This window comes from Colobus angolensis, unplaced genomic scaffold (assembly GCF_000951035.1).
Source record: "Colobus angolensis palliatus isolate OR3802 unplaced genomic scaffold, Cang.pa_1.0 Scaffold153, whole genome shotgun sequence".
Taxonomy (NCBI): Eukaryota; Metazoa; Chordata; class Mammalia; order Primates; family Cercopithecidae; genus Colobus; species Colobus angolensis.
The window spans coordinates 155183-227271 of NW_012114633.1; positions in this window are offsets into that span (position 1 = coordinate 155183).

A 72089-nucleotide genomic window follows, 5' to 3' on the forward strand; every position below is an offset into this window, starting at 1 on the left:
CAGTCAAATGAAATAAACCCTGAATTACATTACATTTCATCAGCAGACCAAATATTTTGAGAAATTTCTATAGCATAAATGATATCTCTCTTTGATGGAAAATCAATGGAGTAAAGAATTGTCTTCTAATGCACTAGCATAATAGTACTGATAGACATAATCTAGACTGTCCAGAGATCAGAATAAACATTCAAAATTTGGTGGGTGGCTTTTGGAATATTTGGGCTCTTTGTAAATATCTACCTTGTCATTCCAACTTCTCCTTATAGTAGCCAAAATGGTGATTAATTCTGGCCCTCATAAAGTATATGCAAGCATGATGGTCAGCGAAGTGGTGTGGGGAAAGCGGATACCTGGAACACCCAGGAAGTACAATATTTCTCAAATTCCACAAACAAGTTACTGAGTCACAATAGCCACAGTATATTCAGAACCTTTGGCAATATCACCAGATGTTTGAGAATTTTTCTACTGAAATCAGTGCAAAACCAAGAATCATAACTATTAGAGCAGATCAGAGACTAGACAAATGGGAACTTATGGTTTTACAAAAAAAAAAAAAAGATTACTTTGTAAATAACCATAAAATATGTCTGCCCTGTTTAATGTAATAACTTTTGGAATTGCAACAAGATAAGGTAATAAGATCACGTCCTAAGAAGCACTAAGGTGAACTAAAACGCTTAGCCAGGAAATTATTTCAAAAAAAATTCTGTGACACAAAAAGTTAAAATTCGTGTGTCTGGGATTCAATAAAAAAATGTCCAGGTATCCAAAAAAGTAGAGACCACAACCTATAATGAGAAGAATAATCTACAAATTGCAACTGACTCAAATGATGCAGATGTTTAAAATTAACAGGAAAGGACAGTGAAATAGTCCTTGGTGTTTTGTATTGTACAAAATGTGAAGTAGAGACTTGATATATAAAAAAGACATAAAAATGAAAATTATAATATCTGAGGCAAATTACACTAAATGAGATTCATGATGAAAATTGCAGAAGAAAAACAAATTGTTAACTTGAAGACATAAGAATAGAAACCATCCAAATGAAACATATAGGCAAAAATAAAAGAAAGGAAGTCTAGAAAAAAGGAGCGTTTATCAGTAAGCTGACTGAAAATTTTAAATGGTAGAATATACACATAATTATGCTTAATGAAGAGGAGAGAGAAAAAGAATAAAAATGTTAAAGAAATAATGACCAACATTTTTAGAAATTTTATGAAAAGAAGTCCACAGTTTTAAGAAGCTCAAGAAACTCCAAACACAAGAAGCATGAGGAATATAATACCACAAATTGCTAAAGTAGTGAAAGGAAAAAAGAATTAACAAACCCAAATTGTATAAAATGTCACAAAGGAAGAAAAATAAAATGACAGTGAATTTCTCAACAGAAACATCTTCCAAAAGAAGGTAAAATAGTGTTCAGGCAAACACATCTAAAAGAATGTATCATAAGTAGAATAACTTCAAGAAATGTTAAAGAATATTGTTTAGCCAGAAACAAAATAATAACAATGGAAATATGAATCTAAAAACCACAAGAAAAATAAAATGCACCAGAAGCAGTACCTATATAGGTAAGCATGCGACATTTTCCTTGTTTAAATTGCATTAAAACAGGATTGACTATTAAACAAGTAATAATATTTGTATTGTGGTTATTAAACTTGCGAAAATAAAATGTGTAACCACAATACCAGAAAGACCAAAGAATGAGAGTGAAAGTAAGGTTTCATATACTGTGAAGCAGTAAATATCACCTGAGGAGGAACAGTGATATGCGCAAGTGCTGTGTACTATAATGTTGCAAATAAAATATGATAACAGATTTATAGCTAAGGAGTTAAGAGTGGAAATAAAATAATATGATAAAGTACTTAATCAAAATAAGTCCAGTAAAGAGAAAAAAAGTGAACAACAGCTGAAATCAGTTTAAAAAAAAAAGGAAGGTGCTGGGTGGCACTTTTAAACTCAGCCATATATATATATACATATATATATGGAGAGAGAGAGATAGAGAGTAGTTGACACTCTAAACAACTCAATTAAAAGGCAAAAATTATCAGATTGGACTAATAGGTAAGACTTTTTATTCTCAGGGCTTAAATACTGCCATTTGTTGTTTTTTAAAAAATAGTTTTTAAAAGATCCTTTAGAATTTCTGCAAAGTACAAATCACTCCAAACTTATAAATAGAAAATTTTAATATATTAAAATTTATTATCAAAGTGTAAGCCCATTTTTGATATATGTATTCAATGAATAAATCAGTTAATATACTCAAAACTTTTCTAGACCATCATAAACCACATTTTTAGCTACTAATATTAATAATTATCTAGCAGAAAAAGTTTGATCCTAATGATTAAAAAGCAGTGCTGAATTCTATATTCCTTTTCTCAGGAGAATTAGATTTTTGCTTTTTTATTTATTAGGGTTTCCTTTGGATATTAACTTATACAATCCTCAAACTAATCCTTTGAAATGGGAATCATATCATCATTTTTTTGATGAACAATCTTAGGAACAGACATCTGTGAAGCTTTCTCAAGATTACATAATGAGTATACAATTCAATATTTAAAGCCATACTCTCAAGCGAATTTCCACAGTAAATCAGATGACAACATTTGTTATGGCTTTTATATGTTCTTATCACCAAATTATAGGTATGGTCTCAGTAAGGAGCTAAACTAGTTGACAAATACTTGTCAAGAAAAATTATTTAAATAATGATTACGTTAAATTAGATTGTAATTTTATCACAAATGCATTGTATTGGATCAAGAATGTGAAAACAATTACATTGAATGAAATTATCTTATCTTTTAGAGATACATATACAAGGTCAATATCTTAGATGACCCTTAATATAATGTCCTGATCAAATTAAGCACTCCTAAAGAATTGCAATATACACACTCCTTATACAAAAATACACCTTTGATGAGAGAAACTCTTGTTTACAGAATACGATAGTCCATTGTCAAATTTTTGTATGTGTGTCAGAGTAATAATTTGAGGATTATTAGACTTTTTCTTATAATTATTTTACCTCTCTAGATTTATGTTTAGGAATTACCTTCAAAATAATGAACACATTCACAAATTATAGTCATTTTTTGTTGTTTCAGAGGATGTTTATTTCAAAAGAAAGAACAAAGAGAATAAAGATGATACATCTAGCTCTGTCTTGTTCTTAAGGAATTTACATTTTAAAATTATTAACATGTTTTTATGCCACTGGAAAAGGTCAAGAGCTTTAATGAAAATGGTGCTTTAGTATTAAAAATATGTGTTTTATAGTTTTTAATCTCCAAGATCTTAAGTCTTGAGTATTAAGTTGGTCCCACAAAAATAGAAAAAAAATAGTAAAATGCTTATTTCCACATAAATTAAATCCTTCAGACTAAAGGAAGTTAAGGAGATTCACAGCATAAAGCAGTAGAGTTGGGTTCCTCTGTGGGTCTCTGAGAAGGGTGTCTGCATCCTTTTTGCTGCATCCAGAGTTGTGGGGGCAGTCAATGAAATCTTCAGCTGAGTTTTGAGACGTGATTTGGAGAAGGCACTGAGTGTCACTTTCCTTCCATAGCCTTAGCCTTTGGCAGGCTCGGAGTGCTCTCTTTTGGCATCAGATCATATGAATAGTAGACTAGATATATTTTTTGTAGTGGTCTTGAGGCAGGAGGGCCTAGCACAGTCCTTTCTAACTTCTGCCATCACTGAACAGCACAGAAAAACATTCATTTACTGTTTTCTGAGGAGGTTGGGGGCATTTAATCAAGAGAGCATGAACAATACACCTGAAGAAGCTTCTTAGTTGTCTGGATAGACTCCACTGTAGATGGGAGTGGATTCCACTTGGGATATGATTCACGTTTAGAAGAATTGTTGACATCTCAGTAAACAAAATTAAGAATATGGTCAAGATTGAGAGCTAAACAAAAGACTCAGCTGGTGCAGTTTGGTCAGACAATGACCAAGAACCAGGTATTCATGCCTATTGATGTCCTCAGAACTTAGATCCATCACAAAAGATGGGACGGAGTTAAGGAAATTCTGACTTTGGATAAAAACTGAAAACTTAGAATATTTAGGACTGATTCGATTAAATGTTTGCAAGCAATTGGAATAATATCGCTATCAAGAGACAACATTTAAGATATAGACAAATAAAATAACATTCAATTTTGAGAAGACCTGATTGTGAAATGAGATTTTGTATAGTTTAGACATAACATTGAGAACAAAGGTTTGTGTGAAATTTTTACTAAAAGTAGCTTCATGTATAATTTCATAATGAAAAATAACAATTTTACAAATTATAAGTGCATTTAGGTTTTTATTGTAGGCAATGTGATAGGCATACAGGTAACTTTAGAGACACTCTCAGAGGTCTGATTTGGGGCCAAAATGAGTCTAATACACATAGAGATTAGACCAAACATTCCAAAGCACTGCCTTAAGGTTTTCTTAAAGAGAACACAAATGTGGTTGAATACAGACCTTTTTAGAAACATATTTCTGAGTCATTTGAGGCTATAATATACACCATGCTTGTAATTAAGTCTAACCTATAATGATATATCCAGGAAAAAGAATTTAGGAGAATATATTCTTACACTCCTCTTTTTAAGAGCAATGTTCCATGGCTCAGTGTTTTTTACCTATTAAGATATCCTGCTAGATGTCTTCTTTGAATGCTTTCCTTATATTAAAACATAGATTAGGGAAAAGTACTTTACCGTATGTGTAATCTACTCCACAAGGAGTTGTTCATTTCACTTTTTAAGCCTGTTTTGTGATGAAGGTGATACTTAATTATTAATTTCTTTTTACCTATCCATCACTCAAGTGACTTATTTTTTTTAACCAACCAATACGGTAATTGATGTTGGAATGCTAGATTTGGTGAAGTTCACAAAGAAATTGACATTATCTCCTGAGTGCCCTGATTATTGAAATGATAGATGCAACTGGAAATTTGCAGCTAAATAGGTAGTGCCCGAAGTTGGACTTATTTCTTTCACTGTTTTACATTGTGAAAATACAATATAGATTTTCATGGTGACAGGAAGGTGGTTCCCAAATGAATTGTGAGAAAACAGATCATTGCAATCTAGAAAAAAGGAGACAGCCTGAAGCTTTTGGGATGGCTTATATCTTTGACAAAACTTGAAGTCCTGAAGCTAGTGCCTACAAGAATATCAATGAAATACATGAGTTTACTTTTGACTACTATAGCCTCTGCATCCCTGTTTTATATGTATCTTGATTAGTAAATTTAGTAGTGGGGTCTTTCTATGTGTATTAAAATGCACTTTATTCATAATACATCTTATAATTCAAATGCTTAGACTATATACTAGTACTTTTGTTAGTTTTGGTTTGTCCAGGATTTTAAGTACCTAATTCTTCATATTAAATTCCTTACAAATTGAAATATCTGAATTGTTTTCTGTTTCCTACACCAAACTGTAATATAAAGACGCCACAAATTCAGGATCAATATTATCAGGCACTGGTCTGCAGCAATATTTTACTAAAACCAATTACTTACACAAAAGGAATGTTAAGTGTTTTGTTTTGTTTTTGGAAGCCAAAGATACTATCTTCAATATGCTCATAATCTACTAGAAAATGGCCATAGTATGGTGAAAGACACCGACAGTATATAAAAAAGATGACATTTACATGAGAGAGTTAGTGAAAATTATCTGTGAGAAAAATCCTAATGTGTTTAAATTAATTTTCCTTGTTGAGAGCTACTTATTTCTAAGTGGAGCTCTTCTTTTAAATAAATAAATATACCTAGCATCATGAGGTAAAACAGCATGACTTATTTTCCACTATGACCCTGAGCAATTCAAATAGGATTTGGTCAAAACAGGACGCAGTAAGGAAATCAGCAGAAACTAGTAGACACCAACAAAAACACCCTCTAGTTGCACTCATTGCTCACTATTAAAGACACTCCACCAGCACCATACCATGACAATGCACCATGGCAACACAGGGAAGTTACCTTATATGGTTCTGGGAAATCCCTGTCCCTTTTCTGGTAAGTTTGGGAATAATTCATCCCTTAATTAGCATACAATTAAGAGTGGTTATAAATATCATTAGCCAGCACTCCACGATTGCTACTCTGGGCCACTCTTCCTGTGGGATAGCCCTGCTCTGTCTATGGAGCAGCCATTTTTCTGCACACTGTTGCTCTACTAAACTTGCTTTCTTTCACAGTTGGCTTGTTCTTGAATTCTATCCTGAGCGAAGCCAAGAACCCTCCCAAGCAGAGTCCCAATTTTGAGGTTAGCCAGCATCAATCACATAGTACTTTAGTTTAAAATGAATGTGCATGTGTATGTGTACATACATAAACATATATGATACATATATAAACACATATATGTATATAAATATGTACACACACATGCACATATATGTGTTGAATGTATTTGTAAAAAGTGACACAAAAACATTACTTGATATATTTTGGTTGCGTGTAGTTCAAAAATTGGAACTGACAGTTCAATAGAAAAACCAAACAATTTTGCTTCTAAGAATGAGAGGGAATGGGGGACAGAGTGAGGTTGATCAATGGTTACAAAATACAGTTAAATAGGAGATATAGTTCTGGTGCTCGATTGCACAGTAGGGCAACCAGTTGGCAGTAATTTATTGTATATTTCAAAACAGCTGGAAGGGAGAATTTTTAATGTTTTCATCATGCAAAAATGATAAATCTTTAAGGTGACAGATTTTCTACTGATCCTGATTTGATCGTTATACAATGTGGATATGTAGTGAAATATCTATAATTATATGTTAATTAAAAACAAAATATATGAAAAAGAGAATGAGACAGGAAAGCAAAAATCGTTGTTCTAAATAAAAGTTTTACATTGTCTTCAAATTATATCTAATTGCTTCTATACATTCATATATATATACACAAGAATTTATGTATAAATATATACAACTTTACCAGGCTCTTTTATGGGCCTATAAGGCATAAGATTAAGACTACATTTTCTAGTCGTTCTCAGATAGCTACATTCAAATGACTAGTTCTAGTCAATGAAAAATTTAAGTGATGTAATATGCTTCCTTAATAGTCCCATAAAACCTCCCATTTGCATTTTTTTATCTCTTTTTCATTTTGCGGATACTTTATTGGTCTCCAGTAAAGATATTAGAGCTACAATGGAAGGAGACCAGTATCTCTGAATCATTTCTGGTAGAAATCTTGCCTGTAGGAAATGTCTACATTGGTCTGTGCATGAACAAGAACTACGTTGTTTCTGAATTAATACACAGAGGTTTTGCTGCAGGGCAGGTGAGCCCCAAAATTAGAGCTTAGCTTGGGTGGGTTCTTGGCTTCACCTAGGAAATAGTTCAAGGGCAAGATGGTAGTGTTAGCAACATTTATTTGAGGGGCAATATACAGGGGCAAAGAGTGTACACTGCTCTTTGCTGAGCAGGGCTACCCCATGGTGTGCCCAGAACAGCAGCTCAGAGGCAGTTCTGCAGTTACATTTACAACTACCATTAATCACATGCAAATTAAGGGGTGAATTATTTAGAATGTTATAGAAAACAGTGGTACTTTTTGATCATTGCCATGGAAAAGGGTGGTAGCTTTTTGGTGTTACCATAGCAATGGTAACTGACATGGTACTGTTGGTTATGTCTTATGGAGGGGAGCTTTCGCCTCTTTCCTGTTTCTGGTAATCTTCAGTCTGGTCCAACATTAAGTCTCTGTCTCTGGAGTCAAGTCCCACCTCCTACTTAATTTGGTGTAGTTCATTACAACAGAATGAATTTTTACTCTGATTATGACAGCATTCATCCTGATACTCTTCTAAGTATATTAAAGGAAATTAAAACTTTGCCACTCCCCAGGACCCACAAAGGGATAGCTGCTCTGGAAATATTTTGGTTTTGAATTGATACATTAGCCTTTTTCAACAATAATAAAATAAGGAAAAAAATCTATATGCCCTGGGAGTGTGTAATCTGTTTTCATTTTTTTTTATGTGCAGGAGAATAAGGAAAAGGTTAAAAAGTTATGACAGCTTTAAAAAACTTGAAATATAATTACTTAACCAGGAAGGAAAATAGAGGATGGATCTACAAAGCACAATATACTTTTAAACTGAGGGATTTTTATTTATTTATTTGCTTTAATTGGGATATTGACTGCCTTGAGGAAAATTGTGGAAAGAAATGATGAGTTATTGTATCTACCAAATTGAATAATTGCAAAGAGGCATGAGCCAATTAAAAAGTTAAAAGAAAAGGTTACATAGATTTTTAATACTCTATTTTTATGCATTAAATGATAATTGAAGTACTTAGAAAGTCCAAATCTATTTATTTTGACAGTGCTCCAAATAAGTGTCTAGATGATAAATAATGTGAAATTACGGTGTTATTTCTGACTCTTGAATCTACTTACAACTCAACTATCCTTCAGCTTTAGTTTGCCAGTTTCTTTGTTTTTTTCCACCTTGTGATGGATTTTAATGTTGACTTTAAACTGATTTCACTTATAGTGAAAACTGTTTTTAAAAAGTTAAGCAAAAATAAATGACATGATCTGATAGCTTTCTATAGTGTGTTCTTGGTTTGAACAAATTTTTAGACAATAATTAGTAACTGTCAATTATAAGGAAAACAAAATTACTTACAAGTAGGTAAATTCACTGTTTAAATAAAAGTTATAACATCAAATAATTTTAATATTAATGTAAACTCAAAGATGCATTGACCACCTATTGGTTTTTACAGAATACAATTTAGATAATATTATGATGTAAAATGCCAATTAGCTGTTTTCAAAAAATTAAAGTAGGATATACACTCCCCAAATTTGAAAACATAGGCCTGCATTTTGAGTGATTATTTTTAAGCTTGAAGTCAGATATTCATTATTTGTTAGCTATAGAATAAAATTCCTATTTGTGATGCTTATTTTAGAAAATGAAAGAGTGGCCATTGAAAAAATTATTAGGGGCTATTTTATCCATTGCATTCTCAATTTACTTGGGATGTCAGCAAATATTTAATATGCCACTACTCAGCTAGAAGTAATCAATTTCCAGTTCTCAAAGTAAAACGTTTTATAAAGAGGTGAATACAATCACATTTCAGGAGAGAAGTTTGTCATTAAATGCCTCCATGTACTGTGTTTGGGGCAATGCATCAAGATATCCAAATCGTGGTGTAACTGATAAGGCTGTCCTGTTCTGGTTCTTATTTGTGGAGCCAGAAATTCTTGACTTACTCTTGACTCATTTGATATTACTAATAATTTTTAAAAGGTAATAACGTGAAAGTCATTTTGCTTTCATTTCTGTCACCTTTTACCCCTGAACAACTCTTCTTCCCCAACACCTGTAATAAATAACAGATCATACATTTTAGAAATTGAATACCAGAGGGTAAAACCAGAAAGGAGTTATTACTCTTGCACCTTCACTTACAATGTAATATACCTTACATTTTTTCAGATCATAATATCACAAAGTCATCGTAGGGATTAAAGTAATCCTCTTCAAAAGCATTAATCATGTATTGTGATACTAAAAAATATTTTTAAGTTATTTAAATTTAGCAAAATTTTGTGTGTTCTGTATGAATATGAATAATATATTTTTCATGTGAACTCTGAATCTTAACTTCAGAAGAGTTTTAAAACCCACTTAAAATTAACTTCCTTGAGTTGTGATATTTCCCCCTTAGGAATTCAGTGTCACGGGAGTAAGGGCATCAGAATATGGTGATACTCCACCCCAACCCCATAATAAGCCACTTAGTAAGTCCAAGTTTCCATCTCTTTCACAGCACTTCTAAAACAACATTATCTGATTATAAGACTAATTGGAAGGAATATCTACCAAGATTTTGTGTGAAATGTTTGAGTAGGATATCTGATTTCATCGTTAAATCACAGAAACTCATGAATAGCACCCATGTATTTTACATTATTTTCTAACATACGTCCATAACTAATTCTTTCCAGAGTTTCTGTATATACAAAATATTTTTAGTATTTAACTGATAAATGACATGATATTTCTCTAACACCCAGAAACCATATGCAGATTTGGGTTAAAATACTTTTCCTCATAATCTGAAGGTAACCTCCCTACCCTGTTCAGCACTGTCAAGGAGAATCTAAGATCAATCTAATTTTCATCTCTTCATAATTAACATTTTTTTTTTTTTTTTGGAGAATTACATAGGGTTTCTTCTTTTCTTTTTTTTTCTCTTCATGAATATATCCTACTTTCTGGTTATTTACTATGCACTGCGCTAACCAATCATAGGACCCTTTTTTAGGCTGAAAATTCTTATTTTACCTGTGTGCTAACAAATTGCTTCTGTTATTCCTTAAATTATTTTTCCTCTATTGTTTTTGATATCTGGAATTCTTCACGGAGTTGGTCCTTTTAGATCATGTCCCATGTCTTTTAACTTTTTTTGTTTCATTTCTCCCACAAAAATAATGCTGCATTCTAGGAATATTCCTCAATCTTCCTGTCAAGGGAATTTTAAACTATGTCATTTCTACTATGTAGGCTGTGTATTGAATTAATTTAAATTTTAGAAAATTGTACCTGGATGCATTATTTTCTCATAACTTTGTGAGAATTTAAACTGTTGATCTTTTATATTTTGTTTTTTAATAAATTTGAGTATCTACAATTACGTATTATGTTTGAATGCTGATTTCAGTATTTCTCTTTCAGGATGCTATTTTTTAATTCAAAAATACTGTTATTTTTAAAAATTTGGGCACTTATCTAAAGATCTTTTTCTAGAGACTGCATTCTAATGAAGGATCATGTTTTAGCTTGAAGTATGACTTTTTTATCTTTGACCTGTTGATTTTATGAGACATTTGTATCAAAGGCAATTCTAAGAGTAGTTCCAACGGTTTTTAAATTGAATAAGATTTATTGAGTCACCCACACAGATAAACTAACATTTGCTAATAAATAATCTCAGAACTGAAAAAAAATTGATGAGAATATTAAAAACAAGGCTATTGTAATCAAAGTGCATCAGCATGGATTAGGGAATTATTGTGATACTTAGGACAGGTCATTTATATTCTGGAATATGGGGAAAATAAAAATCACATTTCAAAGGTAACTGGTAATTAGAAATAAATAGTAAACAATAATGCCAAAGTTATAATAAAATGAAGAAGAAAAATTAAGGCCATGGAGAATAGATAAAAAAAATATACTTTTTAGAATAAATTTGGAAGGCAGATGGAAAAAAGAAATGATGATGGAAAAAGTCCCTTATTGCCCTAGTGCAGTCAGTGGGAAAAGGGAATAGGAACAGGAACACAGAGTTTGAAAAAAGTGTTAGTTGTCATAGTATGTTGCACCATCTCTACTGAGTAAAAGTGAAAACTAAGAAACATAAGGATGACTACATTTTTTCCTATTACACTTCCAAAATGAAAACTGTAAATATAAAATCTTCTACTTTTCCAATAAAAGCTGGAATCTTCTGAAAGAAAAACATTATGCAAATATTTATAAAACTTGCCTAGAGGATTATCTGAAATTAATTAACTTAAAATTAAGAGAGGTACAGTAGGTAACAACCAAATTTTATTTGAAATATATTGACATAGAGAACTACTAATCATGTAAATTGACTAGAAAGAAAAAAAAAAGACACATGTTGGGATAGGATTGTTTGAATAGTATTTTTAAGCCATGTATGTTCAGAGGGGAGAAAGAAATACATTGAATAATTTAAAATACTTAAATTAAAAGTAGTTTAGCTTTTCTATTGAAATCTACAGGAATATATAAGGCACAAAGTTGCTTGAACAATCTTAATAAATCATTTTTATTTTTTATATCACTGTGATTTAACTTTCCATAATTTTTGGTTACAACATAGCCATGTTTTCCATTATATCAAAGAGTAAATTACAAATTACAGAATGTTCCTTGTACTATCAAGCAAATAATTTGATTTCAAAAATATGCCATGTCTTTTTCAAAATAAATGCATGGTTTTTAAACTAAAAGATATACTAAACTCTTCAATAATATTATTAAACATGTTTATTTAAACACAAAAAATTGGATGATAAAATAATTAAGTAAATTATCTTATCCATAATTCAACAGTAAGAATCTCATCAAATTTGTTTTATTTTATAAACACTTTACGTGTTACATCAGAATAATATGTGCTTAAATGTTACATGTGATATAGTATACTTCAATATATTAAATCAAATATGCAAAATAGATTTTATTTAGCATAGAATGAAAGACAGTAATAAAATAACATTGGCAAACAGCGAGCATTCGACTTCAAAGTAGTGCAATTTACTGAAATAGTAAAAATGTTTCACTAAAGTATTTCTACATCCTATTTTTCAGCCAAATGTAAATAGAAAAATATGTGTAGAATGCTTCCTTTTTTTTGTATAATTTATTTTCTTTATAAATATATGTAGGACATATATATTTATATACCACCTTTAAATAAAACAAGGTTGCTGAGATAAAATCAGAAAATAGAGCAAGCTCAAGTGTAGTGTAAAAAAGTGATACATAAAAAGAGAGAACTGGCAAGAGCAACACACTAAAAATGAGATAGATTTGAAGCTAATTAAAATGCATTTTTGTAAACCATATACTTGTAAAGGGTAAATAACAAATTTAAATCTGACAGACCTAGTAAAAAGAAAAGAAAAACACAATTCCTTAAATGTTGAAGACTGTTAATTACTCTGATTAAGAATGATTTCCTCATAATAATGCCAGAAAGATATTTCAGTCACATAATTCCATAGCTAAGTAATGAACATATTCTTAACAATGCCCACATATTTAGTATAGGAAGAAAGGAAAAAAAGGAACTTCACTCTTTATTATTGCACTTCAAGATATATATTCCAGAGACATTTTAGATAACCACAAAGGATCACTCACAGAACTATTTTTTATTATTTTTATGTTTTCTTGTTTTTGTTATTGCTTTTGTTTTGCATAGGCAGTTAGTTGATGCAAGATGTACATGGGAAGATGGAGAAATAGCATGGGAACTTCTATAAAAATGCATTGCCACCAGACATTATTTTGAAATAATAAACACGAATATATTATCTTAAAAGTATAATGTGGAAATGTAAAAGTAGAAAGTTATTTACAATTTTAGTACAATATAATTTATTTTAGTAAAATAATATATTTATCAGAGTATATAGTCACATGTCAAACATACTTATGAATCCTAGAAAAGGGGCAAACAAAAAGAATGAGGATTTAGAAATGAGGGTAAAAAGTAAATGAGCAGTATTTTGTATATGTAAAAACATATATAATAATGTTTTATTTATTTATATGATAAACATCTATTTTACAATAATAAAAACCTTAGTAAAGCTACCATAGAATCCATAAGTTTTGGAAATGCTGCTTCTCAGTATGCATGTACAATAATTTATTTATTAAAATTGGGTGGATTAACTGAAATAAGGAAGATTGGAACAACAAGCCTAGTTAATTTGCATAATATATAAAAACTAGAAATTGTCTCCTCCTCCTCTTTCTGACAATAAAAATAAGTTAGCGAGGACATTTGCCTATAAAGCATACTTGTTTATCATGAAAATAAAAGTAATTTGAGAATGCTTGCACTTCAGTTTTGTACTGGAGGATGACAAATTATGTGGTCTACATAAAATGCAAGAAATGCATATGTATGTATACACACACAAATACATACATATAAATGCAAATGAAAATATGTCTAAAACATGTAGTAAAAAGAAGATGGAAGATGTGGTTATGTGTTAAATATTATTACTTATTGTGAAAATAGTAAATATTTTGTGGAGAATAAATAAGCACTTTTTAAATTTAACAAATGAAGAGTACAATTATATTACAATTATTGTGACTTATAGAAATAATCATGAAGTTTATTTGAAAAAGGTTGAATTTGTAAACCTCAAAGGAGTGTAGTCTGGTAAGATGAAGGAATATAGAACATTAGGGAGTTTTCTATTAATGATTTGTTTAGCTTGAGATTTTTAACCTTACTAAATGAATAAAATTACGTGAAGTTTGGACCTAGGATTCATGGGATTAGGTCTAGTGAGCATAATCTGCAGAGCTGAAAATTAAGCCTTTCAAATCAACCTAATAAGCAGAACTGATCCCTGCCACATAAACTTGTAGTAGCTAAAATTTCCCCAAGTGTGTTCCACTAAAAATATTAAGAAATATATGAACAAAGGAAAAGCTATAAGCCTGCAATGCTATTTTTGGTTATTTAATACATAGCGTCATATAACTTGTTAAATTCATTTTTGTCAACTAGTGCAATGCATCTTTTGGAAGTAACTGCAATAATTTATCTGTCATTCTGTGCCTTCTTCTATAAGTCTTTGCTTATCCTGACAAGTGAGACTTAGAGAAACTGTCAGTAAATGAACAACAAATATCATGAAACAAAAACATGAGATAAATATTGTAAAACTTATAATTATGAAATGATCATAATTGCTGATAGGCAGAATGGCAAAAAATAGCAAAATGGTCTATAGTGGCAACATCATGCAGAAACAAGATTTTAGTAAAACCCTGAGAATTTTTGCCATGAATTCAGTTGTCCTCAAGCCAAGAAGAGGTACTATACTCACATGCAATTGGTAGAACATCATAATTGGGAGGACTGGGGAGAGTTATTTATGAAATGCAGTGAAAGGAATCAGGGATACCAAACGTCCCGTGGCATTCATATCAGTCCTCTTCAAAGAATTGTTGCATTAAATTGTCAGTAGTGCCCTGGTGAGAAACTCTGTGTTTAAGCTCCTTTTCCTCATTCATTATCCTATGAACTTTGAACAACTGTTAATCATAATTTCCATATTTATAGATCAGAATGTATTATGTCTGTCTATTTTACAGTGATAATGCAGTATTATCTTTATATACATAGAATCCTATGAAACAATAGCTTTTGTAAGTTATATCCTTGAATAATGTAGAATCAAAAGTAATTTAGTTATCTTAAACATCTCTCAACTGATTTATTCAATGGCAAAACTACAGTTTAAAAATAACTTTAAGGAAACCCATGGAGTTTAATGCATAGTAATTTTTAAAGATATATAACCTCATATAATAAACTGAACATCTACCAGCTTTATTCCCACATATTATAAAAAGCCCTATTAAAATTATGGCAAAAAAATCACTTCTTTAAAATAAATATTTGTTGTTGGTTTACAATACTGTCAAGCTAATAGTAGCTTACTTTATCTCTCATAAATACTTATAAAACTCTAAAAAGACCGAAATTTTTTAAAAACTCATGAAAATACTTGTAATAAAACTGTTTACAGAAATTGCAAGAATATGGGAATTATTTTTGTGAATTATATAAGTTTTACTATTCAACTAAAATAGCCTAAATGACATTTAAAAATAAGATGTTTACTGAGAGAAGTAGAACTGGGGTGAATATACATACAGTGACAGTTAAGAAGAGTGGAAGAGAAAGAGATAAAAGTAATATTGGTATAGACAAGTGGCTTAGTCTTTTTTAAAACAGAATATGTCAATTTGTGAAATCAAAGACACCAGGAAATCTCCAGCAGGTTAAATATAGATACAAACTAGGTCCATCATAGTCAAATTGAAGAAAATTAAGTGAAACAAAAAACAACAAAAAAAAAGAATATAATTTTTTACAGTGAAAATGACAAAAGGATGGTTGGTACACACAAAATAATACCAGGCCAGGTGCAGTGGCTCATGCCTGTAATCCCAGCACTTTGTGAGGCCAAGGAGGGCAGATCACGAGTTCAGGAGATTGATACCATCTGGGCTAACACGATGAAACTTGATTTCTACTAAAAATACAAAAAAATTAGCCAGACGTGGTGGTGGGCACCTGTAGTCCCAGCTACTCGGGAGGCTGAGGTAGGAGAATCGTTTGAACCCAGGAGGCGGAGGTTGCAGTGAGCCGAGAAGAGGGCCTTTGCACTCTAGCCTGGGAGACAGAGTGAGATAATTCCGTCCCCAAAAGAAAAGAAAATACTAACCCCAAAAACATAGACATTGTTTTTATAAAAGCAAGAGTAAGACTCTCCCCTGACAGGTATAAAGTATTGTGAAACCCAGTAAACAATTAAATGCTACATTTAGTAAGAGCCAAATAAAATTTATAAATTTAGTGTAAATATGCTTCAAAACTGGAAGAAAAAACTGAGGATATATTTAGACAAGCAATACTGAGATTGTTCGTCACCAATGAACCTGCTTTGCTATAAACATTACTTGAAAGAGTAATAATGCAAAACAAGCAAAAAACAAAACACAAAACCAAAAGCAAAGGGAAAAACAAAATTGCACTGATGAGTGCAGCAACAATTTTAAAAAGGTGTTTGGTATATATAAAACAATACCAACTGAAAATTGACTCTAAAAATAAACAATACAGGCCTTGTGGATTTTAAATTATATACAATCATCTCTTGGTATCCATGGAGGATTTGTTCCAGAACTTCCCACAAATACCAAAATCAGCAAGTGCTCAATTTCCTTAAATAAAATGGCATAGCATCACATATGACTTCTGTACTTCCTCCCTTGCACTTTAAATTGCCTCTATATTATTTATAATACCTATTACAATGTAAATGCCATGTAAATAATTGTTATACTGTATTTTTAAAAAATTTGAATGATTTTTATTGTTGTTTCATTTTTTGTTTTTTGTTTTTTTCTGATCATTTTTGATCCACATTTGATTGTGCAAAAGCAGCTGTAGACTATACGTAAAACAATAAAAATATATGTAAAACAGTCTCAGAAATATGTACAAAGAATGTAACAAAGATTTTTTTAATTTTCTAATATTAACGAAATGAATGATTTCCATTTATCCACCTCATAAAAGAATGAAAAATTTAAAAATAAAATGAGAAAACCATTAATAAAGTGTAAGCAGTTTTAAGGGATCTAAGGAAAAATTCTGAGGCATCCTGGATACTGATAGTAGCAGGAGACAGACAAATTCCTGGGCAGATAGGAGCAGGTTCCCAGTGAAACCCAACCTTCGAGCTAAAGACAGCCTGAAGCCTGGAAACTGGGCTGCCAATTCCTGGTAGAATCCAAAACCCGGACCAATTCCTGGTAGAATCCAAAACCCGGAGTGAGAACTTCCTTTATGCCTTTCAGTCAATCAAATGGTGCTCTTTCCAGGCACACCCATGGACCACTCAGCAAGCAGTTCCTTCTGCCCTTGGACCAATCAGCATGCACTTCCTCCATTCTGAGCCCATGAAAATCCCGGACTCAGCCACAGGTCCGAACTGCCAGCCTGTGGCTAGGACCTACCCACTACGGGACTCCAGTGAGAGCCGTTCTGTTGCTCAATAAAACTATTCTCCGCTTTGTTCTACCACCGGTCGTCTGCACAAACTCATTCTTCCTGGACGTGGAAAAAGAACTCAGAACCCACAAAAGGGCAAGCATGAGAAGGGCTGTAACACTTTCCTGACAGGCTCACCGACCTGCAGGTAGGAGCAAAAGGGGCTGTATCACATTCCTGGCTGACTCACCAAGTTGGGAGCTGTGATACGCTCCCATTTTTCAGACCGCAGGAGTGAAAAGCAGCAAACTTTGTGGGGGCCCAGACCTAGGGATTCCCTGAGCCAGACCTGTAATACTATAGACCTCCTGCCCTCTGTTGGTAATGGGTAGCTGCCCCATGTGATGAGAAGTAGCAATGGGACTGGGCCAGGTCAGGAACTGTCGGCCAGGGTGAGCTGGTGGGACTGAACAAACTGAAATATGCCCTGCCACCTGCTCACCGAGGTGTATGTGGCAGGAAAGAGACAGCTGTAGCATGCAGCCCCACCACTTAGAGCTCCGCTGTTGCTGGGGTCTCCAAGTTTTGGAGATTCCCCTCATCTAGATGCCGGTGCCCGTATCTGAAGCTTGTGATATGCCTCATGCAGCCACAGACTTTCATGGAGCCAGGGCCTGTGCCAGTGCTTGGAGATGCCTGCCCTGCCGCAGCAGCTGGCGCACCTGGCTGTGCATAGTGGCCAGACTCCACAACTCGCTCGCTCACACACCCCTCGCTACTTTGTGCCTGGCTCACCTTTGGCAAGCGTGGGATCTGGGCCAGTAGTGCAAGCCGAGTGCAGCCTACTGGGCCTAGTAGGCGGAATGACCCCAGTGACCATGTATGAAACTCAAGCAGAGACACTGCTGGCCACAGAGATTTCCAGCTGGCTAAGCCACGGCAAGCGTGGGATCTGGGCCAGTAGTGCAAGCCGAGTGCAGCCTACTGGGCCTGGTAGGCGGAATGACCCCAGTGACCATGTATGAAACTCAAGCAGAGACACTGCTGGCCACAGAGATTTCCAGCTGGCTAAGCCACACCTGCAGGATCCCGTGACAATACCAATCTTGATTCACATAGGTAAGGGGAGGAAATAGATATATCTGATCCTTGGGAACTGTTGTTCTGTCACATGGTGTGCCTGATGGAAGTTACTGTGTTTGTATTCTCTGCCAGAATATTCTCTGTAATGCCAGCACTTTGGGAGGCCAAGGTGGGCAGATCACGAGGTCAGGAGATCGAGACCATCGTGGCTAACACAGTGAAACCCTGTCTCTATTAAAAATACAAAAAAATTAGCCAGGGGTAGTGGCGGGTGCCCGTAGTCCCAGCTACTCGGGAGGCTGAGGCAGGAGAATGGTGTGACCCCGGGAGGCAGAGCTTGCAGTGAGCGGAGATTGCATCACGGCACTCCAGCCTGGGGTGTCAAAAAAAAAAAGAAAAAAAAAAAAAATTGGCCGTGGGCAAGAAAGACATATATTGGTCTGTGTCCCCTTTTATGTGTTCCAGCTAGTGCATTTTGCTGACCAAGTTCAACTCAAAGATAAAAGGCAAGGTCTCCAGGTGTCACAGTCCATAGAGTTCAAGTCTCTTAGGACCCAAAACAGAAAAGAGAAGGGGTGTAAATGGATTTAGTGTAAGGGAAGTAAAATGAGAGTCACCATCACAAAACAACTGGTTATTCATAGGAAATCACTATGACCACATTTTCTCAAACAAAAAATAAATTCCAAATTGCTTATAGAATTATAAAAAGAGAACTCATGACAAAAAACGTTGTGTGAAAATTTAACACATAACAAAAGTGATATGTAATAATCAATTGCATGTCACAAGTCATACAGAAATAAATACACAAAGTAAATAATGACACATCATTTACAGACCATAAAAAGGAAAAAATCAATATGTTTTCATAAATCAAGAGGAATAAATAAGGACCCTATATAAAAGTGGGTTAAGAATATGAACAGGAAGATAATACAAAAATAAATAACATTGTTAAAACTCATTTAATCAAATATAACAATTAACACTAGGGTTCCATTTTTCCCAAATTATATATGTAAATTTTTTTTAAAAGCAAGAAGAAAAAAATAGCAACATCTAATTCTAAACAGGGGTAAATAGCTCTGGCAGAAATGTTTATAAAAAACAAAGAAATGTTTTTCCAAAAAGAAATATGGCAATATGTATTAGGAATTTTAAAATGAGTGTACCTCTTGATGTTATAATTTTGTTTTCAAAACTATAAATAAATTTTAGTATAGACATTTATATACATACACCCATGGATATTTCATGATTTCAAATTATTGAAAATAAATGACATAACTCATATTAAGGATAAATTCACTCAATTAAATGTGATTGAATAATATCCAATTTAATACATTTGTTGCTTTCAAAAATATAAGTTGCATGGGAAAATACTGAATGTTTCTAATTATACAGGCACATACACAAACACATACACACACTAGAAAGAAAGACAGCAAAATAGAAACAATTGAAAAGTTGGGCTAATTCTTCTGTATATGCTCAGTTCTGATTTCTGCTTTTCTAGGTCTAATCCTAGTTGCATCACTTGTAAACTTTTGTGAACTTAGAAAAATTGTTATAATTCAATGTTTTCCCATATAAATATTGTAAATAACAACTATTCCTACATGGACTTTTTTCCTCTTTAATATTATTTAGTAGAAAATCATGCATTGTGTCTTACTTATATAGTTCCCTAATAAAATCAGATTAAATTTATTATTTTAAACCCTGGGTTAAATTCTGATAAGAAATAATTTTATACTACCTTATTAAACACTGTAGATAAAAAATACAATATTGTTAATCTGAAAAGATTTTATTGAAGAACAATGAAAAGGAAACTTTACTTTCAACTTGTCAATAACAATGTGTGTGTGTGTGTGTGTGTGTGTGTGTGTATGTGTATCTGTTTGTTGCAGTGGGTAGCTCCATGAATATAAGCAGGGCAGCAGAAGGCTTCCCCCACACACATAAACCAGGAGTGTTGGGTGACAATCAGGTGATGGTCAGCCAGTTGGTAACTGTCTCTCTAAAGTAATAATTGGTCACAGCCAGCTCCAGGGAAAGGCAGTCTCCTAGTAGATAAAGAAACACCTGAAAGTGGTGATCAGCCACCTCCCCATAGGACCTTAGGAGTTAGGCAAGTGGGAAGAAGTAAGACAAGGCCCCAGAAGTATGCCAACATGTAAAACCGTAGGTCAAACGTTCAAGCCACTCACTTGCATTTCAGGTCACGTTCTTGGGCTTCTTCCAAGTGTATTTTCCTTTCATTCCTGTTCTAAAGCTTTTTAACAAACTTTCAACTCTGCTCTAAAACTTACCTTGGTCTCTCCTTCTGCCTTATGCCCCTCAGTCAAATTCTTTCTTCTGAGGAGGCAAGAATTGAGGTTGCTGCAGTGCCCACACAGATTTGCTGTGGGTACCACACTTTGGTGCCATGTGACTCAGATATGTTCTGCTTCATATATATATATATATATATATATATAGTATATTATATATACACCTAAAAAGTTTATCTCATTGGGAAGTTCCAAAAAGATATGACCAGTGTTATTTAGGTATATAAACAAGTGTGCAAATCTGTCAAATCTTTTGATCCTCTACTATATCATAGAAGGATGGCAAAAGTTAAAGTAGATTTAGACATATTTAATTATGCAACCAAAGTAAATAAAAATGCAATTATGAATAGGAAACAATTGTAAGACTGTACTATTATAATAACATTTATTTATTATAAAATCAATTGCTAAGGGAGCCAATCATTAATTTGTTCCCTCTTAGGGAAAAAAATAGACATATTCTTTAAAAAGTCTTTTATATTGGTCAGGAAAATGTGGATTATTTATGCGCTGCTGTAAAGCTTTACTCTGAATGAAAGACTCCTTTCAAATTTGCTGAGGCTCCGACTGTTTATCACCTTAGCCTAAAACCATATAATTGGGGTCAATATTTACATAAAAACTCTTTGTATCTGTAAATAATAAAAGAGTAGGATAGGAGGCAGAAGGTAAGGCAGCATGGCGTTTTGTCCAAAAAGGGAGGATTTAAATGATAACCATTTTCTTGATCCTGTTTACAATTTTAAAATCTATTAACATATATTATCTCAATTTTCATACCTGACCTTGGGAAGCCTTAGCCTCATTTTAGAGATGGAGGAACTCTATTGCAGAGATGCTAAATGTACTGTCAAAGATGAGGCTGCTGGACTAATTGAGTTCCAAGTCCATTCTTCATTCTACCATGTTAGAACTACTGTCTTCAAGGGAAGCGAAGGCATGATGTCATTTATCAATTAGTTCACTAACATTAGAAGAATCTGGCTCTTGCCCAAAACACTGTGATTTTTCAGGCTAGATGTGAGGCAATTAAAAAGGTGTTTTCTGGCAGGCTTCGTAGAAGAGTGCTACACCCTTTACACCAGAGTTGGTACACAATCAATGCATTGCAGTTTCTGAAGGCAGTTGCAGTCAATGACTCAGCTCCCTGGCCAGACATGATCTTACATGTTTCTGCATTCCTAGCCCATGCACTTTCATTTCAAAGCCTCTTTATCAAAGGCCTTTGGCCAAAGCATTCTTCAGGTACTTCTGCTGAGACTTCCTTATTGGGGATGGAGGTCATGGAGACGCAAGGAAACTTAGACACATTTTCTGCACTTTGACTCAGTACTCAATAATTTCCTACTTTAAGTCTATCCCTCTCTCCCTACTCCTAGCCTCTGCATCTGTAAAACTGCCTGAGCCTTTTATTTGCCAGCAGAGAGATAGCCTCCACATCTGTGTTGATCCACAGGACCCTTAACCAGGGTCAGTTTATGGCAGGACTTGACACTTTTTTGGTTTTAGCCTCTTACTTCTACAATCATTGTAAGCAATTCAAGGCTTGGCTATTTCTTCTATTTTGGGTTATTTTATTTTTTAAAAAAACTTTGAAATTCAGGGGTACATACATGTGCAGGTTTGTTATACAGGCAAATTACATATTGCAAGGGTTTGGTATATGGATTATTTTGTCACAAGGTAATAAGCACAATACTTGGTAGGTAGTTTTTATATCTAAGCTCTCCTCCCCAAACTGCAAGAAGGCCCTGAAGTGTCTGTTTTTACTTTCTTTGTGTCCATATACATTTCATATTTATCTCCCACTTATAAATACAAACATGCAACATTTGAATTTCTGTCCTGTGTTAGTTCATTTAGGATGATGGCCTCCAGCTACATGCATGTTGCTTCAAAGGACATGATCATATTCTTTCTTGTGGCTTCATAGTATTCCATGGTGTATATGTATCATGTTTTCTTTATCTAATCCACCACTGATGGACATCTAGGTTGATTCCACATCTTTGCTATTATGAATTTTGCTGAAATTTATATACACATGCATAAGTCTTTATGGTAAAACAATTTACATTATTTTGGGTGTATACCCAATAATGGGATTATTGAGTTGAATGGTAGTTATGGGTCTTTTCTTGTCTTTTTATTTTTTTAACTTTTATTTTAGTTTTGGGGGTACATGAGAAAGTTTGTTACATAGATAAACATGTGTCACGGAGGTTCATTGTACATACTATTTTTTTCACCCAGGTATTAAGCCCAATACCCAATAGTTCTGTTTTAAGTTCTCTGAGAAATATCTAAACTCTTTTCCACAGTGACTGAGCTAATTCACATTCCCAGCAGAGTGTATAAACATTCCCTTTTCTTTAAAACCTTGCCAGTGACTGTTACTCTTTGACTTTGTAATAACGGCCATTCAGACTGGTTTGAGATGGTATCTCATTGTGGTTTGATTTACATTTCTTTAGTGATTAGTGATGTTGAACATTTGTTCTTTTGCTTGTTGGTCATGTGCATGTCTTCTTTTGAAAAGGGTCTGTTCAGGTATTTTGCCCACTATTGTCAAAGCTGGAGTGCAGTGTCGGAATCTTGGCTCACCCCAATCTTCACCTCCCAGGTTCAAGCAAGTCTCATGCCTCAGTCTTCCAAGTAGCTATGATCACAGGCTCCCACCACCATGCCTGGCTAATTTTCGTATTTTTAGTAGACTAGGTTTCGCCATATTGGCCAGGCTGGTCTCAAACTCCTGATCATGAGTGATCCACCTGCCTCTGCCTCTCAAAGTGGTGGGATTACGGGCATGAGCCACCACACCAGGCCCCACTTTTTAATGGGGTTGTTTTTTGCTTAATTCGTTTAAGTTCCTTACAGATTCTGGATTTTAGAACCTTGTTGGATGCATAGTTTGCAAACATTTTCTCCCATTTTGTGGGCTATTTACTCTGTTGCTAATTTCTTTGCTGTGCAGAAACTCCTTAGTTTAATTAGGTTCCACTTGTCAATATTTGTTTTGTTGCAATTGCTTTTGGCATCATCATGAAATCCTTGCCAAGAGTCTATGTCCATAATGATATTTCTTAGGTTTTCTTCAAGGGTTTTTATAGTTTTGGATTTTATACTTGAGTTTTTAGTCCATCTTGACTTAATTTTTGTACCTGGTGAAATGTAGGGGTCCAGTTTCATACTTCTGCGTATGGCTACCCAGTTATCCCAGCACCAGTTATTGAATAGGGAATCCTGTCTCTATAGGTTATTTTTGTCAATTTTGTTGTAGATCAGATGATTGTAGGTGTGTGCCTTTGTTTCTGGGCTCTCTATTCTGTTTCATTGGTCTATGTGTCTGTGAACCAGTACCATGCTGTTTCGGTTACTGTAGCCTTGTAGTATACTTTGAAATCCAATAATGTGATGCCCGCAGCTTTTTTTTTTTTTTTTCTCTTAGAATTGCTTTGGCTACTCAGGATCTTTTTTCATTCCATATGACTTTTAGGATAGTCTTTTCAAATTCTGTGAAGAATGTCATTGGTAGTTTTGTAGGAATAGCATTGAATCTATAAATTGCTTTGGGCAGTATGGCCATTTTAATGACAGTGATTCTTCTTATCCGTGAGCATGGAATGTTTTTCCATTTATTTGTGTCATCTCTGATTTCTTTCGGCAGTCTTTTATAATTCTCATTGAAGACATCTTTTACCTCCTTGGTTAGCTGTATTCCTAGGCATTTGATTTTTGTGTGTGTGGTTATTTTGAATGGAATTGGGTTCTTGATTTGGCACTCAATTTGGACATTGTATATAGAAATGCTAATAGTACATTGATTTTGTATCCTGATACTTTGCTGAAGTTGTCTGATCTAGAAGCTTTTGGGCAGAGACTATGCAGTTTTCTAGCATAAAATCATATGTGAAGAAAGACACATCTAGTTCTGTTCTTTCTACTTGGATGACTTTTATTTTCTCCTCCTTCTTTACTGCTCAGGCTGGAAGTTCCAGTACTGTGTGGAATAGGAATAGTGAGGGTGGTCGTTCTTGTCTTTATCTGCCAAGGGGAATTCTTCCAGCTTTTGCTCATTCAGTATGATGTTGACTGTGGTTTTGTCAAAGATAGCTCTTATTATTTTGAGGTATGTTTCTTCAGTTTGGCTCGTTGTCTTAATCCACTAATCTGACATATGGCAACTGAGCTCCTGATAACATTATGTAAGGTGAGTAAATTGATCTAATATATTAAAGCCAATTACGGTAGGCAAAAAACTGCCTAATCATCTCTGGAAATTATAAGCATGTGCTAGTTGCATTATATCAGAGTTTGGACCACCATAGTTGCCAGATGATTGGATTGGGACAGATGGACTTGGTGTGTCTGGGTCCAGGGTAATTTGAGAAGGCATTGATAACCAAGGAGAATCATTAAATGTCTCTTTCATTTACATAACTCTACCTCTGGTACTACCTTTCTTTAGGGAAGGGTATCCCAAAGTTTCTCAGGTCATGGAACTGTTGGTGTAGAAGTGATTTTTTTTTTTATGGTAAGCCTAACCTGAAGGAAATATTTTCTGTTTAAAAAATTCACACTACTGTTTAATAAGTAGTTACGTCCAAACATCTTAATATAGGAAGTTGGTGAAATATGTGGCCCACGTCCCTTTGTTTATCTTGAGAATTTAGAACAGTCCATGATGAACCTAGGAATTAGCTGCAATACCCCAAAGTCAAATCAGCAAGCAGTTTAGAAATGGTGACTTTAGCACATTCTTAGGAAGCCCTGTAATAGTCTGTGAAATAAAAAAATACAACAAAAATTTCAGATGTAGTATATGAAGTTATGAAAATGATAAACTAACTCTTAAAAAGGAAAGCAAGGCATCATTTGACATGTATGTATTCATAAAACTGATACTTAAAGCTATAAAACTGTAAATCTTTGGTATTTATTCTTTCAATAAATACTATAATTTTATTTTTTCCAAGCCTTATTAAGGTATAATTGACAAAATTATATATATTTAAGATTTACAGTATAATGTTATACATACATATTTTGAAATAATTACAACAATCAAGCTAATTAACCTCCATCACTTTACATAGTTACTATTACTTTGTGTGTGGTAAAAATATTTCAGATCTACTCTCTTGGAAACTTTCAAATACAGGCATACGATGGAGATATGGCAAGTTTGATTCCAGATCACCATAATAAAGCAAGTATCATAATAAGGAAAGTCTTTCTATTTTTTTCTTTGGTTTTCCCCTGAATATAAAAGGTTATGTTTACAGTATACTGTAGTTGATTAAGTGTGAAATAGCATTATGATTAAGAAAACAATAAACATACTTTGATTTAAAATAAAAACAACAAATATGTGATGTTGTTTGTTTGATAACATTTTATCCACAGTAGAACTTCTTTCAGAGTTGGTCAGTCCTTTCGAAACTTGCTGCTGTTTTCACCAAATAAGTTTATGTACTACTCTACATTTTTTGTTGTCATATTGATACTGTTTACAGCATCCTTTCCAGGAGTAAAATCCATCTCAAGAAACCACTTTCTTTGCTCATCCTAAAGATACAAGTTCTCATCTGTTCAAGTTTTATTATGAGATTGCGAAAATTTAGTCACATCTTCAGGCTCCACTTCTAGTTCTAGTTCTCTTGCTATTTTTACCACATCTGCAGTTACATCCTCCACTGAAGTCTTGACGGTTTCAAGGTCATCGTCCATGAGGGTTGCAATCAATTTCTTCTAAACTCCTGTTAATGTTGATATTTTGACATCCTCCATGAATAAAAAGTGTTCTCGTTGACATCTAGAATGGTGAATCTTTTCCAAAAGGTTTTTAATTTACTTTGCCTAGATCAAAGGAATCCCTGCCTATTCTAGTGTTACATAGTGTATTCCTCAAATAATAAAACCTAAAGTCAGAATTAGTCTTTGATCCATGGGCTGCAGAATGAATATTGTGTTAGGAGGCAGAAAAACATTAATCTTGTATATCTCCAGCAAAGGTCTTTGCTGACAATATGCATTATCCATGAGCAGTAATATGTTGAAAGAAGCTACTGATTTTCTGAGCAGTAGTTCTCAACAGCGGGCTTAAAATATTCAGGAAAGCATGCTGTAAACACATGTGCCATCTTCAAGGCTTTTGTGTTCCATTTATAGAGCACAGGCAGAGTGGATTTAATATAAATCGTAAGAGCTGTATGATTTCCGGAATGGTAAATAAATACAAACTTCACCTTAAAATCACCAGCTGCTTTTGCTCCTAACAAGAGATTCAGCCTGTCTTCCAAAGCTTTGAAGCCAAACATTGACTTCTCTAGGTATGAAAGTCCTTGATGGCATCTTCTTCCAATAGAAAGCTGTTTCATCTAGATTGAAAATGTGTTGTTTTGTGTAGTTGCCTTCATGAATTACCTTAGTTAGACCTTCTGAACAACTTGCTGCAGCTTCTATATCAGCACTTGTTGCTTCACTTTGCACATTTATCTTCTGGAGATGGCTTGTATCCTTTAACCTCAACCTCTGATAACTTCAAACTTTTCTTCTGGAATGTCTTCACCTTTCAGCATTTATAGAGTTGAAGAAAGTTAGGGCTTTGCTCTGGATTAGTCTTTGGTTTAATGCAGGAGTACCCAACCCTGAGACATGGACTGGTACTGGGCCTTTAGGAACAGGGCCCCACAGCAGGAGGTGAACAGCAAGCAAGCATTACTGCTGAACTCAGACTCCTGTTAGATCAGCAGTAGTGTTAGATTCTCATAGAAGCACAAACTGTATTGTGAACTGTGCATGCAAGGAATCTAGGTTGCATGCTGCTAATGAGAATCTAATACCTGATTATCTGAGGTGGAACAGTTTCATCTGGAAACATTTTATCCACCTCTATCTGCTGAAAAACTGTGTTCCATGAAACTGGTTTCTGGGGCCAAAATGTTGGAGACCACTGACTTAAAGGAATGTTGTGGCTGGTTTGATCTTCTATCCATGCCACTCAAATTTTTGCACTATCAGCAATAAGGCTGTTTTGCTTTCTTATCATTTGTATGTTCACTGGAGTTGCACTTTTCATTTACTTTAAGCACTTTTCCTTTGCATACACAACTTGGCTAACTGACCAAGAGGTTTAGTTTTCTGCCTGTTTTGGCTTTCAGCATGTTTCCTTCACTAAACTTAATTATGAATAACTTTTTATTTAACATGAGAGATATGTTACTTTTCCTTTCAATTAACAGTTGAAGCCATTGTAGGGTTACTAATTAACCTAATTTCAATATTTTTTTTTCCTTTGGAAATAGGGAGGCCTGAGGAGAGGGAAAGAGATGGGGAAATGGCTGGTCAGTGGAGAAGTCAGAACACATACAACATTTACCAATTAAGTTTGCCATCTCATGTGAGTGCAGTTTGTGATGCCCCAAAACAATGACAGTAATAACATCCAAGGTAATTGATTACACCTCACCATAACAGATAGAATAATAATGACAAAGTTTGAAATACTGGTAGAATTACCAAAGTGTGACACAGAGAGAAGAGAGTATAAGCTATCAGAAAAATGATACCAATAGACTTGTTCAACACGAGGTTGCCATAAACTTTCAATTTGTAAAAAACAGAATATCTGCAAAGTGCAATAAAGCAAAGCATAATAGAACAAGGTATGCTTGTATAAAACACAGTATTACTAACTATATTTGCCATGCTGTACATTACATCTCTAGTTCTTGATATTTAAAATTAAAAAAAAAATAATGTTAGGAAATCCACGTTTGAGAACTTCCTGTGTGAAAAACTGGTTTTTGCTTGTTATTTCCATCAAACTTGCATGAGAACCACATGGAACAGAGGACATTTAGTATAATATGTCTGTATGTCAGTGGTGTGTGTCTATTTGTCTAACAAAGATTAAACTAAGCTTAAAACTATCAGTCATAATGATAGAATATAATAGAAACAACTACACATTTGGACCTAGATTACTTGAGCCTATACTATATCTCAGTCATATTCTTTAAAATTTGTGTGACTTTGGAAAATTTTATTGTATTTTCACCTTCAGTTTTCTTATCTGTATAATAAGCATAATAGAGTGATCATGATGGTTAAGTAAGCCAAAACAATGAAAAACCTTTGTGAATATTAGCAGGTTCTTAACAGTTTTTCTTTTCATGTATTATCTCACTGTTACTGATATATGCTAGACATTCTTCTTAATTATTTGTATATTTTAAGTTATCCTACATATTTCCTATCTCTTGTGTCTTTGTACTGTATTTTGGGTAATTTATTTAGCATTTTCTTTTAGTTGACTAATTCTCCAGATTTGTCAAGTACTCTTTAAAGTTCTTTCATTGAGCTGTTAATTTCAATAAATTTTTAAATATTTTACTCTGAAAGTCATTTTACATATGTTTTTGACATCCCTATTTTGTATTTTTTTCTAAAACTTCAAATATCTAAAATCCTTGATGACCCAAATTTGCGTTGACAATTTCTCTCACTGTAGTTTTTTTTATAGTGGCTGATTTTCCAATGCCATTGTCATTGTTTGAGTTCATGTGCAGGGTGAAATTTTTTTCCCACCTGTTATGTTTCTGAAGGTGTAACACAAAAGTTCCCAGGGTTTTGATTTCTGCCATTCATGTTACCAAACAATATTAGGGAAACAAAAAACACTGGTTAAGCCAGAGGCTGCCTTTACAAGTCATATACAAATTTGGAGTCACGTTTCCACTATATTTTTGTTTTATAAATGTTTTCTTTAATATCATACACCTTTAGCTATATATGTATATGTGTATATATATGTATACATAATATGTAAAGTGCTTTTATTTTTGAGATCCAAAATGATTATGCATAAGTTAGTATAACAGAAGTCAATCCTTTCACTTCAAAAGCAAACACTTTTTTTTTTACCATTGTCTAGGACCTCCAGTACAATGTTGAATGCCACTGATTTTGCAGAGATTCTTTTAATTTTCTTGTAGTTTATAAAGATAATCTTCATATTTCACCTATAATTATGATGTTTGCTTGATATTCCTGTTTAAAAAAATAACAAAAATGCTTTGAACATGGTAGGGTCTATTTTTGTTTAGGCATATAAACTAGAGCTTAAGAGATTGGCCTCTAAGCTATAAAAAGCATGTTTGATTATGTATGTTTCTGGATACATATGTTGTGGGAAGATGGAAAACCCCTTTCTTTAAAGGATTTTATTATTATATACTTCATCTACTGGAAAAAGTTAGGAACTCTAACTTTCAATTCAAATAAAAGATCAAAGGAAAAAAAGATAACATGTAAGTCAATAAATATGTTTCTATACAAAACTATTAAGAACCTTCTAATATTCATGAAGTTTTTTCATTGTTTTTGCTCACTTAACCATCAATGGTCACTCTATTATGCTTATTATACAGATAAGAAAATTGAAAGAAAAATATAATACAATTTTCCAAAGTCACACAAGTTTTAATATGTTCTAAAGGAACATAATATTCATATAAATTGCCAAAAGTTCAGAATTCTAGAGCTTAAAATTGTCATCTAGTTCATTTAATTGCCATGAATATTGTGGCCTAAATGTTTTATGTCATCTTCAGCTTGATACACACACACACACACACACACACACGCACACACACATCCTAAATTATGCTTTAATCATGATTTGTGTATATGCAGATTTCTTTAACAAATGACATTTTGCATAAAGAATAATTGTTGAAGTCTCCATTTCCCAAGCCCAAAGTGATATGATTAACTGTCAATCTTCTGTCTAATAAGAAATTAGTCCTGTCATTTGATAATTATTACAATGAATCCAAGCTCTCTCTCTAAAATGAAATTTTAAAACTCCAGAAATTGTACCTCAGAAATTCCATCTCTATATTTTTAAAGTCAAATATTTTTTCATGTTACTTAAATTTCTTATGTGTTTAAGCTTCAATGTTATTCATTGGACAAAATGATTATAATTGTGTAGTATATGCTTTATATGCTTGAAGTAAATGGTTTTCAAGGAAGGATAATAGTTCTGGTCACTTTTTAAAAAGATGAATGAGATGATATAACTAACCATGGAACTTTATGTGTAGAAGTAATGCAGAAATGTCATTCAGTTTTTCTCCTGTTTATATGTACTAATATGAGGCATAAACATATTAAGTCTGCCCATAATTACCACAGATAGTTATGTTTGAAAATTAAGATGCTTAATGTGGAAGAAAATTAAGACTACTCAACAAAACCAACTTTCCTCTGGTTGAAATCAGGTATATTCCCTCTTCAAACCATTGACAATGAATGCATATTTTACACTGAAAACAAATAGTATTTTAAAATATCCAAGGCTTATAAAAGTAGAAAAATCTGGGGCCAAATTTAAATATTTTTACCTACAAATTGTGTAATTTTGACACATTATATTACTTTTTCATGCCTTGTATGCCTTTGCTTTAAAATATGCATAATGAAAATGAATGTTGTGATAATTTGTTGAGTCAAACTTTGTAAAGAGCCCAAGAATGTGGGCCTTCAACAATTTTGTTTCACCTTCTATCTATTTTACTATAGTATTTTTCTCACATGTTCTTCTATGTTCTACCCCCGTGTTTTCCATATTCAACAGGCTTTGTGTCATGATACTATCAATTCTCCTTTTTCTGTTTTAATTCTAATTTTTCCTGTGTTATTTATTTTATTTAACATACATTACAAGAAGAAAATTTAAAGAAAACTGAAGCCACTTTAAATAATATTTTGATCTTGTTTTATTCAGATTTTCATTCACTACGTTGTGCTTAGAAACTCTTTGCCAAGTTAAATGGACTGGAAAGTATTAAAGTCAAACCAAATGCTAATAACCCTGTCCAGAGAAAACAAATACTGCTACCCTTTGTTCAGATCAAATATAAAATCAATTTACACAGAGTCTTGAAGCAGATCCCACTGCTAAAGTCATGCTAAAATGTCTACTTTCTATGTTACTAGTGTATATTGCTCATAAAAATAATATATCATCTATATGCAGTTGTTTAATTATATGTTATCTGGAAGTCATTCATATTTGGAAGCCATTTTCCAGATTTCCAACAGGAAAAAGTGCAAAAACTTCTAGATTAAAAAGAAAATTGTTATAGGAATTTGTCTCCATAATATTTAATCTATCAATATGATTATAATCAGGTGCTTAATCTAAATGGGATATAGAAAATCAAAGAGAAAGCCTTGGGTGATACACTTCTGTTACTTGGAAATTCTGTTACAAAAAATACTTTTTCTTTTTTCTCAAATAGTTGTTGCATATTAAGTTTACTAAGCTGAATGTTTGGTCACCCTTTGGTTATTGTTCCTATGTCTGCTGAAGAGTAACATACTCCTCAGATTAAAATATCTTGGCTATTATTAAAGAAAATCTGATTTTTTGGAGAAGTGTGAAATACCGTTAATATATATAAAAATTTAGTATCAAATATCAGCAAGTAACAAGGTAAACTATTAGTTATATATGATGTCCTATTTTCTTTTCTTCTTCTTTTTTTTTTTTTTTTGATGGAGTCTCCCACTGTCACCAAGCCTGGAGTGCAATGGCACCATCTCTGCTCACTGCAACCTCTGCCTCCTGGGTTCAAGTGATTCTCCTGCCTCAGCCTCTTGAGTAGCTGGGATTATAGGCACCTGCCACCATGCCTGGCTAATTTTTTGTATTTTTAGTAGAGACAGGATTTCATTATGTTGGCCAGGCTGGTCTTGAACTCCTGACCTCGTGATCCACCCCCATCTTGGCCTCCCAAAGTGCTGGGATTACAGGTGTGAGCCACCATGCCCGGCCTATTATATCCTATTTTTAAATGCCAGATAAACAAATCCCAATTTCAACTTCCGTCAGTAAGTGTATCACATTTTTCAAAAATAATATTTTAAACGTGTGTTAGTATGTAATATATATCTGGAGAACTCATAAGTTCTTTTATTTTAAAGAATTCTTGCATAAAATAGAAAATGCTTATAATGACTAGTTTCTAAAGGTGGCACTCAGTTTGTCCTATGCTGATAAATATTTATCAACTGACTTTTCAAAATCATAAAAAATAAATTTAAAATCCCTAATACATTGTGTTTGCTGATTTCTCTGGTGTAAATGTTCCATAATATACCCTGAACAAGGAGTTGTGAAGACATATGCATAATGATTTCTCAAGATCCTATATGTATATTTGTTTTTTAACTCATTTAATGAACAATGTAATTAATGCTGGTGGATTCATTACATGTTACATGTAATTTTACTGGCTTAAAGTAAGAATGCTGCAGGTCCAATACTTATTGGCTGCATAAATTGATATACACATTTGTGTAAATAAGAGAATTATCAAGGACTTTTTACAATTATATTTACATAGTTAATGAGATTTTAAATGAGTTTCATTGCCAATTATCTCTAGAGGAGCAATATTTTAATGTGTCACTTTGAATAAAGCTTTTTCAGAAACAGTTATACACTGCATTCTCCAGTAATTATGGTTTAAAATTAATGTTAATACTTAATTATAGTTTTGTAAATTACAGCAGCAGCAAACACATGCTACAAGGCATTAGAGATTAGTGATTAGATGATTGATTACATTGATTTCATTAGAGACTTGTCATTTTTCACCTATTTTAGCATCATCTCAATCTCTCTCAATTCTAGGGTTCTAATCATAGGATAATTATTGTGTTTTCTTTTAATCTTTAAATATATTAATATAACTTCAAGTATTTAAATTAGATCAGGGAAACAATTCTAGATTCCCATCTTTCATATAATATCCTTTTTTTCTTGAAACCAGTTTTGATATCCAGACTGTATTACTCAAACTGCTCTAAATATTAAAAATAACAAAGGTTTTACATATGTAATTAGGAATCTACAAGACTTGGCAGACCTGAAGGAGAAAAATCAGAGAATCCAACATTGACGTCCTCAATTTAAAACACTGAAATAGATAATTTACAAAAGCCAGAAAGTCACTGCCATATTTTTTTATCATTTTATTTTGGAATAAGTTTAGACTTATAGAAAAGTTATAAAAATAGTACCAATAGTACAGAATTCCTTCTCACAGCTTCCACTAATGTTAACATTTTACATAACCATTGTATAATTATTAAAACAAGGAAATTAACACTGATACAGTACAATAAAATACACAATAAAATCTATAGATTTTATTCAAATTTTACCAGTTTCTCACTAATGCTTTTTATTTTCTAATCCAGAGTCTACTCCAAGTTTCCACATCACATTGCTGTTGTCATGTCTCCTCAATCTCCTTCACTCATTACGTATCTTCAGATTCTTTTTCCTTTGTCTGTGACTCATTAGCAGTTTTAAAAAGTATTGGCAGGATGTCTCTTAATTTATGATTGCCTGATTTTTACTCATGATTGTACTCAGGTAATGCATGGTTGGCAAGAATACCACAGAAGCAGTGTTGTACTCTTGTCAGTACATCATACCAGTGTTATCACTGACGAAGCTGTTTGCTATAATTTTGAAGAATCTTTGAAAAGCAACCACCAACTGCTTCAATTTGCACCAGTGAAATGACTGATTCTCAGGAGATTATTAGGAAGCGACTGTGCATTTCATGTCTCCCTACATCTAGACTGCATATGCCTGTAAGAAAAAACAAAACAAAACAGCATTTCCTTCTTTACCTTCCATAATTGTACATATTTTCTCTCACTGGACTTCTAAACCAGGATCATGCAAGTAAGGCAATTTTGGAAAGTGTAACTTGTACATTTTCTATGTAATATAGAGAGAATCTATAATAGGAAGTGGTAGTATCCATTTGATAACAGACAAACCAGACACCTCCAACAGGAAATTTAAAATAGAATATTTTGAGTGTAACTGATAAGACAGTATCAGCTATGTAATCAATGTACATTTTTACATCAATAATCTTGATTTTTGAAGCAGTTTGCAGTCTACAGAGCATAATTCCTATGTATATTCTTTATTGAATCATTACAATAGCCATGAAATTTAGGCAATAAAGGAATAAGCTTCCACAATTTTACCAATTAGGAAGATATTGCTTACATAATGTACCCAGCAAGTGGAAAAACCTGAAGTTCTAAAATTACTTCAGTACCAAATCTAATGAGTTTTCCACTATTTTACACTGTCCTCTAACTCTTGTGAGACAATAATAATTACTTCATAAAGTCATGTTACAATAATATCTCATTTCTTTTGTGGCTACTAAAATTTATATATATATATACACATATATATGTGTATATATATGTAGTTCCCTATATTGGAGATTAAGTCATTTTTAAGAGGTGCAAACCTACAAAAGGGAAACATTTGAAACAAAAACCACAGGCCCATAGAATAAATGATTTCATTATTTTGTGTTAATAAAAGATAACTATAGGAACACATATTCTTTTATATTTAAACAAAATGTGTCAAATACATACACGGATGTGTGTATGTAAAGAATAGTTTAATTCTATATAATATTCATGTAATGGGGGTGTATTAGTTCATCTTCACATTGCTATTAAGATACTACATGCGGCTGGGTAATTTATAAACAAAAGAGATTTAATTGACTCACTCTTCCATGTGGCTGTGGAGACCTCAGGAAACTTGCAATCATGGTGGAAGGCAAAGGAGGAGCAGGCACGTTCACAGGCGACAAGAAAAAGAGAGCTAGACATGGGGAGTGCCATACTTTGAAAACTATCACTTCTCATGAGAGCTCCCTCACTATCATGAGACCAGCGTGGGGTAAACCGCTCCCAGGAACCAATCACTTCCCACTAGCTTCCTCCCTTGACGTGTAGGGATGACAATCTGAGATGAGATTTGGGTGGGGACACGGAGTCAAACCATAACAGAGGGAGAGAGAAACAAAAATTTAGGCAACTTTTGTGTCATGTTTATTATTTATTAAAGTCAGAATAGATACAGAAAAGTAATTTATTGGGGGATATTAACTACCATTCTAAAAGGGCAAGAGTATCAGGCCCTGAAGCTGTTTCTGCAGGAACAGTAACCAACCACGCCTCAGGGACTGCTCTAACCAAAAGCTACTGTTTGGGTGAAGATACCAGAACCTCTTCCAGTGCTGCTCTGAAGAAACACACATCTCTGTTCTGGTGCTGCAATGGCCTGAAGACTGATGCCCCTGCATGTGGCTTGCTCCTCACTTTGTTTTTTTCCTGAGTCTGAGTCTCGGATACTCTGCCTGATTGGCTAAACCTGACCTTCTCAGATGGAGGATAGCCTGGTAAAGGGATTTTTTTGTTTGTTTGTTTCTACCTTTGAATGGTGAAACCCCAAATGCAGAGAGACTATTTTGAAAGAGGCTGGGAGTTTTAAAGCGACCCACATCCCCTGCAATGAGTAACGACATCCCCGACACAGGTGTAAATTGCTGGGGTGCAGGAGGTTGAAGAATGAGGGGGTTTCAGATACTGGCAGCCAGTGTTTCATGGAGGAGTTAGCCAGTTTGGGGATGATTTCAGAGAGAACCCTAAAGATACAGACAGTTTGCTTCTCGCCTAGCAAGGTTCCAAGAGAAATGCTGGCATTTACCAGGAAAAAGTAAATGAATAAAAATGATTAACCATCAGGCATAGTGGTCTGACATTTCAAAGTATGCAGAGGGCTTCAGGTAGTTGTCAGCTTCTCAGAGGTATGATAAAATACAAACACTGGAGTTATTAAATGTTTCAATGTGTTGACTCTAAAGCCTCAGGAGTTAAAGAAGTAGCTAATATTATATTACTTAGGAATTTCAATAATTTGTTTTAGTATTAAACTGGTATTAAATGACTTTTTCTCTCATATTAATCATAGTAACAAAAAATTAATGTAAATATGATATTTATTAATATTCTCATAAGTTGAATCTGTCATTTGTAATTACCATCCTTAGAATATTGTGTCACTTGTAGAAGAATATATTCTACATTTCCTTTTTTTTCTATGACCTCAACTGTATTTAAGTCTCTGTTCATCTTCTGAAATCTATGCCTAAAAACTTTTCTATCTTCAAAAGTGGAAATCCATTCTGGTTCTCACTTCAAGGTGGAAAACCTTTCTGACCTCCATTACCAGCCTCCAATTTCTGATTACACAGCTCAGCCCTCTCTGATGAATAGCTCACTCCATCAAACAAGAATATAGTTCCTTTGTGTTTACTAATCATGAAATTATCCTGGTTCATGTCTCTCAGCTTGTTTACATGGTAGGTCACTCAGATATCTGTCTTAGACTGTAATCTTTTATAGAAAAAAATACTATTCTGACCTTGTACAAAATTAATCCAAGTCAGACACCTAATTTTTTCAGGCAATTAGAGTTACTGGCATATTGTTCTCAATAAGACTCTTATAGCCTTTCATATACTAAGAATTTTGGAGCTTGAATGGCTTCATAAAGATACTTCACGTTTTGAATAGGTAAAGCTTTGTCTTTGATGTGTAACTAATGTGTCTGAAAGGCACCTCTAAAAAGGATCTCTAATCAATTCAGGGCACCTGATTTTTCTTAGCAGAGCAACAATAGTGTGTTCAAGAGTTTCAAAGCGTTGTTAAATGTGATTTCGAGGCAGAGTAGTTGTAAGGTCCCTGAACTTATTTAAATGCTGAAAACAAAAAGAGGGCTATTTTGAAACACATGCAAAGAATAAAATAAATGATCTCGACCCTTTAAAAATAGTGTATCTTTTTGGATGATGTCTTAATGAGGTAGTGAAGAGGACATTGTACCTAAAACACACGAGAGGTCTGTAAGTTCTCATTTCTTAGCATTCCAACAAAAGACGTTTTTTACAAGAGCTGCTCATAATTTTTCCTTTTCCTTTTGTTTTCTCCTTACTCTCTCCTTTTCTTCCATATTTATTTTCTTTTAAATCTGTAACATTCCTCAGGCCTTTCTCCTGTGCATTGATCTGCGAGCATAAAGTTTTGTGTTTTTTTTTTCATGGTTCTCTTCATGTCTTATCTGAGAGCAAAATGAAACCATAATTGGAAGAAAAGAAGATTGTAAATACACACATACACACCCTAGAGGGAATTGCATACAGCCCCTTTATACATGGATTAAAGATTAAACATTTGATGTTCATACTTCCAGTTTTGCATGAAGTCAGATATATATATATATAGATTACTCATATACTTACTCTTTATTTTATATCACTTATTCCCTATCATGGTATGTCACTTTTTTCAGCTAATGTCAGGAACTATGTTGCAAATATTAATTTAATATGTATAAGAATAGCTTAGATTCACATTGCTCATTATTAATTTTTGCTTTTAATTTTGTATACCTCCATTGATTTTAAATAGAAGCTTTCAAAATCAGAAAATTGTTTGAATTTAATAATTTTAAGAGCCATTTATTTTAACTGTTGAAGTTGATTCAGAGTAACTGCTCCAAATACTTATCTTTTTAAGAAAGCAGTAAATTATTTTAATTTTGTAATACTTTTTACTGTATTACATTATTTTCTTTATAAAACTGTGATCAAGGATGTTTTTTAAAGGTATGCACACGTAAAGAAATAATGGGATAAAATAGTTAATAAAATTACCTTTTCTTAATAGACATTTAAGATAATTTAATCAAACATAGAATTGCAAATGGACAAAGGCAGAAGTTCTAGAAATTTGCCTGATTATTACAACTAATTGTATTTTTTTTCTTTCTTGGTGGCAATTACTTCTTTGCAGTCTCCACAGTGGTTTTTCGATCTAGGATTTACTCTAGATATTTTTTAATTCCCCAGAAAATTTTAATTACCAGCGAGACTTGATAACTCCTTCTCAACAGTGTTGTTCTAGCCTTCTTCCCTCAGTCTTCTGACTTGACAGATTTACGAAAGCCTCTCACTGCCTGTGTCCAGTTGCTGCTGAGAATCTTTCTAGGCACTTGCTCCTATTTCTACTGCTCAATCCTATTTTTTCTCTTTAGCTTTGCTGATTCTTCTTTTTGATCCTGTTTTTGCTCTTTGATTGCCCTCTTGGGTCAACACTTCTGACCATCTATTGCTTTATAATCTATATATATACCCGGAAATTGGGCTTTTATTTTGCAATCAAGGGTCAATCCATTTGCTCGCACACACACCCGTAACTCATAGTATAGAAAATGAACCAAACTCTATTTTTAGTTTGGAAGAGTTACTTCACACATCTAGATGAAATTACTAAAAAAAATTGTCCTAATTTTCTGATAGTTTCCCATTTTTAATAAATGTATAGGTTGCTATGACTGAATGTAGAGATAAAATCTGTGAGGATATGACAAAAGTTAGGTGAGGTCGTAAGTGTGGAGCCTTAATTGATAGGGCTGCTGCCCTTTTAACAAGAGGCGCCTTGTAAACTTGCCTCTCCCCGTGCTCCAGGGCACCTAAGCAGGTGGCAAGAAGGCAATCATCTGCAAGATAGGAAAAGGGCCTTTACCAAGTATTGAAATGGCTGGTACCTGGATCTTGGACTTCTCATGTTCCAGAACTATGAGAAACAAATTTTTATTCTTTACGCCACCCGACCTGTAGTATTTTGTTATGGCAGCCTGAGGGGACTAATACATAGATATTGCATGCAATCCTGTAATCTGGGAATACTCTGTAATCAGAATTGGTATGAGCCCAGTAAGATCGTTTTTTATTTTGAGATTAACTTTAAAGCCTATGCCATTGTTTGGGTAAACTATCGTGCCTTTATTTGGGAGATCAGGCAGATTATATAGCATTTTGTCTGCCTGAAATTAATATGTAAATACCTCATAGGCTGAGATTATACAATTGAATTTTTATTCTATTTTGTAGATAACAAACTAAGTCAAGATATGCTTTTATGCAATCTCCAAAAAATGTATTAAGGTCTTATCGAATGAACACAATCATTGACCAGTCTCCCTCTGCAGTAACATAATAACTGAGGTCAAAATGATAATGCTTAGGAAAGTTACTTCTAAAAATTTAAATATATCCAGTTTTGGTTGATACAACACAGTTAAAATTTGTTGAAAAAGATTATTTCTATTATTATTTAATGTCCATTCATTCATTCTTTAAACATATTATGGAGTATCTATTACTTGCTTAATATGAAAGTATGCATTGGATATCATCAAGACAAATACAACAATGGTCTGTGACCTCAAGGGGTACAGATACTATTGAACAATATTCAAACATGTTTGGAGGGGTGTAGACAGGACAATCATGAGAGTGCATGGGTCAAGTCCTGAATCCAGAGTGTACTCAGCAAGAAGGAAACTAAAAACAATTAACCATCAATAAGAGAGCAATTTAGACAAAGAAAGTAATTTGTGCCAAGCAAGGGAAGGGAGAGAATAGTACACCTATCTACCAGAATGTGACAGGACAAGGTCAGATATTGGTAGGTAGAATGAAAATTATAAACATATCAGAAACCAAATTATGGAGGACTGTCCATAACATGCTAAGAAGTCAATGGGGGCTGGGTACAGTAGCTCATATCTGTAAGCTCTGCACTTTTGAAGGCCAAGGCAGGAGGATCACTTGAGCTCAGCAGTTCCAGAACAGCCTGGACAACATTACAAGAAGCCCTGGAAAAAAAAAAAAAAGTAAGTTAATGGGGAGACTCTGAAAAGTTTTAAGCAGCAATAGTGTTAGATTTAGATGTTATACTACTTACTGTGATTTGCAGTGTAAAGAACCGATAGCAATGGGATAGTATTGAAAGGAACTGAATCACTCTTGGAGCCATTATAATAGGATAGCTGAAAGTTGATTAGGGCCTTATGTAGGCGAATAACAAAGAGAATAATATAATATAAGTGGTCAGAGTTATGCTCATGATGGAAAATAAAAGATGCAAAAACCAGTTCAAAGTGTGGCCAGGAGTGGTGGCTCATGCCTGTAATTCCAGCATTTTGGGAGGCTGAGGTGGGCGAATCACTTGAGGTCAGGAGTTCGAGACCAGCCTGACTAACATAGTGAAACCCTATCTCTACTAAAAATACAAAAATTAGCTGGTGTGGTGGTGTGCGCCTGTAGTCCTAGCTACTTAGGACACTGAGGCAGGAAAATCACTTGAACCCGGAGGGCAGAAATTGCAGGAAGCCAAGGTCACGCCACTGCACTCCAGCCTGGGTGACAGAGCAAGACTCAATCTCAGATAAAAAGGAGAATAAAATATGGAAAAGGGAATACTTAATGACTAGACAACTGCGTATATTGTGATTTCTCTCTTTAAGATGGGGGAAAAAATGTGCTCAATAATTAATTTTTAATTAACAGATAATTCATACATAATGTATTACAACATTGTAGTCTAATATGTGATATAACAAAATCTAGTATCGTGGTTATAGTATAGTATAGTATTTCCTTTTATGACATCTTTCCTGTGAAATCATACTTGTCATATCTTTTGGTAGGCAAAATAATACCTCCTTCCCCCCAAAGATGTCTACACCCTAATTTCCAGAATCTGAGAATACTTTACATGGCAAAAGGCACTTTGCAGATGTGATTAATGTTAAGGACCTTTGAGGTGGGGACAGTATCCTGAATTGTCCAGGTGAGCCCAAGATATCACATAAGTCCTTAAAATATGAAGTACCTTTCCTAGCTTGGTCAAAGAGTGATGTGAGATTAGAAGGGTCAGACAAATGTCACTGGCTTTGAAGATGGAAGAAAGAGCCACAAGCAAGATAATGTGGGTTGCCTCCAGGAGCTAGAAAAGGCAAGGGAAACTATTCACCCCTAAAACCTTTTGTGTTAGACTGCTCTTGCATTGCTATAAAGAAACACCTGAGGCTGGGTAATTTATAAATAAAGGAGGTATATTTTTGGGTCACAGTTTTGAGTCACACCTCACAGTTTGGCAGGCTTTACAGGGAGCAGCATCCTGGCATCTGCTCAGCTTCTGGGCAGGCCTCAGGAAGCTTACGATGATTGAGAAGGGTGGAAGGGGAGCAGGTGTCTCACATGGCAAGAAGGGGAGCAAGAGGGACAGGAGGAAGATATCACATACTTTTAAACAGCCAGATCTCTCAAGAACTCATTCACTATCATGAGGAAAGCACCAGGAGGAAGGCACTAAACCATTTATGAGAAATCTACCCCCATGATCCAATTACCTCTTACTGAGACCCACTTACCACACTGGAGATAACAATACAACTTGAGATTTAGAAGAAACAAGATCCAAACTATATTAGCTTCCAAAAAGAAACACAGTCCTGAGGACATCTTGACTTTAGCCTGGTGAGACCTGTCAGTACTTCTTACCTACAGAACAATAGAATACTCAGTTTGTGTTGTGTATGCCACCAAGGGTGTGGTAATTTATTACAACGGTAGTAGAAAATGATCCCATATTTTTATACTAAGAGTGAGGTGCTGCTATAACAATTGCCAAGGGAAAAAAAAAAATGTGTGAATGGCTTTGCAGTCAGACATTACAAAACTTTAGAATAATTTGTAGAGTATAATGAAAAAGAAAAACTAGATTGCCTTGAACAGTTAGAAGAATTATGGTTTGTAAAGTCTCTGTTCTTAAAGTCTTAGAGGTGAGAAGCTTAGCAGAGAAAGGCTAAATTACCTTAGAGTATGGATAAATCATCATGAACAGGCCATTGAAAAAGCCTGAACTCTTAAGAACATTGCTGATGAGGGTCAGAAAGAAATGAGAATCAAGTTATTGGAAATTAGAAGAAGAGAGACTTGCTTGACAGTGGTAGAAAGCTTAGCAGAATTGTATCTTGTATTATGTGTATAGCAGAAACTATCAAAGATAAACTTCCACACTTTGCTAAGAAAATTTCCTAAGAAACTATAGAATGTGTGGTCTGGTTTCTTCTTTCTGTTTAGAATAAAATATAAAGAGAAAATAGTTAAATTGTTTAAAAAGAAAGTGTTGTTGAACAAAAAGGAAATAAAGCTAGATGTCTGGGAAATTATCAGCCCACCCAAATTATAAACCTTGTTAAAATTAAGAGATTTACTGACAGGAATGCATGCTCCAGAGAAAAAGCCAAGTTGTAGTATATTAAATTTTACTAATATCTCAGAAAAACGAAAATATCAAGGTATTCAGTCACACAAAAGGCTCTTTGAAGGGATTAAGGGTGTGACTCACAGATCCCCTCAATCAAACCACAGAGCACCTAGGAAACTTTATAGCCTTACCTTTTCTGTCTCCCTTGTGGGTGTCCTGTCTTTTCTTCATACTGTCAGCAATTCCCAAGGGCTCTCTTTGATCCTCTCTTCTCTGCACTTCAATGGCCCTAGATGATTTCATCCAAATTTTACAGCTTCAACTTCCATTTGCATACTAGAACTAAAGGCTCTTATATACCTATATTCTGGGCTCTAGTTCTTTTATAAACAAATATCTACTGTCTGCCTGCAATTGAATTTCTGAAATACATTACAAATCAAGGCAGATTGTGTGCTTTCCATTCCTTCAAACTCCAAAATTAATATTCAGTAAAATAAAACAGTTCTAAAACATCAACATCCTAAATAGATCTCATATGCTCCCATTTTTCTTTACCTCACCTGACATTCTGCTAAAACTTACCTCTTATGCTGTCTTACTGAAAACAAAGGTATTCATATATATATTATTCATATTCACACAAAAATCCCACTTAAAGGTGAAAGTGTGATTGACAATTTCCCATAATGAAAACCCTTCAGGAATGCCCCATGATTCTTAGTACACTGCACAAACACCAAGTAGGCTTGAAGAACCCATTGTAGATAGAATTATCAAGCTTAATTTCCTGCCATTTCTCCATACTTGTTCTTCAGTCAGGTTTTGCCTCATTGGAGTTCCTTGAATAATATATTGGATCTCTTTACCTATGCCCATGCTAAACTCTTTTGATCTTTTTCCTTTTTAAATAGAGATATCATACCTTGCCTTACCCTCCTTTATCCTTACTTCTTAGTGGCAGCCACCTCTATCTTTCTTTGCTGTTGCCTTTACCAAAGATTTCTGAATTTAGCGTCATACATCACACACTCAGGAGAGCTGGGATTTTATCATCCAATTTCCTCTCCTTGAAAGACCATGACATATGGATACATCTTTTAGTTTCCAAGGAAAACTAAGAAAGAAATCAATTCCAAGTCTGTCGAATTCAAACTAGACTTGGAACCACTTCTAGCCTTATATTCTTCAAATATTATTTGAATATTTTTATATTCTGTATTTTTCAACATTGTAACTATATAAATGTTCACTGTTAACCACTTAGTGAATTAAAAATTATGTTTTCTTTCTGATATACCATTTTTTCTTGAAATTAAGTTATTATCACTTAAAGTTTGCTTAGTTTAATACTAAATTATTCCCTAACACTTAGAAGTAAGACACATTTTAACATAAGATTCCACATAATCAACCATAAGAGGAAATCTTTTGGATTTCAACCATTGTGACCATATTTCCCTTGCCTGTCTCACTCCAAAACCTCTTTCTGGGCACTCTGTGTCTTTTTGATCAGGACTGGACAGATTCCTTTCTGATGCAGTTCTTTTTGCAAGATATTCCTTTTTCATGCCTTCTATACATGTGTATATACAAAACATGCTAGATTTAAATTCCTTAGTATGGCAGATTTAAATTTTCTTTTTCCTTTTGAACATAAGAAATATTTTACATATTCAAGTATGTAAATGAGCATAACACCACAAATTCTGAATGACAAAGAAACATTTATAGTTAGTAAGAATAATGAACTGGAGTTACTTTTTTTAAATAGGCAAAATCAAATGCAGTCTCAGCAAGGCACATCTTTTCCAAATACAGGTTTAGATTCTTATCTGGAGAAAACATTGGCTTTAAAGTAAAACATGGAAAAAAATCAACTGTAGTTCTCAGGTCAGAACTAGAATTTAAGCCACATGTAGCTTCTTATCAGACTTTCCTCAGAGTCTTCAATGGTTGATGAAAACCAATAATAACTGAAGGGAGCAGAAACACAAGTGGGTAGCACTTCTTCCAAAAAACCTTTTCTTTCTATGTAAAGCTACAATTTCCTGGAGAACAAAAGAGAGCATGGTCCTTTGGGAATCTGAATATAATAGGATAAGGCGAGTGAAATCTGAGGAGTGAAAATGAGACATGTAAGAGATTGGGTAAGAAAAATCACTATGTTAAATACTTTACTTAAAATTCGACATCTGTTTTATTGATTGAAATTGTGTCCCTCGCAAAATGGTATATGAAGTCTTACCCCTTGTACTTCGTAAGTGATCTTACTTGCAAAGAAGGTCTTTACAGATTACAATGAAATCATTGGGATGGACCCAAATCCAATATGCCTGGTATTCTTATAGAGAGGGGGAATTTGCACACCAAGGCAGACATAGGCAGAAGACTAATTGAAATGACACAGAGAGAATGCCATGTGATGGCAGAGAATTGAGTGATGCATCTAAGCCAAGGAATGCCAAAGATTGCTGGAAAACCACCAGCACTGAACGGATTCTTCCTCACAACCCTCAGAAGGAACAAATCCTACCAGCTTCTTAATTTTAGACTTTTATCCTCCAGCACTATGAGACAATAAATTTATGTTATTTTAAGCCACTCATTGTGGACTTTGTTATGGCAGTCTTAGAAAATTAGTAGAACTGTAAGTCATCTTCCATTTTGTTATGTGTTGAATTAAGAATCTACCCTGTTTTTAAACTCTACCTCATTTCTCCATACTTGCAGGCCCACTTCAAAGAGAACTTTGTATAGCGTTTGTTTCTAGATTTTTCTGGTGAATACTTTCATAATTCTAAATAATATGCACAATATTCTGTAGCTATATTAACTTTAGACAATGTTTACTAGTCTTCTGATGTGGAAGATAGGTAATTAACACATAATGCCTCCTTTATTCCTTTCCCCCATTCAGAGTCTGTTTTACATATTTTGACATTAGTTTTAGTATCAATTCCTTGTAAGCATTCTTACTCAGACAATTTCAGGCAGCCTCAGGGTGTGTCAGCATTCTTACCTTTTTTTCTATCACTCTTCCACATTTTACATTGTTTCCACTTTCTGATAGTTATACATTCTTTTTACATGATGTAAAGATTAACATCACTTATAAAGTGATAAAATCTTCTTGGTTTTCCATTTATTGAAATAAAAGTTTAGAATCTATATATCATGCCATTATTACTACTATCGTAATTTTGGAAGTGAAAAATGTAGTAAGAATATCACATTTGGCCAGGCGCGGTGGCTCACGCCTGTAATCCCAGCACTTTGGGAGGTCAAGGTGGGCGGATCACGGGGTCAGGAGTTCAAGATCAGCCTGACCAACATGGTGAAGCATCGTCTCTACTGAAAATAGAAAAATTAGCCGGGCATGGTGGCAGGCACCTGTAATCCTAGCTACTCAGGAGACTGAAGCAGGAGAGTCACTTGAAATTGGAAGGCAGAGGTTGAAGTGAGCTGAGATTGCACCACTGCATTCCAGCCTAGGTGACAGAGTGACACTCTGTCTCAAAAGAAAGAAAGAAAGAAAGAAAGAAAGAATATCACATTTATTTTCCTCGGATTCCAATGATCTGACAGTTCTACTACCTAGTAACAGCAGCACAGTGACTTCAAGGAAACATAAAAAATTACGGTATATATTTAAGAAAATATGTACCATAATTGTGAGCTATACATATACATGTATGTTGGTAAGTGATCTTGGTATTTCTTACACATTTATTTTTCCTAATTTGTAATTGGCTTTGCTTTTTTCTAATTACAAAATGTTTCTTCAGCATACTTGGCTTCTCAGTCATGGCAAGTACTTTCGGCTTACTCCCTAGAAGTATCTTCCAAAAGCCCTCTAACTTCTTATTCCTATGTGAACTAGTTTTTCTCATGGCCTGCTACACCACTGTCATCTGCATATTTTTTTTTTATTACAGTACAGTAAAGGTCCATTGTTCTTTACTATATTACATTCATTCTTTTATCTGCCAGCTTGCTTTCCATGACTTTCTTCATTTCATATCAATCTCTTCCTGGGGTACGTCCACAAACAATTTTATCAGAAACTAAAAGGACATGGTCAAAATATCTGAGCCCTTGCATCTCTTAAATGGTTACATATTGAGATGTGATCTGAAAATAACTTGATAGGTTTGGAATTCTGAGTTCAATATTTTTGTTCCCACAGAATTTGAAAACACAGATTCATTGTATTCTACCATTCATTTTTAAATCTGATACAAAAGTGATGCTCCTTCCTTTGACGATAGCCTTTGGTAAAAAAGTATTATTCGTGAACTCTATTTTTGATGTTTTGAAATATGACTGCCATGTGTCTTGTTGTGGAATTATTTGTTTGTTCTAATTAAATATGAGTGTTCTTTCTCAGACTAAAGACTATTGCTATTCTTCAACTCTGAAACTTACTTTCCCTATAGTTTTCTCACCTCTCTGTTCTATTTCTGGGATTACATTTAGTTCACAGGTTTAGATATTTCTCTCTTCCTTTTAGTTCTGTATTCTGGGGAAATTATTTTAACTGATAATCTATTATTCCCCCAGGGTCATTTTATGGTTTACTTTTTTTTTCTTGGCATTCTCTTTTCATCCGGATGATAATATTCACATATCCTATTCATCCATATTTAATAAAGGAGTAAGATGCTTATATGAGTTTCTATACCTGCTCTGTACATGTCTGCTTACCAAGTATTCCTCTGTGAGTGAAATTTCTCACCTGACTGGGATATCTGGTTACTGGAGAGCACATTTTAACTTAAAGTGAGTTGATTGAAGCTGCTATCAAGCCACAAGACCTTCAAGTTGGAGAATAAGAAGGGCTTTACCATGAAACATAAATGTTAAAAACATAAACATGAAACATAAGAAACACCCGAGAAGCTGTTATTTCCCTCATTTGGTTAGTTCATAGGTGCTGTCTTTCATTACTGTTTAACATTGGTTTACATACTAGTCAACTGTGCTTTTGTGAAGACTAAAGGAAAAATAATAGACGCTGACAAGCATAGCTGCAACCCTACTTCTCATTCCTGTTCCCTGTTGAAGACTACTTGAGCTGGAGGTTGTGGCTCATGCCTGTCATCCCAAAACTTTGGGATTCTCAAGTGAGAGGATTGCTTGAGCCCAGGTATTGGAGGTTACAGTGAGCTATGGTTACACCACTGTACGCTAGCCTGGGTGACAGAGCGAGACCCTGTCTCCTCGCTGCACGTAAAAAATTGCTTGACCCAGAAACTCTGTAGTTCCTGTAAGTTGTCTTTCTATACTCCTTTTTTTTTTTAGAAAAATTAATTGTAAAATACACATAACAACTTTAACCATCTTAACCATTTTTAAGTGTCCAATACATAAACCACATTCATATTGCTATGCAACCATCACCGTCATCTGTCATCAGAAACTTTTTCTTCTTGCAAAACTGAAACTATATCCATTAAACAGTAACTCCACATTTTCCCAATTCAGCCCGTGGCAGCCTCCAATCTGCCTTCTGTCTGTATGAGTTTACCTATTCTAATATTTTCTATAACTGGGATTATACAATATCCATTTGTGTATGGCTTATTTCACTTCGGCATGATATTTTTAAGGTTAATCCATGCTACAGCATGTGTCAGAACTTTACTTTTTCTATGAGTGGATAATATTCCAATATATTTCTATACCATATTTTGTTTATCCATATATCTGTTTAAGGACACTTGAGTTGTTTCCACATTTTGGCTATTGTGAATAATGCTGCTGTGAACATGAGTATATAAATAGCTATTGAGACTTGGCTTTCAATTGTTTTGGGTACATAACCAGAACTGGAATAGTTGAAATATATGGTAATTGTATTCATTTCTATACATATAAAACTGTTTCCAGTATCCCAGCATTTTACTTGCAATTGCTTGACCATTGCTAATTCTAATTATTTTCCTTCATCCTTATTATTTTTATGCATCTCGTCTATATTCAGTTATAATCCTTGAATAAACAGAATATGGATGTGTGTGCACAATCTACCACTTTAATCTACTATCAAACTTTAAAATGTTGTGTCTCGGAAAATACACATACAATAAATTAGAGAACAAAATTAATGAAGTAAAACATTGTTTTTTTATATATGAGAAACAAACACAAAGGCTTTTAAAAAAATAAAACCAAAAAATACATATATAATATTATTTATTATAACAGTTTTAAATGTACTTTATTATTCAGAGTATTTTTGACTCTCATAAAGTTTGTGAATATAAGAAAAAGCAGCATGACATTGCATTGACATTGGAGGTTTTACTTACCCAGCTGTATTAATTATGAGATCTTTGGCAATTGGTATACTAGTCCAATTTTCAGTTTTCTTATTTATAAAATGGCAATAAAATAACAGTTCATCAGGTTGTTTAAGAATTGAAACATAATGTTCATCTAGTTCACATATAAAGTACTTGACAATTATGTATGTATGTATGTATGTATGTATGTATTTATCTAAAGGTACTGGCGAGTGATCCATGCTAGCATCTAAGACCTCTCAGCTCCCAGCGCAGCATCCCCCACCACTGCCAACAAAGTACTTGACATTTAAAGTGCACATATGCAATGATGTAGGATAAACAGCTTAAAGGGAGGCAAAATAAATTTCAAAAGTGGAACATATTAAGAATTGGTGAATTATTGCCTTATAATGTCTTGTTTAACAGTATATATGTATATTTCTACATTATAATTTCTTAAAAATACACATCTTGATAGAAATCTGAGGAAAAGATATAAATAAGAGAATGCACAGTTTCTTAAAAAGCACAGATAGCTCATCAAATTATGAAAAATCTTACATTGCTTATAATCTTTTCAATTATTTAAACATAAAGCAATAAAAACTGAAATATCCATTTTCCATACAAATGCTTTGTGAAATAATTTTTAAAATTGCATTGAAATAGAAACATGAACAATAAATGCTAATTCTCACAACTTCAATCCTCTGAAAAAATGGTATCTGTTTTCTTAGCCTTATGCATCTAGTAGCTTTTTATAAGGATATAGTCAGAGATGTATATAAAACACGTAAACATCTTAATTTCAAAAAAAAGCTACATAGTTAAAATATTGAATGAATTTAAGCAAATTTGTATAATAACATATTCTTAAAGAACATTTTAAATAAATGTGTAATAATTCAAGCCTAGTTTACTGAATAATGTCCCCATCCCAGGATGACCAGATCCTAATGCCAAGAAACTGTCAATATGTTAATTTACATGGCAAAGAGACTTTGAAGATGTAATTAAATGAAGGATCTTAAAATTGGGAAATTTTCTTGCATTATACAGGTGGACCCGATGGTAATCACAAAAGTCCTCATAAGACAGAGATCACAGGGGCCAGGCGTGGTGGCTCATGTCTGTAATTTCAGCACTTTGGGAGGGCAAGGCAGGCAGACCACGAGGTCAGGAGATTGAGATCATCCTGACAAACACGGTGAAACCCCGTCTCTACTAAAAACACAAAAAAATTAGCCGGGCGAGGTGGCGGGCACCTGTAGTCCCAGCTACTCGGGAGGCTGAGGCAGGAGAGTGGTGTGAACCCGGGAGGCAGAGCTTGCAGTGAGCCGAGATCGCGCCACTGCACTCCAGCCTGGGCGACAGAGCGAGACTCCGTCTTAAAAAAAAAAAAAAAAAAAAAAAAAAAAGGATAGCGATCCCCTGGGTTCTTATAGGATAGAGAGAGGAATATCAAAATAGAGGGTGAAAGCTTTTGAAAGGCTATGCTGCTGGCTTTAAAGATGGAGGAAGAAACTACAAGGCAAGGAATTCAGGTGGCCTTTAGAATCTAAAAAAATAAATTCTTCCCTAGATCACCCAGAAGAAATTCAGCACTGCTTACTCATTTTATACTTCTTACATCCAGAACTAAAGATAATAAATTTGTATTGTTTTACCACTGACTTTGTAGTAATTTGTTATAGCAGCAATAGGAAACTAATACACAGGCGTGTTTGTTAATATAATTTTATGAGGGAAGGAGAGAAGAAGCAATGCTTAACCAGGCTGTGTTCTAAGGAGATACAGATATTGGTTCCATTCATAAGACTTTATCATAGTGAGGTGGATAAATACAGATCTCTTAGTTTTATACCAGTGACTCTCCCAGTTATAATACCAGGCTCAATAAGCAACTTCCATTTAAGCTTTTGTTTCCCGTGTATGTGGGACTACAGGTAAAGAGTGACTGAATACTTAGCTGGGCACGGTGGCTCATGCCTGTCATCCCAGCACTTTGGGAAGTTGAGACAGGATCACGAGGTCAAGAGATCGAGACCATCCTGGTCAACATGGTGAAACCCTGTCTCTACTAAAAATACAACAATTAGCTGGGCGTGGCGGCACGTGCTTGTAGCCCCAGCTACTCAGGAGGCTGAGGCAGAAGAATTGCTTGAACTCAGGAGACGAGGTTGCGGTGAGCTGAGATCACCTCCAGCCTGGTGACAGAGCGAGACTCCATCTAAAAAAATAAAAAGAATGACAGAATACTGTAGTAACTACTGGGATTCTTGTGGTAATTATGTATATTTTAGATTATGGTATGTCAATATGTGATGTCTTGTTATGAAGGGTAGAATGTATTGATCATGTAAATTACATTACTCAATTACATGTGATAGTTGTTTATTTTAAATAACAAATTTGCCCTTTGGTGTCTAAGTCATTTTCTGTATATATTTTGATTGCATGAGTCAGTTGCTCACAGCTTTATTTTCTCCATGCAGTCAAAACAGTAACGAGCAAGATATTCTGAAGGAGGCCTGGACCTGAATCTTAGAATCTAATAGATATCTCATTTCTCTATTGAAGCTGTTTGCTTAACTTGAAAAATTACTGATTTTTTGATCTCTTATTTCCATCTAACTTCCACATTAATAGTCTGTGCCTCAAAAATTGATATGTTATTTTTCCAACATCATTGAGGTATAATTGATAAAGTTTATATATATTTAAGACAACTTGATGTTTTAACATACATATATAGTGAAATGATTACTACTCTCAACCTAATTAACACATCCATTACTTCAATAGTTATCTTTTTTTGTGGTAAGAACATTTAAGATCTACTCTTTTAGCAAATTTCAAGTACACAGAACAGTATTATGAACTATCATCACCATGCTGTACACTAGATTTCCAGAGCTTATTCATCCAGCATAAATGAAACTTTGTATCCTTTGACCTTCATCTTCCTATTTCCTCTATCCCCAGACCCCACTGACTATCATTCTACTCTTTGCTTCTAGGAGTTTGACTTTTTAAAATTCTACATATAAGTGAGATTTTGCAATGTATGTCTTTCTGTGCCTGGCTTATTTCACTTAGCATAGTGTCTTTCAGGTTTATCTGTGTTATCACATACGATGGGGTTTCCTTCTTTAAGGCTGAATAATATTCCAGTATGTGTGTGGATATATTGTGTGTATGTGTATGATATTTTCTTTATTCATTTGTCCATTGATGGAACATAGATTTATACCATATCTTAATTGTTGTGAACAATGCTGTAATAAACATGGGAGTGGCTATATCTCTTTCAGATATGTACTGATTTCATTCCAGGGCTGGGATTGCTGAATCATGTGGTAGTTTTAGCTTTAATTTTTTAAAGAACCATTGCTGTACCAATTTATATTCCTGCCAACAGTATGTAAGGGTTTTCTTTACTTCACATTTCCCCTGACATTAATGTCTTGTCTTTTTGATAATAGCCATTCTAACAACTGTGAGGTAATATCTCACTGTGGTTGTGACTTGCTATTTTCTTGAAGATTAGACATGTTAAGCATTTTTTCATATATTTATTGTTGACAATTTTTGTGTCTTTGCCTCTCTGCCTGTTTTTAGTCAGGTTTTTGTTTTGGTTTCATTTTGCTATTGATCCTAACTTTTGTTACCTATGATAATCTGCATTAAAGTAATCTGTTTGAAAAGTCTAAAAAAACAGGTAAAAGTTGCACAGTTATCTGGTCAGTAGTTATTTAAGAGAGCACTGCAGTACCATAAATGAGCAAAATTTGGTGAACTGCATTGAAAATGTGATAGTCATATGAGAAAAAATAGGGTTACTTCATTTTTTTTCAGTTAGGAAGTTAATAAAACAGTTTAACTGACAGAAAATATAAAGACATATAATATAATAGAATTGTATTGAAATTCTACATGAGACAGATGGACCTTTTCTGGAGAAATCTAGTTAGAAACAAAGTTTGAGAAATTCAAAGATGATAGATATATACTTTTGAAATGTCAGCTTCACCAAATACAATTATTAAATTGTCTCACTAGAAAAATGCAATCTTTACATAAAACTTACGTGACATTTCCTGAAAAACAGTTGTTAACCTATAAAATGTAAGTTGAGAATGAAGGTTGAAGTGAGACTATGATTGAAAAAATAATTGTGACCTGGGAAATAACTTTCAATCATAAAATCACTATAAAACCAATGTAGACCTCCTAAAATGCACATAAGATATTTGGGAAAAAATAATAAAACTAGAGGAAAAAACAAACTGCATAGTTTCATCATTTAAGATGTTAATACCTCATTCTTTACAGCATCATTTATGTTTAAAATATGTTGCATTATTTTTTGACATAGTGCATCCTATTATTTAAATGTACAAGAATAATTTCAGATTTATAGAAAAGTATTAGATTGCAAAGTGTTTCCTGATACCTCTCACTCAGTTTACCCATTCTTAACATCCTATATTACTATGGAACATTCATCAGCATTAAGTAACTGACATTGATATATTATGATTAACTAAATTCAACACTTTATTTGGAGTTCATAGTTTTTTCCTAATAATATCCTACTTCTGTTCTAGGATTCAACCTATGATATCATGTAGTTATCATATCTCCCCAGTCTCCTCTGATCTGTGATAGTTTCTCAGTCTTTCCTTGTTTTTCATAATCTTGACAGTCTTAGGGAGTACTAGCCAAGTATCTTCTCCCTCCGTCTATGTTTGTTGGTTGTTTTTCTCAAGTTTAAGTTTCGGTTATGTGTTTTTGGAAAAAATATTCAGAGGTGAAGTGTCCTTATTGTCTCACCATATCAAGGAAAAATGATTACTTCATGACATTATCAGTAATGTTAACCTTCATCAATTGGTTAATAGCACAGAAATTAACCAAAGCCACTTGAAAAATGATGTTGTGACTCTAGTATAAAGCTAAAGGCAAAGGAACTGTACAAAATCACATTAGTTTAATTTGTTTATAATGGTCATGCAGTCAATAATTCTGAAAATGATTTACCTGTAAAATGCATTTGAATAAATAAATAAATGGATAATGGGAGCCAGGTTCCACATTGTCAGAGAGAAAGTTACAAAAATAAACCTGAAAGAAAAGTTGGAATAAAGCTGGTGGTAATGAACTAGCGTCAGAAACATCACTATAGTATGAAACTTGTATGACATCCTACAAATTCTGGTATATGTATGCAATAGTATTTATTTTCATTGTTAAAAATACTAATTTCTCTCTTGATTTATTAGGTGTCCCAGGGGTGATTTAGAAATGTTTATTTTAGTTTCAAATATTTGCATAATTTTCCAGAGTTTAATTATTGATTTCTAATTTAATTGCACTTGATTTAGAAAACATACTCAAACTATTAGGGTTCATTGTATGGCCTAAACTATGTAGTATTTTGGACAGTGTTCCATGTGCACTTGAAAAGAGTGTGTATTCTACTGCTTTTACTGGCATCTTCCAAAATGTCAATTAGTACAATTTGGTTGATGGTGTTGTTCCACTGTTTCGTTTATTAAAATATGGATGATTATACTTATAGATTTGTCTATCATTACTTTATCAATGTTCGCTTCATTTATTTTGAGGCACTATTACTAGGTTCACAAATTTCAAACATTGTTATGACTAATTGATGAATTGGGCCAACGATGATTATAATATTATGAAATGTTTTTATTAAACCTTGATAATGTTCTTTGGTCTGAAACAAACACTGATATAAATACAGCTACTTCAGCTCTTCATTTAGTAGTGTTACCATAGGTATGACATTTTTACCTTTTATTTTTAAACTGTATATTTATTTATGTTTATAATGTATATGCTATATGCAGCATGTAGTTGAGTCTTGCTTTTTATATGAAAATCTGTTTTTTAATTGGGCATATTTAGAACATTTACATGTAATAAGATTATTAATATAGTTGGGTTTGCATCTGAAATCTTGATATTCTTAGTATTTGTTTCATATTTGCCCCTGTTATTCCTACCTTTAAATTTTTCTGCTCCTTTTTTGGTTAATTGAGTAGGTGTATATTTTTATTATTCTATTTAATCCAATTTTTAGGTTATTAGCTATAACTTTATATTTTAGTGGTGCATTTTTATTTTACATTATTTAAAGTGTACCTTCAAATGATGTTATACTGCTTTTCAAATGAGATAAGAAACTAAAAAAAGTATATTTCTATCATTTTCCTCCAAGCCTGTATGCTCTTGTTTAAGTTAAACATCAGGTTTTGCTTTAAGACAATTATGAAGGAATTTAAGTGATAAAAATGATCTGATATTTTACCCAATCTATTTATGATTTCTAATGCCTTTTATTCCTTTTGTATAGACGTGTATTTTTCATCTGGTATTCCTTTCCTAATACTCTAAAGGCTTTTTTATTTTTTTATTATTTTTATTTTTTATTTTTTTTGAGATGGAGTCTTGGTCTTGTCAACCAGGCTGAGGTGCAATGGCACGATCTTGTCTCACTGCAACCTCTGCCTCCCAGGTTCAAGCAATTCTCCTGCTTCAGCCTCCCAAATAGCTGGGATTACAGGCACCCGCCACTATGTCTGGCTATTTTTTTGTATTTTTAGTAGAGACGGGATTTCACCATGTTGGCCAGGCTGGCCTCAAACTCCTGACCTCAGGTGATCCACCCACCTTGGCCTCCCAAAGTGCTGGGATTACAGGCGTGAGCCACTGTGCCCTGCCAAAAGACTTTTTAAAAACATTTCCTGTATTACTGGTCCCTTGGTGATGAATTATTTCATTGTGTTATTACTCAACATATCTTTATTATGCCTTCTTTACTAAAAGATATTTTTACTGTATATAAAAGTATAGGCTTTATTTTAGAACTTGTAATATATTAGGCTTTCTTTTAGAACTTTAAATAAATGACATCTTATTTTCTAGCTTCCTTTGTTCTAATGAGAAACCTCTTGTCATCCTTTTCTCTGTTTCTCTATACATAATGTTTTCTACAGTTGCTTTTAAGAATAAATTCTGAGCACTATTGCTTTAATATGCCAATTAAGCACATTGATTTAATAGGCTTTGGCGCTTCTTCTAGATTTCTTGTATTGGACTTATATCTGTTAGTTTACCATTTTCATCATTTTGGGAAATCTTGGTCATTATTCCTTTAAATATTTTTCTCCCCACCCTCCCTTTTAGGGATGCCAGGTACACCTGTGTTAATCTGCTTCCAATCCCTTGGAGTATTAGTCCTTTTCCACATTGCTATAAAGAAATACCTGAGACTGGGTAATTTATAAAGAAAAGAGGTTTAATTGACTCACAGTTCTGCATGGCTGGTGTGGCCTCAGGAAACATATTAAGTCATTGCAGCTTTTGACATTACTTTTAGTGGCAAAAATTGTAATTATTTTTGCACCAACCTAATACAATCCAGTGGAAAGGAAAAATGCACATCTTACATGGCAACAGGTGAGAAAGAGCAAGTGAGAGGGCAGGAAAAACTACCCTTTATAAAACCATCAGATCTCATGAGAATTCACTCATTATCATGAGAACAATGTGGGAGAAACTGCACCTGTAATCCAATCATTTCCTTCCCTCTACACTCAGAGATTACAATTTGAGATGAGATTTGGGTGGGGACACACAGCCAAACCATATCACTTGGCTAAATATGCTGTTTTAATTGTTTTGATGCATAATATTTGTACACATTTATGGGATACATGTGATATTCTGATACATGGCACATGCTCTCTCTTTTCTGTGAAGTGCCTTTGCTCCTCCTTAGCCTTCCATCAGGATTTTGAGGCCTCTCCAGCCATGTGGAACCATGAGTCCATTAAACCTCATTTTCTTTATAAATCATCCAGTCCCAGGTATGTCTCTATTAGCAGCATGAGAACAGACTAATACAGTAAATGGTACCACAGAGAGTGGGTGCTGTTGTAAAGATATCCAAAAATGTGGAAGCTACTTTGGAAGTGGGTAACAGGCAGAGGTAGGAACAATTTGGAGGGCTCAGAAGGAGACAGGAAAATGTGGGAAAGTTTGAATCTTCCTGGAGACTTGTCGAATGGCTTTGACGAAAATGTTGATAGTGTAATGAACAATAAATTCTAGGCTGAGTTGGTCTCAGATGGAGATGTGGAACTTGTTGGGCACTGGAGTAAAGGTCACTCTTGCTATGCAAAGAGACTGATGGCATTTTGACACTTCCCTAGAGATCAAGAACTTTGAACTTGAGAGAGATGAGTTAGGGTATCTGGAAGAAGAAATTTCTAAGCAGCAAAGTGCTCAAGAAGAAGCAGAGCATAGAAGTTGGAAAAATATGCAGTCTGACAATGCAGTAGAAAAGAAAAGCCATTTTCTGGGAAGAAATTTAAGCCAGCAGCAGAAATTTGCATAAGTAACAGGAGCCAAATGCAAATCATCACCAATACAATGGCAAAAATGTCTCTAGGGCATGTAAGAGGCCTTTGTGGCAGACCCTCCCATCACAGGCCTTGAGGCCTAAGAGGGAAAAGTGATTCCTGGGGCTGGGTCCAGGGTCCCCCTGCTATCTGCAGCCTCAGGACAGACTTGGTGCCTTGTATGTCAGCAGCTTCAGCCATGACTAAAAGGAGTCAAGGTGCAGTCCAGGTCATGACTTCAGAGGTGCATGCCCCAAGTATTGGCATCTTCCATGTGGTGTTGAGCCTGCAGATGCACAGAAGTCAAGAAATGAGGTTTGGGAACCGCTACGTAGATTTCAGAGAATGTATGGATATGCCTGAATGTCCAGGCAGAGGTGTACTGCAGGGGCAGAGCCCTCATGGAGAACCTCTGCTAGGGCAGTGCAGAAGGGATATGTGGGGTGGGAGCCCTGACACAGAGTCCCTACTGGGGCACTGCCTAGTGGAGCTGTGAGAAGAGAGCCACCATCCTCCAGAACCCAGAATGGTAGATCCACCGACAGCTTGCACAGCACACCTGGAAAAGCTGCAGACATTCAATGCCAGCTTGTGAAATCAGCCAGGAAGCCAGGAAAGGTACTGTACACTGCAAAGCCACAGGAGCAGAGCTCCCCAAGACCATGGGAACTCACTTCTTGCACCCATGTGCCCTGGATGTGAGACATGCAGTCAAAGAAGATCATTTTGGAACTTTAAGGCTTAATGACTGCCTTAATGAATTTCAAACTTACATAGATCCTATAACCCCTTCATTTTGACCAATGTTTTCCCCATTTTGAATTGGGATATTGGGTATATTTACCCAATGCATGTATCCCCATTGTATCTAGGAAGTAATTGGTTTTGATTTTACAGGCTCATAGACAGAAGGGACTTGGCTTTTCTTAGATGAGTTTTTGGACTGTGGACTTTTGAGTTAATGATGAAACGAGTTAAGACTTTAGGGAAGCTGTTGAGAAGGGATGACTGGTATTGATATGTGAGGACACAAGATTTAGGAGGGTCTAGGGTTGGAAAAATATGGTTTGACTGTGCCTCCACCCAAACTTCATCTTGAATTGTAGCTCCCATTATCCTCATGTGTTGTGGGAGGGACCTAGTAGGAGGTAATTCAATTATGGAGGTGGATGTTTCCATGCTGTTCTCACGATAGTGAATAAGTCTCACAAAATCTGATGGTTTTATAAAGGGGAGTTCACCTGCACATGCTTTCTCGTCAGCAAGAGTTCACTTGCTGCCATGCAAGAAGTGCCTTTGCCCCCACTTGGCATTTTGCCATGATGCTGAGGCCTCCCTAACCATGTGAAACTGTGACTCCATTAAAACTCTTTTGCTTTATCAATTACCCAGTGTCAGATATGTCTTTATTAGCAGTGTGAGAACAGACTAATACAATATATATGTACTCATTAACCAGTATCTTTTCATCTCCCCCCACTTCACTCTGCCTAGCCTCTGGTAAACATTCTAAAATCTACCTCCACGAGATCAACTTTTTTAGGTCCAATATATTAGTGGGTACATACACTATTTGTCTTTCTTTGCCTGGCTTACTTCTCTTAACATAATTATCTCCACTACCTTTCATGTTGCTAAATGACAAGATTGCATTCTTTTTTATGGTTTAGTAGTATTTTGTTAGGTGTAAATATACCACATTTTTCTTAATCCATTCATCCATTAATGGAAACTGAGATTTATTCCATATTTTAGCTACTGTAATACTGCAATAAACATGAAGGTACAGGTATTCTTTCAATATACTCATTTTCTTTCCTTTAGATAAATAGCAAATAGAGATTTGGTGGATCATGTGGTAGTTCCAATTTTAGTATTTTGAGGAAACTCTATAGTGTTTTTCATAATTTACATTTCTGTTGATCATATATGAGTCCCCTTTTCTCTGCATTCTTACCAGCATTTGTTATTTTTGGTCTTTTTCATATGTCATTTTAATTAGGGTGATGTGATATCCCATTATGGTTGTATTTGTATTTCTCTGATGATTAGTGATATTAAGCATTTTAAAATGTATTTGTTGGCTATTTATATGTCTTCTTTTTATAAATGTTTATTCATGTCCCTTGCCAACTTTTTAGTAAAAATATTTGTATTCTGGCTGTTGAGTTGAGATTTAGTGAATTCTGGATATTAGTCCCTTGTCAGATGAATAGTTTGCAAAAATATTCTTCCACTTTACAAGTTATCTCTACACTTTGTTTACTGTTTCCTTTGCTGTGCAGAAACTGTTTTGTTTAATATAGTCAAATTTTTCTATTTTCATTTTTGTTGCCTTGGTTTTGATGTCATAGCCATAAAATCGTTACCTAGACCAATGTGCTGAAGAATGTTTTCTATTAATAGTTTCATAGTTTGGAGTCTTAGGTTTAAGTCTTTAATCAATTTTGATTTCTTTTTGTATATGGTGAGAAATAATGTTTTAGTGTAATTGTTCTGAATATGGATATCCAGCTTTCCCAGCAACATTTATTGAACATAGTATCATTCCTCCATTGCATGTTTTTTGGTGCCTTGGTGAAAAATCAGTTGGCTGTAAATATGCAGACTTATTTCTGGGTTATCTGTTCTGTTCTATTGGTATTTTTGGCTGTTTTTATACAATTACTGTGCTGTTTTGGAAACTGTCACTTTGTAGTATATTTTGAATCCAGGTAGTGTGATGTCTCCAGCTTTGTTCTTTTTGGTCATTATTGTTTTGGCTACTTGGGGTCTTTTGTACTTCCATACAAATTTTAAGATTATTATTTCTATATCTGCAAAAACATGCCATTGATATTTTGATAGAGATTATAATAAATCTGTAGATTGTTTTAGAAAGTACAGTTATTTCAACAATAATTCTTCTGATCCATGAGCATGTCTTTCCATTTGTTTGTGCCCTCTTCAGTTTCTTTCATTAGTGTTTTACAGTTTTTGTTGTAGCAGTCTTTCACTGCCTTGTTTATATTTATTCCTAGACATTTATTTTGTAGCTATCTTAAATGGGATTACTTTCTTAACTCATTTTATTAGCTAATTTGTTATTAGTGTATAGAAATGCTACTGATTTTTGTATATTTATTTTTGTGTTAGTCCATTTTCATGCTGCTGATAAAGACATACCCAAGAGTGGGCAATTTATAAAGGAAAGAGGACTTACAGTTCCACGTGGCTGGGGAAGCCTTGAAATCATGATGGAAGGTGAAAGGCACATCTCCCATGGTGGCAGACAAGAGAAGAGAGCTTGGGCAGAGAAACTCCTGTTTTTATATAACCATCCTATCTCATGAGACTTATTTTCATGAGAACAGTATGGGAAAGACCAACCCCTGTGAGTCAATCACATCCCACCAGGTTTCTCCCACTACGAATGGAAATTCAAGAGGAAATATGGGTGGGGAAATAGCCAAACCTATCAATTTTGTATCCTGAAACTTTACTGAATTCGTTAATCAGTTCTAGCAGTTTTTTGCTGGAGTACTTAGGTGTTTTTTAAATACATATATATTTATATATATTATATATATTTATTATATATTATATATTTATTATATATTATATATATTATATTATATATTTATTATATATATATATTTATCATGATATCGTGTTATCTAGAAAGAGAGAATGCCACATTGTAGGCTTTTTATTTCTTTCTCAGATGAAGAAGATACTTGATATGATTCAAGTTTTCAAAATTTGTTGAGACTTCTTTTGCAACCCAGTGTATGGTGTATCCTGGAGAAAGCTCTATGAGCTGATGGGAAGAAGGTGTATTGTATCCTTCAGCTATTGTATAAAATGTTCTGTAAATGTCTGTGAGGTTCATGTGGTCCATAATGCAGATTAAGCCTGATGTTTGTTTATTTTCTGTCTAGATTATCTGTACAATGCTAAAAGTGGGGTGAAGTCTCCAACTATTATTGCATTGGGGTTTATCTCTCACCTTGGGTGTAGCAATGTTTGCTTTGTGTATGTGAGTGCTTTGGGGTTGGGTGCACATAGACATTTGTTATATTCTCTTGCTTTGTCATTATATAATCATCTTCTTTGTCACTTTTTATGTTTTTAACCTAAAGTCTCTTTTGTCTGACACATGTATAGCTTATATTACATTTTTGTTTTCTGTAGAATGTTTCTTCTATCCTTTTACCTTTATTCTATGTGTGTCTTTATAGGTAACATGAGTTTCTCATAAGTGGTATATAGTTGGGTCCTTTTTTTTTCCCATTCAGCCAGTCTATATCTTTTAATTGGGGAATTTAAATTATTTATATTTAGGGTTATTACTAACAGTTAAGAACTTACTTCTGTCATTTTGCTAGTCTCCCAGCCCTGGGCAATATATGCAGGAATGGACATTTTTGCAAGTCCAGAGAGGATAGTTCTTAGACCTCTGGTTGGCATGTTCAGGTCTCAGTGGTGGAAGGAGTAGACTGGGCAGACAAGTCCCCGATGCCTCAGGCAGTGTGCATGATGTTGGCTGTGGCAGTAGCAGAGGTGGACTAATCCTTGGGCCTCTGAGCACTGCAGGCAGGCACTAGTGTGGGGGAAGTGGGCAGAGTAGGCTCATCCCCAGAACCCTGGATGGCATACCTCAATGGGCACTGGCAGCAATGACATTACACTGGTTGGCCTGGTCTCTGGGCCCCAAAGATGCATTTGTAAGCACTGGCAGTAGGCAGAATGGACCTATCCTTATGCCCCTGGATAGCTTACGTGTGCCAGTAGTGGCAGCAGGCAGGGAAGGCTTGTGCTCAGGACCCTGATGATGCACACGGGTACCAGCAGTGGTAAACTGGGTAGGTTGATCGTGAGGCCACCAACTAATTCATGCAGATGCCTGCAGCCATGGTGGTGAGCAGGGTGAACCTGTCCTCAGCCCCCTAAATGCATGTGAAGGTGTGCAGTAGACTTGTGTAAGCAACTCTCATGCTCTAGGAGGCACATGCATCAGCTACATTATTCTCAGGGGCAGCCTCCTCAGTGCACTTCACCAGATTTTCTCTCTAGGGTGTGGGACATTGTCCAGGTTAGAGTGGTAGAGACGTGGTCACACTGCTCAATCAATATTGTCATTGCAATGCTGCAGCCCTCTGGGTGGACTTAGAGGGATGTTATCTGGGCTCCAGAGATGTGGAGATGCAGGGGCTATTAGGTCCCAGGGCAGCGTGTAATCTGATGTGGGCTATACTCTCAAAATGGCACTGTGCTGCAGCTGCTTGGCTCTTTAGGTATGTGTGGGATCCAGTTTCAAATCCCTCTCTGAAACAATGCTGTCAAATGGACTCCAGGCAGTTCCTTATACTAGTCACAGGGCCTGTGAGGATCAAGTGACGTTCCTGTGTCTAGAATTGCAGGAATCTGCAGTGGGAGTGTGAGCCACGGGAGATTTCTCACCTTTTCCTCACAGTGGGAAGTGCCTCATGGCTTTATGCCAGTCCAAGCCTGGCTAGTGCTAGCTGCTTTGCTTCCTTCTCCTCTGAGCCTAAGAGGTTCTCTGTCACTTCCTTGCCAAGTTGCAACGTTCTTTCTTAGAAGCTCTAGTCAACGTATGATTACTTACTCCTTGTATTGGTCCTTCTTTATGAAGGAGGTGGGTACAAGGGGGCCTCTAGACAGGCATCTTAAGGCCTCACATCTCTTTTAATACTATATAACTATTGTTTCCCTCAGTTTTATTCTAAGTATATTATATTACTATCAATAAATTAATTAATTGTTGTTATGCAATATTTAATTTTCTGCTAATCTCATCCAGTGTAGTTTACATCTCAATCATTGTAGTTTTCATATGTGACATTCAATTTGGGCCTTTTAAAATTCCTTCCATGTTGTGTACTGATTTCAGGAATTATTTCAAGCTACTGAAATCAAAAAATAGTGTGGAATTGGGAAAAATGTAGACAAGTAGATCAATAGAATAGAATACAGAATTCAGAAATAGATCCACACATATATAAATAACTGACACTTGACAAAAGAAAAAGAATTAATTGGAGAGAAGATAGCATTTTCAAGAAAGGTCATAAAACTATTGGCTATTCATAAGCAAACACAGAAAAATAAAAAAAAACTTTAAATGATAGCCTCAACTATCTAAATACATTAACTCAAAAAGTTTAGAGACATGAATGTAAAACTGAAATATATACAATTTCCAGAAAAAAATAGAAAAAAATATTAAAGATATTTGGTTAGGCAAACTTTTCTTAGATATATTACTAGAATTATTACTAGAATTACAATTAATAGAAGAGAAAATAATATTTTGTGATTCACAAAGTTTTCTTAAGCCTCTTAAATTGCTGGGATTACAGGCGTGAGCCATGACGCTCAGCCCCTTGGAGCAGATTTTCACCAACACTCTTGGTTGAGTCTTTTGACTGCCTTTTCCCAAACTTTGCTATAGTGGATTTCCATAATGGCTTATTTGCAATTTTTTCTTGCCTTCCTCCTGCACATTAAGATTTTTGTGTTCTAGTAGATAAAATTGACAAACAAATAATTTGATTTTTAATAACAGTGCCTAAAGTAGCTATACCTTATATTGTCTATGAGGTCAAAGCTAAATTTGATTTATGGAAATGTAAAACTTAGTAATATAGTTTGAACTTACTATGAAAAAGTTCATGCATTATTATTGTCAATTAAAATAATCAACTATTATCAAAATAATATTACTTTGAAACTTGCAAAGAAACAAAAACATCCTTTGTCATGACCACTTTCTTTAACTTAAGCACAATAAATTCTACCATTTATCTTTCAATTCTTTATTTCTCATAATTTTTATTTCCTCTTCCTTTGTTTTATCAAGTAAGAAACAGTTTTTCATTATTTTTTGTAATTTTAATTGGCTTGTTTTTCAATGTTTGTATTATTTTGGGCCATTATTCTTTATTAGTGCCATAATGCAAAAGTGCTAAGAGATCTTGCAACATTTCTATTGTCTTATTAGGGATTTTAATATTATTTGTATATCTTAAAATACTTTCAGTATGAAAATTGCCAAATCATCTTATTATCTTTGCAAACCTATAGGTATCTTATGTCAGGGTTCTCAAACTCAGAAGCATTATGAATTTTCATATATTGACACATTATCTATTTGTTTATTTTTGTTAACTGTGTAAGTTACTGTGAATTTCTGATAATCTGAATTAGTAATAGTATTTTAAAACTTACTTGCAAAACTGGAAGAGAATAAAATGCTTTTCTTATATTGATCAATTTGAAAAGTTTTTATGAGAGATTGACTATGACCAGATCTCCATGACATTGAAGGTAACTTTGAAGAGATGATAATGATTTTACTTATACAACATACTTGCAACATACACTGAGAAGGACATTGAGATGTGAGACTTCCAAACTTAGGCTGCAGAACAATTTGTATTGATGCATTGCTATCTAGAGATTGTAGACAGATGTTGCATGTTTTGTAAGTAGTAACTCAGAGTTAGAGGATTATCTCAATGATTACATGAAAATCATAATTTGTATATGTCTAAATAAACCAACTTCATATTATAAATGTAATTAAAACTCTTTTACTAAGCTAAAGATGAAGTGTCTGTGAGAAACAGTTTCACTGGCAATGTGATTAATTTTACAATGTGATTAATTTTTAAACACTGAAAAAACGTAATTACAACAGTGAGTTAATTTCAAAGTGATTATACCATTTTTTATTTGGTAACAAGCAGTTCAAATGTGTTTGTGAATAAATATAAATCTGTATTAATAAGAAATTCTACAGTTGGAATATTTCTTTGTCATAAGGATACATAAGTTGTACTTAATTGGAGATATGAACTAATTTTGATTGAGCCCTCAAGAAAAAGGCTGGTAAGATGTTTGACTCAAATAATCAAAACTCTTGTGCATGCTATATTATTATGAATATTTCAGGACAATTCTATTTCCTCCTAAAGTTAACAAGTTTTTTATCTAAGTGACATAAGCAACAGGACTGTGGTTCACAGGTATATTCAGAAATGAAGATGACTATGCCAAGCTAACATTCATCACTGCCTCTCAGTATTGATTGCACATTTTTGTTAATCCCAAAATATCTGTTTCATTCCTGATGATTGATTTTTGTCTGAAATAGGATTTGTCGGGTATAAACGTATTTTTAAATCTCCTAGATGATACTAATTTGAAGCCATATTTTACATCTAATTATCTATGATGTAGTCACAAAATTACATACTAATTTTGAATGAAAAACACTGATTTTTTTTTCTAATTTAAAATAGTGTGCATTTCTAATTTTACATATACTATTTTGGCAGAATTTGATTAGTATTTTCTGTTTCTCATCTAAAATTAATAGTTATCTCTGACATCTGAAACTTGATTCTAGGTGACTCAAAAATCTCTCTAAGTTGACTATAATATTTGAGATTATTGTTTCACCTTTTAATAAAATCTACAGTTCTCTAATACATATCTCCCTGTATTTCTAATGAGGAAATAGGTGCATAAGTATAGTACATAAAAATAAATGCAGAACACAACACTTTAAGTAAATTCTACTTTTTTCTCAGTAGATCATATTTAATAGCTTGGTTAGGTTGTAACTGATATAAGTAACTTACATCTAGTGCAGTATACAATTTGATAACTTTTAACGTATACATATACGTTGTAAACACTCACACAGATACACACATGAATATTCATTACATGACTGAAAAAGCCATAAAAATTACTGAAGTCTTCTCATTAGAAGCCATGCAAGGAAGAAGACAATGAAGTGACATTTCTATTGTGCTGAAAGAAAAATGAAGACAACACCAAATTCTATACCACACAATAATATACTTGTTACGAGACGGACAAATAAAGCCTGAAGGAATTCCATTGCCAGCAGTCCTAAACTGCAGGAAAGGTTGAAGTAGAATTTTCAGGCAGAAAGAATATGATACAGTAAGGAATATAAATCTATGTGAAAAATATGAAGAGCATTGGAAATTGAATTAAAGAAGGTAAAGTGTGTGTTATTTTTTAAATTTTAAGTCCTCTAGTCCCTCCAAAATTTCTCAGTTTTATGTCCTATAATACATAATAAATTGATAATAATAATGTTATTCTAATATTTAACAATGTATTATGTATTTACACGAGATTCTAATGAGGAATTTTGACAACAGCACACAAATGAGATTAATTGGAGATAATCCATTATAAGGTTCTTATACCATACATGAAATGATATAATATTATTTGGAATTAGACTCACAGTATTTAGACTGTATATTATAATTAATGGAGAACATAAATAGAATTGTGAAAAATGCATAAAGCGGCCAAACATTAAAAAGAAATAACATGAATAGAATAGTGAGATAATAGATTTTAATTCAATAATCATTTAAATATGAATCATTTACATACACAAGTTAAAAGCCAGAGGTGATCAAATAAAATAATAAAAATTAAAAAGTAAGACACAACTATCTGTTGTATACAAGAAACTTTAAATAAAAATATGTAAATTGGTAAAAATAAATTATATGGAGAAAAATATACACTAATAATAAGCTGGTTTAGTCATACTAATTTCAGATAAAGCAGGTATCAGAACAAAGAATATTCCAAGAATGTAGAACATTACATGATAATAAAACCACCCGTTCTCCAAAAAGAGAGATTGTTATCATTGCTATATGTATGTACCAACAGAGATTTAAAATATAGGTTGTAAAAACTAATAGATCTAGGATGACCAAGAATGAAATGTCACAAATGTTTTAAAACATGGTACTCTGTGTCCCAGCTGCTCCAGCTCCAGCCGTGGCTAAGAGAGGCCAAGGTACAGTTCAGGCCACTGCTTCAGAGGGTGCAAACCCCAAACCTTGGTGACTTCCATGTGGTGTTGGGCTTACAGGCACAAAGAAAGCCAGAGTTTAGGTTAGGAAGCCTCCATCTAGATTTCAAAGGAGGTATAGAAACACCTGAGTGTCCAGGCAGAAGTCTGTGGCAGGGGTGAAGTCCTCATGGAGAATCTCTACTAGGGTAATTCAGAAGGAAAATGTGGAGCTGGAGCCCCCACACGGAGTCTCCACTGGGGCACTTCCTAATGGAAATGTGAGAGGAGGGCCGCTATCCTCTGGCCCCCAGAATGGTAGATCCACTGACAGCTTGCACCATGCACCTGGAATAGCTGCAGGCACTCTACATCAGCCTGTGAAAGCAGCTGTAGGGGCTGTACCCTGCAGAACCACAGGGACACGCCTTGGGAGGCCACCCCTTGCATCAGTGTGTCCTAGATGTGAGACATGTAGTTAAAGTAGATTATTTTGGAGTTTTAAGATTTAATGACAGCCCTTCTGGGTTTCAGACATGTATGGAACTTGTAGCACCTTTGTTTTGGCCAATTTCTTCTTTTTGAAACAGGGGCATTAACCCAATGCCTGTATCCCCATTGTATCTTGAAAGCAACTAACTCGTTTTTGATGCTACCAAAGGGAAAAGGCAGAAGGAACTTGCCTTCTCTCAGATAAAACTTCGAACTTGAACTTTTGAGTTAATACTGGAATGAGTTAAGACTTTGGGGAACTGTTGGGAAGACATAATTGTGTTTTGAGATGTGAGAGGATGTGAGATTTGGGAGGGGCCAGAGGCTGAATAACATGGTTTGGCTTTGTATCCCCATCCAAATCTCATGTTGAATTATAATTCCCAATTTTGGGGGAGGGACCTAGTGGGAGGTGATTAGATCATAGAGGCGAATTTTCCTTCTTGCTGTTCTCATGATAATGAGTGAGTTCTCATGAGATCTGGTTTTTTGAAAGTGTGTAGCACTTTCCCCTTTGCTCTCTCTCTCTCCTCCTCCACCATGTAAAGTTCGAGCCCCCTACCCCTTTGCATTCTGCCATGACTGTAAGTTTACTGAGGCCTCCCTATCCATGCTTTATGTACATCCTGTAAAACTGAGTCAATTAAACATCTTTTATCCATAAATTACCCAGTCTCAGGTGTGTCTTTATAGGAGACTTTGAACAGACTCATATAGTGATTGAGTTTGTAATTTTATACTTTCCTAACAGAAAACTAAAGGCCCAAGTGATTTCAACAGTGAATTCTAACAAGCATTTGAAAAACAAATGGCAACTGTTCTTCCCTTTCTCTCCCAGAAAATAAAAGTGGCACATTTCTCAGTTAATTCAATGAGGCCACTATAACACTGATACCAAACCAGATGAAAGTATTACAAAAGAAAAAGTATGAATTGTCATCTCATTAATGTAGACTGAAAAATATAAACGAAAATATTAGCAAATTGAATCTGGCAATGTACAAAAAGAAAAATACATAAAAGCTAAGTGTTTTTCTTCCCAGAAGTACATGACTTTTTCATATTTCAAGACAAAATTCACCACATATCAGACAAAATAATAGTAGAAAAGCACATGATCATTTCCATTGATGCAGAAAAAGCAAGTGACAAAATTTAGCATTGTTATGATTAATATTTTAGCAAACTACTAAATAGTTTAGCAACTTCTTTGAACTTATTAAAAATGTTTCTATAAACTACAGCTACTATTAAACTTAAAAGACAGAATGTGTTACTCCTATACTGTCAAGAACAAGGCAAGGATGTCTTTTATCACCACTCATATTTAACATTATATTGGAAGTAATAGCTAGGGTAATAAAATGAAATGAAAGAAAAGGCATTTATATTGGAAAGAAAGAAAGAAAATTATTTCACTTCAGGGAAAATATGATTGCTATATAGAAAACATTTCAAATAATACACACACACACACACACACACACATCCATTGCAATTAATATGCAAGTTTAGCCATGTCTTAGTATACACAGTTAAAAGACCTAATACATGTAAAGTCACAATGTGTTCATTGACTGAGAGATTCAACATAGTTAAGGTGTCATCAGTTGCCCAGTTGATCCATAGAGTTAATATAATTTCAACCAACATTACAGCAGGACTTTTATGAACATAGATAGGCTTATTCAAAATCCTATATGAAAATCAATGAAATAGGAAGAGACCAAACAATCTTGCAAAGTCAGTTGTTAAAATAGCAGTACTGTACACAGTTTTAAAACTTGCCATTAAGTCACAGTTAGAGAATAACCTAGCGTAAAATGTAAGAAGGTATATGTTTTCTAATAGTTTCTCAAATTTTAAAGATGTAAAGCTTAATAAAAAATATGTTCAAAACGCATGTTAAATAATCCAAGATATTATGAGTTAGTGTCTATCACAGGCCTAGGGGTATTAATTTTAACAAGTAATCATGATGACTGTAGCAGGTTGTCCACTGGTCCTGGCCATATCTTAGACCTACTGCCTTAGAGTGTTCATTTAGAGAATGGAATATATTGCAAACAACAAGAGCTTTATTTCTTACTGTTTTAATTCCACAAATAACAGTTCATCAAAAAATTTTCCAGTAGTGGTAAATATACATATATAGCACTGTTGGAAATATATGTATATAGTATATAAAAAGTATTTTGGAAAAATATATATAAAGTTTTCTTCAGCTTTCTTTCTATAAAATACCTAATATCATATGTACATGTTGTTATAATAACTTAGCAACATATTTACAATATATAACAACCCCCAAAACATCTGTTTGTTAGTATATTAATCAACTATAATAAAAACAAATGGACTTTTTATTTTAATTAGACTAGGAGTATATTTGGCTTATTTTTTAAAGTAAAAATATTGCATTTCTTTATACAGAAACAGCACTACTGAGAAAATAAAAAAAAAACTGCTTTTAAATTTGAAAAGATACATATTAATTTGGGGTTTCAAATATAAAGTTTATTTATATCAAGTTTATTTTAAAGGCTAAAGCCAAATGTCATAGTACAGTTTATTACTGCCTTGCCTCATATATAATATGAACATTAAATTCTTTTCCTTTTATCAGCAAGAGCAATTTAAATTTATTATAATAAATATTTAATACAATAAAAGCTGATTGAAATAATTTAGTTTTTTCTCAATTTTTAACCTTGAGTCATGTCAAGTTATTTATATACTTTTTAAATGAATAGAAAATTGAATTCAATAAACATACCTATGTAACTTAAGGTGCTCTAGGCCATCATGCAATATTCTTTAAATAAAATATGCATTAAATAGTAATGTGTTTGTTTTGAATTAAGAAAATGAAAATATTTATGATAAAATATTCAATATTGATTCTTCTTTTAAAAATTTTATTCTCGTAGAAGGTATACTTGAACTAAATTTTAAAATGTGCCATATTTTTAAATATTTTAATGACATCAGTTCAACTGTCTAATAATTACTTCTGTAGCCAGATTCTATGGAAGTTTCGTGTAACTACCACATTTTTCTTAATCTTAGAAAAAAATCTTTGTTATCTTGAATCGGCTACTTAGTTGCCCTTGCTCTATTGCACATAGTATTTTCTTACAATTGCATTTGCTAGAACTACACAAAAGCTTTATTTACTTTGCATTTTGAGGAATAATGAAATGATGTCAATTTTAAGAAAAGTAATTTAATTAAAAAATTGAGAAAATGAAATATTCAAATGATATATTTCAATTTGAAATGCAAATGAAAATTTTGAATGCTCTCCAAAAGTAAAGCAAAAAATGGTGTATTTACAAGATTCTGTTTTACTTCTATTGATTGACTTGGACACAGAATATGGCATTGATTTAGTTTTCATAGGAAAGGACTAAGTAAAATATTTATTAAATATTGGTATGTGAAGATATACCAAACAGAAATTTATTCCTGACAAATATGAAGACTGCAAAGTCCAAGATCAAGGAGCCAGCCAACTCAGTTCCTCGTGAGGGCCCTCTTCCTGATTTACAGATGCATGCCTTCTTGCTGTATTCTGGTATGGTGGATAGAGAGAGAGAGGAAACAAGTTCTCTCCTGGCTCTTCCTAAATTACACTAATCCCCTCATGAGTGCTCCACCCTCATAACCAAATTTTTTCCCAAAAGTTACAACTCTAAATATCATCACATTGGAAAAATAGTTTTAGCACATGAATATTAGGAAGACACATTCAGTCCATAGACATCATCTTAAAATGAACATATGTATCAGACAGTGTTTACTATAATTATCTACACTCTGTTTTCCATAAATGATTCTACATCTCTTTGGTATGTCGTTTAATTTTGTCTTATGACAAAATATGCTATTTCTTTTCATCGATGTTGATTTTCATTTAATAAATTACATCTTCAAATATTTCAAAAGGCCTTCTACAACGGAAAACACAGTATTTACACTTTGAATTGCTTATATAATGAAGCAATTAAAACAAATAAAAATATTAAAATTCTTAGGTAATTTAACACTCCTAAAATTATTTGTTTGTTATACTTTGTATGCCTTGAACAGTGGTTAGAATATACTCTGTAAGAATTCTAATATAATAAACTATAATTTTTTATGAAATTACTGTGTACTTTTAAATTTT